Source organism: Dendrobates tinctorius, unplaced genomic scaffold, assembly GCF_039654945.1.
Source record: "Dendrobates tinctorius isolate UK_male_01 unplaced genomic scaffold, ASM3965494v1 ptg000019l, whole genome shotgun sequence".
Classification (NCBI taxonomy): domain Eukaryota; kingdom Metazoa; phylum Chordata; class Amphibia; order Anura; family Dendrobatidae; genus Dendrobates; species Dendrobates tinctorius.
In genome coordinates this window covers 14,836,126-14,908,214 of record NW_027361687.1, presented here as the reverse complement: position 1 = coordinate 14,908,214, position 72,089 = coordinate 14,836,126, and positions in this window count along the sequence as shown.

Sequence of the window (72,089 nt, the reverse complement as noted above, 5' to 3'; positions counted from 1 at the left end):
GATGTCATAATCATTTGATGATGTCATAATCATTTTGTTGATGTCATAATCATTTGATGATGTCATAATCATTTGATGTCATAATCATTGGATGATGTCATAATCATTTTGTTGATGTCATAATCATTTGATGATGTCATAATCATTTGATGTCATAATCATTGGATGATGTCATAATCATTTTGTTGATGTCATAATCATTTGATGATGTCATAATCATTAGATGATGTCATAATCATTTTGTTGATGTCATAATCATTTGATGATGTCATAATCATTTGATGTCATAATCATTGGATGATGTCATAATAATTTTGTTGATGTCATAATCATTTGATGTCATAATCATTAGATTATGTCATAATCATTTTGTTGATGTCATAGTCATTTTGTTGATGTCATAATCATTTGATGATGTCATAATCATTTGATGTCATAATGATTTGATGATGTCATAATCATTTGATGTCATAATCATTGGATGATGTCATAATCATTTTGTTGATGTCATAATCATTTGATGATGTCATAATCATTTGATGTCATAATCATTGGATGATGTCATAATCATTTTGTTGATGTCAGAATCATTTGATGATGTCATAATCATTAGATGATGTCATAATCATTTTGTTGATGTCATAATCATTTGATGATGTCATAATCATTTGATGTCATAATCATTTGATGATGTCATAATCATTTTGTTGATGTCATAATCATTTGATGATGTCATAATCATTAGATGATGTCATAATCATTTTGTTGATGTCATAATCATTTGCTGATGTCATAATCATTAGATGATGTCATAATCATTTTGTTGATGTCAGAATCATTTGATGATGTCATAATCATTTTGTTGATGTCATAATCATTTGATGATGTCATAATCATTTGATGTCATAATCATTGGATAATGTCATAATCATTTTGTTGATATCATAATCATTTGATGATGTCATCATCATTAGATGATGTCATAATCATTTTGTTGATGTCATAATCATTTGATGATGTCATAATCATTTTGTTGATGTCATAATCATTTTGTTGATGTCATAATCATTTGATGATGTCATAATCATTTGATGTCATAATCAGTGGATGATGTCATAATCATTTTGTTGATGTCATAATCATTTGATGATGTCATAATCATTTGATGTCATAATCATTGGATGATGTCATAATCATTTTGTTGATGTCATAATCATTTGATGATGTCATAATCATTAGATGATGTCATAATCATTTTGTTGATGTCATAATCATTTTGTTGATGTCATAATCATTTTGTTGATGTCATAATCATTTGATGATGTCATAATCATTAGATGATGTCATAATCATTTTGTTGATGTCATAATCATTTGATGATGTCATAATCATTTTATGTCATAATCATTGTATAATGTCATAATCATTTTGTTGATGTCATAATCATTTGATGATGTCATAATCATTAGATGATGTCATAATCATTTTGTTGATGTCATAATCATTTGATGATGTCATAATCATTTTGTTGATGTCATAATCATTTTGTTTATGTCATAATGATTTGATGATGTCATAATGATTTGATGATGCCATAATCATTGGATGATGTCATAATCGTTTGATGTCATAATCATTAGATAATGTCATAATCATTTTCTTGATGCCATAATCATTTGATGATGTCATAATCATTTTGTTGATGTCATAATCATTTGATGATGTCATAATCATTAGATGATGTCATAATCATTTTGTTGATGTCATAATCATTTGATGATGTCATAATCATTTTGTTGATGTCATAATCATTTGAAGATGTCATAATCGTTTGTTGTCATAATCATTAGATGATGTCATAATCATTTTGTTGATGTCATAATCATTTGATGTCATAATCATTAGATGATGTCATAATCATTTTGTTGATGTCATAGTCATTTGATGATGTCATAATCATTTTGTTGATGTCATAATCATTTGATAATGTCATAATCATTTGATGTCATAATCATTGGATGATGTCATAATCATTTTGTTGATGTCATAATCATTTGATGATGTCATAATCATTAGATGATGTCATAATCATTTTCTTGATGTCATAATCATTTGATGATGTCATAATCATTTGATGTCATAATCATTGGATGATGTCATAATCATTTTGTTGATGTCATAATCATTTGATGATGTCATAATCATTAGATGATGTCATAATCATTTTGTTGATGTCATAATTATTTGCTGATGTCATAATCATTAGATGATATCATAATCATTTTGTTGATGTCATAATGATTTGATGATGTCATAATCATTTGATGTCATAATCATTTGATGATGTCATAATCATTTTGTTGACGTCATAATCATTTGATGATGTCATAATCATTTGATGTCATAATCATTGGATGATGTCATAATCATTTTGTTGATGTCATAATCATTTGATGATGTCATAATCATTTGATGTCATAATCATTGGATGATGTCATAATCATTTTGTTGATGTCATAATCATTTGATGAAGTCATAATCATTAGATGATGTCATAATCATTTTCTTGATGTCATAATCATTTGATGATGTCATAATCATTTGATGTCATAATCATTGGATGATGACATAATCATTTTGTTGATGTCATAATCATTTGATGATGTCATAATCATTTTGTTGATGTAATAATCATTTTGTTGATGTCATAATGATTTGATGATGTCATAATCATTAGATGATGTCATAATCATTTTGATGATGTCATAATCATTTGATGTCATAATCATTAGATCATGCCATAATCATTTTGTTGATGTCATAGTCATTTTGTTGATGTCATAATCATTTGATGATGTCATAATCATTTGATGTCATAATCATTTGATTATGTCATAATCATTTTGTTGATGTAATAATCATTTTGTTGATGTCATAATCATTTGATGATGTCATAATCATTTGATGTCATAATCATTGGATGATGTCATAATCATTTTGTTGATGTCATAATCATTTGATGATGTCATAATCATTAGATGATGTCATAATCATTTTGTTGATGTCATAATCATTTGATGATGTCATAATCATTTGATGTCATAATCATTGGATGATGTCATAATCATTTTGTTGATGTCATAATCATTTGATGTCATAATCATTAGATTATGTCATAATCATTTTGTTGATGTCATAGTCATTTTGTTGATGTCATAATCATTTGATGATGTCATAATCATTTGATGTCATAATGGTTTGATGATGTCATAATCATTGGATGATGTCATAATCATTTTGTTGATGTCATAATCATTTGATGATGTCATAATCATTTGATGTCATAATCATTGGATGATGTCATAATCATTTTGTTGATGTCATAATCATTTGACGATGTCATAATCATTAGATGATGTCATAATCATTTTGTTGATGTCATAATCATTTGATGATGTCATAATCATTTGATGTCATAATCATTGGATGATGTCATAATCATTTTGTTGATGTCATAATCATTTGATGATGTCATAATCATTAAATGATGTCATAATCATTTTGTTGATGTCATAATCATTTGCTGATGTCTTAATCATTAGATGATGTCATAATCATTTTGTTGATGTCAGAATCATTTGATGATGTCATAATCATTTTGTTGATGTCATAATCATTTGATGATGTCATAATCATTTGATGTCATAATCATTGGATAATGTCATAATCATTTTGTTGATATCATAATCATTTGATGATGTCATCATCATTAGATGATGTCATAATCATTTTGTTGATGTCATAATCATTTGATGATGTCATAATCATTTTGTTGATGTCATAATCATTTTGTTGATGTCATAATCATTTGATGATGTCATAATCATTTGATGTCATAATCATTGGATGATGTCATAATCATTTTGTTGATGTCATAATCATTTGATGATGTCATAATCATTTGATGTCATAATCATTGGATGATGTCATAATCATTTTGTTGATGTCATAATCATTTTGTTGATGTCATAATCATTTGATGATGTCATAATCATTAGATGATGTCATAATCATTTTGTTGATGTCATAATCATTTGATGATGTCATAATCATTTTATGTCATAATCATTGGATAATGTCATAATCATTTTGTTGATGTCATAATCATTTGATGATGTCATAATCATTAGATGATGTCATAATCATTTTGTTGATGTCATAATCATTTGATGATGTCATAATCATTTTGTTGATGTCATAATCATTTTGTTGATGTCATAATGATTTGATGATGTCATAATGATTTGATGATGCCATAATCATTGGATGATGTCATAATCGTTTGAAGTCATAATCATTAGATGATGTCATAATCATTTTCTTGATGCCATAATCATTTGATGATGTCATAATCATTTTGTTGATGTCATAATCATTTGATGATGTCATAATCATTAGATGATGTCATAATCATTTTGTTGATGTCATAATCATTTGATGATGTCATAATCATTTTGTTGATGTCATAATCATTTGAAGATGTCATAATCGTTTGTTGTCATAATCATTAGATGATGTCATAATCATTTTGTTGATGTCATAATCATTTGATGTCATAATCATTAGATGATGTCATAATCATTTTGTTGATGTCATAGTCATTTGATGATGTCATAATCATTTTGTTGATGTCATAATCATTTGATAATGTCATAATCATTTGATGTCATAATCATTGGATGATGTCATAATCATTTTGTTGATGTCATAATCATTTGATGATGTCATAATCATTAGATGATGTCATAATCATTTTCTTGATGTCATAATCATTTGATGATGTCATAATCATTTGATGTCATAATCATTGGATGATGTCATAATCATTTTGTTGATGTCATAATCATTTGATGATGTCATAATCATTAGATGATGTCATAATCATTTTGTTGATGTCATAATCATTTGCTGATGTCATAATCATTAGATGATATCATAATCATTTTGTTGATGTCATAATGATTTGATGATGTCATAATCATTTGATGTCATAATCATTTGATGATGTCATAATCATTTTGTTGACGTCATAATCATTTGATGATGTCATAATCATTTGATGTCATAATCATTGGATGATGTCATAATCATTTTGTTGATGTCATAATCATTTGATGATGTCATAATCATTTGATGTCATAATCATTGGATGATGTCATAATCATTTTGTTGATGTCATAATCATTTGATGAAGTCATAATCATTAGATGATGTCATAATCATTTTCTTGATGTCATAATCATTTGATGATGTCATAATCATTTGATGTCATAATCATTGGATGATGACATAATCATTTTGTTGATGTCATAATCATTTGATGATGTCATAATCATTTTGTTGATGTAATAATCATTTTGTTGATGTCATAATGATTTGATGATGTCATAATCATTAGATGATGTCATAATCATTTTGATGATGTCATAATCATTTGATGTCATAATCATTAGATCATGTCATAATCATTTTGTTGATGTCATAGTCATTTTGTTGATGTCATAATCATTTGATGATGTCATAATCATTTGATGTCATAATCATTTGATTATGTCATAATCATTTTGTTGATGTAATAATCATTTTGTTGATGTCATAATCATTTGATGATGTCATAATCATTTGATGTCATAATCATTGGATGATGTCATAATCATTTTGTTGATGTCATAATCATTTGATGATGTCATAATCATTAGATGATGTCATAATCATTTTGTTGATGTCATAATCATTTGATGATGTCATAATCATTTGATGTCATAATCATTGGATGATGTCATAATCATTTTGTTGATGTCATAATCATTTGATGTCATAATCATTAGATTATGTCATAATCATTTTGTTGATGTCATAGTCATTTTGTTGATGTCATAATCATTTGATGATGTCATAATCATTTGATGTCATAATGGTTTGATGATGTCATAATCATTGGATGATGTCATAATCATTTTGTTGATGTCATAATCATTTGATGATGTCATAATCATTTGATGTCATAATCATTGGATGATGTCATAATCATTTTGTTGATGTCATAATCATTTGACGATGTCATAATCATTAGATGATGTCATAATCATTTTGTTGATGTCATAATCATTTGATGATGTCATAATCATTTGATGTCATAATCATTGGATGATGTCATAATCATTTTGTTGATGTCATAATCATTTGATGATGTCATAATCATTAAATGATGTCATAATCATTTTGTTGATGTCATAATCATTTGCTGATGTCTTAATCATTAGATGATGTCATAATCATTTTGTTGATGTCAGAATCATTTGATGATGTCATAATCATTTTGTTGATGTCATAATCATTTGATGATGTCATAATCATTTGATGTCATAATCATTGGATAATGTCATAATCATTTTGTTGATATCATAATCATTTGATGATGTCATCATCATTAGATGATGTCATAATCATTTTGTTGATGTCATAATCATTTGATGATGTCATAATCATTTTGTTGATGTCATAATCATTTTGTTGATGTCATAATCATTTGATGATGTCATAATCATTTGATGTCATAATCATTGGATGATGTCATAATCATTTTGTTGATGTCATAATCATTTGATGATGTCATAATCATTTGATGTCATAATCATTGGATGATGTCATAATCATTTTGTTGATGTCATAATCATTTGATGATGTCATAATCATTAGATGATGTCATAATCATTTTGTTGATGTCATAATCATTTTGTTGATGTCATAATCATTTTGTTGATGTCATAATCATTTGATGATGTCATAATCATTAGATGATGTCATAATCATTTTGTTGATGTCATAATCATTTGATGATGTCATAATCATTTTATGTCATAATCATTGGATAATGTCATAATCATTTTGTTGATGTCATAATCATTTGATGATGTCATAATCATTAGATGATGTCATAATCATTTTGTTGATGTCATAATCATTTGATGATGTCATAATCATTTTGTTGATGTCATAATCATTTTGTTGATGTCATAATGATTTGATGATGTCATAATGATTTGATGATGCCATAATCATTGGATGATGTCATAATCGTTTGAAGTCATAATCATTAGATGATGTCATAATCATTTTGTTGATGCCATAATCATTTGATGATGTCATAATCATTTTGTTGATGTCATAATCATTTGATGATGTCATAATCATTAGATGATGTCATAATCATTTTGTTGATGTCATAATCATTTGATGATGTCATAATCATTTTGTTGATGTCATAATCATTTGAAGATGTCATAATCGTTTGTTGTCATAATCAGTAGATGATGTCATAATCATTTTGTTGATGTCATAATCATTTGATGTCATAATCATTAGATGATGTCATAATCATTTTGTTGATGTCATAGTCATTTGATGATGTCATAATCATTTTGTTGATGTCATAATCATTTGATAATGTCATAATCATTTGATGTCATAATCATTGGATGATGTCATAATCATTTTGATGATGTCATAATCATTTGATGATGTCATAATCATTAGATGATGTCATAATCATTTTCTTGATGTCATAATCATTTGATGATGTCATAATCATTTGATGTCATAATCATTGGATGATGACATAATCATTTTGTTGATGTCATAATCATTTGATGATGTCATAATCATTTTGTTGATGTAATAATCATTTTGTTGATGTCATAATGATTTGATGATGTCATAATCATTAGATGATGTCATAATCATTTTGATGATGTCATAATCATTTGATGTCATAATCATTAGATTATGTCATAATCATTTTGTTGATGTCATAGTCATTTTGTTGATGTCATAATCATTTGATGATGTCATAATCATTTGATATCATAATCATTTGATTATGTCATAATCATTTTGTTGATGTAATAATCATTTTGTTGATGTCATAATGATTTGATGATGTCATAATCATTAGATGATGTCATAATCATTTTGTTGATGTCATAATGATTTGATGATGTCATAATCATTTGATGTCATAATCATTGGATGATGTCATAATCATTTTGTTGATGTCATAATCATTTGATGATGTCATAATCATTTGATGTCATAATCATTGGATGATGTCATAATCATTTTGTTGATGTCATAATCATTTGATGATGTCATAATCATTTTGTTGATGTCATAATCATTTGATGATGTCATAATCATTTGATGTCATAATCATTGGATGATGTCATAATCATTTTGTTGATGTCATAATCATTTGATGATGTCATAATCATTTGATGTCATAATCATTGGATGATGTCATAATCATTTTGTTGATGTCATAATCATTTGATGATGTCATAATCATTAGATGATGTCATAATCATTTTGTTGATGTCATAATCATTTGATGATGTCATAATCATTTGATGTCATAATCATTGGATGATGTCATAATCATTTTGTTGATGTCATAATCATTTGATGTCATAATCATTAGATTATGTCATAATCATTTTGTTGATGTCATAGTCATTTTGTTGATGTCATAATCATTTGATGATGTCATAATCATTTGATGTCATAATCATTGGATGATGTCATAATCATTTTGTTGATGTCATAATCATTTGATGATGTCATAATCATTGGATGTCATAATCATTGGATGATGTCATAATCATTTTGTTGATGTCATAATCATTTGATGATGTCATAATCATTAGATGATGTCATAATCATTTTGTTGATGTCATAATCATTTGATGATGTCATAATCATTTGATGTCATAATGATTGGATGATGTCATAATCATTTTGTTGATGTCATAATCATTTGATGTCATAATCATTAGATTATGTCATAATCATTTTGTTGATGTCATAGTCATTTTGTTGATGTCATAATCATTTGATGATGTCATAATCATTTGATGTCATAATGATTTGATGATGTCATAATCATTTGATGTCATAATCATTGGATGATGTCATAATCATTTTGTTGATGTCATAATCATTTGATGATGTCATAATCATTTGATGTCATAATCATTGGATGATGTCATAATCATTTTGTTGATGTCATAATCATTTGATGATGTCATAATCATTAGATGATGTCATAATCATTTTGTTGATGTCATAATCATTTGCTGATGTCATAATCATTAGATGATGTCATAATCATTTTGTTGATGTCAGAATCATTTGATGATGTCATAATCATTTTGTTGATGTCATAATCATTTGATGATGTCATAATCATTTGATGTCATAATCATTGGATAATGTCATAATCATTTTGTTGATATCATAATCATTTGATGATGTCATCATCATTAGATGATGTCATAATCATTTTGTTGATGTCATAATCATTTTGTTGATGTCATAATCATTTGATGATGTCATAATCATTTGATGTCATAATCATTGGATGATGTCATAATCATTTTGTTGATGTCATAATCATTTTGTTGATGTCATAATCATTTTGTTGATGTCATAATCATTTGATGATGTCATAATCATTAGATGATGTCATAATCATTTTGTTGATGTCATAATCATTTGATGATGTCATAATCATTTTATGTCATAATCATTGGATAATGTCATAATCATTTTGTTGATGTCATAATCATTTGATGATGTCATAATCATTAGATGATGTCATAATCATTTTGTTGATGTCATAATCATTTGATGATGTCATAATCATTTTGTTGATGTCATAATCATTTTGTTGATGTCATAATGATTTGATGATGTCATAATGATTTGATGATGCCATAATCATTGGATGATGTCATAATCGTTTGATGTCATAATCATTAGATAATGTCATAATCATTTTCTTGATGCCATAATCATTTGATGATGTCATAATCATTTTGTTGATGTCATAATCATTTGATGATGTCATAATCATTAGATGATGTCATAATCATTTTGTTGATGTCATAATCATTTGATGATGTCATAATCATTTTGTTGATGTCATAATCATTTGAAGATGTCATAATCGTTTGTTGTCATAATCATTAGATGATGTCATAATCATTTTGTTGATGTCATAATCATTTGATGATGTCATAATCATTTGATGTCATAATGATTGGATGATGTCATAATCATTTTGTTGATGTCATAATCATTTGATGTCATAATCATTAGATTATGTCATAATCATTTTGTTGATGTCATAGTCATTTTGTTGATGTCATAATCATTTGATGATGTCATAATCATTTGATGTCATAATGATTTGATGATGTCATAATCATTTGATGTCATAATCATTGGATGATGTCATAATCATTTTGTTGATGTCATAATCATTTGATGATGTCATAATCATTTGATGTCATAATCATTGGATGATGTCATAATCATTTTGTTGATGTCATAATCATTTGATGATGTCATAATCATTAGATGATGTCATAATCATTTTGTTGATGTCATAATCATTTGCTGATGTCATAATCATTAGATGATGTCATAATCATTTTGTTGATGTCAGAATCATTTGATGATGTCATAATCATTTTGTTGATGTCATAATCATTTGATGATGTCATAATCATTTGATGTCATAATCATTGGATAATGTCATAATCATTTTGTTGATATCATAATCATTTGATGATGTCATCATCATTAGATGATGTCATAATCATTTTGTTGATGTCATAATCATTTTGTTGATGTCATAATCATTTGATGATGTCATAATCATTTGATGTCATAATCATTGGATGATGTCATAATCATTTTGTTGATGTCATAATCATTTTGTTGATGTCATAATCATTTTGTTGATGTCATAATCATTTGATGATGTCATAATCATTAGATGATGTCATAATCATTTTGTTGATGTCATAATCATTTGATGATGTCATAATCATTTTATGTCATAATCATTGGATAATGTCATAATCATTTTGTTGATGTCATAATCATTTGATGATGTCATAATCATTAGATGATGTCATAATCATTTTGTTGATGTCATAATCATTTGATGATGTCATAATCATTTTGTTGATGTCATAATCATTTTGTTGATGTCATAATGATTTGATGATGTCATAATGATTTGATGATGCCATAATCATTGGATGATGTCATAATCGTTTGATGTCATAATCATTAGATAATGTCATAATCATTTTCTTGATGCCATAATCATTTGATGATGTCATAATCATTTTGTTGATGTCATAATCATTTGATGATGTCATAATCATTAGATGATGTCATAATCATTTTGTTGATGTCATAATCATTTGATGATGTCATAATCATTTTGTTGATGTCATAATCATTTGAAGATGTCATAATCGTTTGTTGTCATAATCATTAGATGATGTCATAATCATTTTGTTGATGTCATAATCATTTGATGTCATAATCATTAGATGATGTCATAATCATTTTGTTGATGTCATAGTCATTTGATGATGTCATAATCATTTTGTTGATGTCATAATCATTTGATAATGTCATAATCATTTGATGTCATAATCATTGGATGATGTCATAATCATTTTGTTGATGTCATAATCATTTGATGATGTCATAATCATTAGATGATGTCATAATCATTTTCTTGATGTCATAATCATTTGATGATGTCATAATCATTTGATGTCATAATCATTGGATGATGTCATAATCATTTTGTTGATGTCATAATCATTTGATGATGTCATAATCATTAGATGATGTCATAATCATTTTGTTGATGTCATAATCATTTGCTGATGTCATAATCATTAGATGATATCATAATCATTTTGTTGATGTCATAATGATTTGATGATGTCATAATCATTTGATGTCATAATCATTTGATGATGTCATAATCATTTTGTTGATGTCATAATCATTTGATGATGTCATAATCATTTGATGTCATAATCATTGGATGATGTCATAATCATTTTGTTGATGTCATAATCATTTGATGATGTCATAATCATTTGATGTCATAATCATTGGATGATGTCATAATCATTTTGTTGATGTCATAATCATTTGATGAAGTCATAATCATTAGATGATGTCATAATCATTTTCTTGATGTCATAATCATTTGATGATGTCATAATCATTTGATGTCATAATCATTGGATGATGACATAATCATTTTGTTGATGTCATAATCATTTGATGATGTCATAATCATTTTGTTGATGTAATAATCATTTTGTTGATGTCATAATGATTTGATGATGTCATAATCATTGGATGATGTCATAATCGTTTGAAGTCATAATCATTAGATGATGTCATAATCATTTTGTTGATGCCATAATCATTTGATGATGTCATAATCATTTTGTTGATGTCATAATCATTTGATGATGTCATAATCATTAGATGATGTCATAATCATTTTGTTGATGTCATAATCATTTGATGATGTCATAATCATTTTGTTGATGTCATAATCATTTGAAGATGTCATAATCGTTTGTTGTCATAATCAGTAGATGATGTCATAATCATTTTGTTGATGTCATAATCATTTGATGTCATAATCATTAGATGATGTCATAATCATTTTGTTGATGTCATAGTCATTTGATGATGTCATAATCATTTTGTTGATGTCATAATCATTTGATAATGTCATAATCATTTGATGTCATAATCATTGGATGATGTCATAATCATTTTGATGATGTCATAATCATTTGATGATGTAATAATCATTAGATGATGTCATAATCATTTGATGATGTCATAATCATTTGATGTCATAATCATTGGATGATGACATAATCATTTTGTTGATGTCATAATCATTTGATGATGTCATAATCATTTTGTTGATGTAATAATCATTTTGTTGATGTCATAATGATTTGATGATGTCATAATCATTAGATGATGTCATAATCATTTTGATGATGTCATAATCATTTGATGTCATAATCATTAGATTATGTCATAATCATTTTGTTGATGTCATAGTCATTTTGTTGATGTCATAATCATTTGATGATGTCATAATCATTTGATATCATAATCATTTGATTATGTCATAATCATTTTGTTGATGTAATAATCATTTTGTTGATGTCATAATGATTTGATGATGTCATAATCATTAGATGATGTCATAATCATTTTGTTGATGTCATAATGATTTGATGATGTCATAATCATTTGATGTCATAATCATTGGATGATGTCATAATCATTTTGTTGATGTCATAATCATTTGATGATGTCATAATCATTTGATGTCATAATCATTGGATGATGTCATAATCATTTTGTTGATGTCATAATCATTTGATGATGTCATAATCATTTTGTTGATGTCATAATCATTTGATGATGTCATAATCATTTGATGTCATAATCATTGGATGATGTCATAATCATTTTGTTGATGTCATAATCATTTGATGATGTCATAATCATTTGATGTCATAATCATTGGATGATGTCATAATCATTTTGTTGATGTCATAATCATTTGATGATGTCATAATCATTAGATGATGTCATAATCATTTTGTTGATGTCATAATCATTTGATGATGTCATAATCATTTGATGTCATAATCATTGGATGATGTCATAATCATTTTGTTGATGTCATAATCATTTGATGTCATAATCATTAGATTATGTCATAATCATTTTGTTGATGTCATAGTCATTTTGTTGATGTCATAATCATTTGATGATGTCATAATCATTTGATGTCATAATGATTTGATGATGTCATAATCATTTGATGTCATAATCATTGGATGATGTCATAATCATTTTGTTGATGTCATAATCATTTGATGATGTCATAATCATTGGATGTCATAATCATTGGATGATGTCATAATCATTTTGTTGATGTCATAATCATTTGATGATGTCATAATCATTAGATGATGTCATAATCATTTTGTTGATGTCATAATCATTTGATGATGTCATAATCATTTGATGTCATAATCATTGGATGATGTCATAATCATTTTGTTGATGTCATAATCATTTGATGTCATAATCATTAGATTATGTCATAATCATTTTGTTGATGTCATAGTCATTTTGTTGATGTCATAATCATTTGATGATGTCATAATCATTTGATGTCATAATGATTTGATGATGTCATAATCATTTGATGTCATAATCATTGGATGATGTCATAATCATTTTGTTGATGTCATAATCATTTGATGATGTCATAATCATTTGATGTCATAATCATTGGATGATGTCATAATCATTTTGTTGATGTCATAATCATTTGATGATGTCATAATCATTAGATGATGTCATAATCATTTTGTTGATGTCATAATCATTTGCTGATGTCATAATCATTAGATGATGTCATAATCATTTTGTTGATGTCAGAATCATTTGATGATGTCATAATCATTTTGTTGATGTCATAATCATTTGATGATGTCATAATCATTTGATGTCATAATCATTGGATAATGTCATAATCATTTTGTTGATATCATAATCATTTGATGATGTCATCATCATTAGATGATGTCATAATCATTTTGTTGATGTCATAATCATTTGATGATGTCATAATCATTTTGTTGATGTCATAATCATTTTGTTGATGTCATAATCATTTGATGATGTCATAATCATTTGATGTCATAATCATTGGATGATGTCATAATCATTTTGTTGATGTCATAATCATTTGATGATGTCATAATCATTTGATGTCATAATCATTGGATGATGTCATAATCATTTTGTTGATGTCATAATCATTTGATGATGTCATAATCATTAGATGATGTCATAATCATTTTGTTGATGTCATAATCATTTTGTTGATGTCATAATCATTTTGTTGATGTCATAATCATTTGATGATGTCATAATCATTAGATGATGTCATAATCATTTTGTTGATGTCATAATCATTTGATGATGTCATAATCATTTTATGTCATAATCATTGGATAATGTCATAATCATTTTGTTGATGTCATAATCATTTGATGATGTCATAATCATTAGATGATGTCATAATCATTTTGTTGATGTCATAATCATTTGATGATGTCATAATCATTTTGTTGATGTCATAATCATTTTGTTGATGTCATAATGATTTGATGATGTCATAATGATTTGATGATGCCATAATCATTGGATGATGTCATAATCGTTTGATGTCATAATCATTAGATAATGTCATAATCATTTTCTTGATGCCATAATCATTTGATGATGTCATAATCATTTTGTTGATGTCATAATCATTTGATGATGTCATAATCATTAGATGATGTCATAATCATTTTGTTGATGTCATAATCATTAGATGATGTCATAATCATTTTGTTGATGTCATAATCATTTTGTTGATGTCATAATCATTTTGTTGATGTCATAATCATTTGATGATGTCATAATCATTAGATGATGTCATAATCATTTTGTTGATGTCATAATCATTTGATGATGTCATAATCATTTTATGTCATAATCATTGGATAATGTCATAATCATTTTGTTGATGTCATAATCATTTGATGATGTCATAATCATTAGATGATGTCATAATCATTTTGTTGATGTCATAATCATTTGATGATGTCATAATCATTTTGTTGATGTCATAATCATTTTGTTGATGTCATAATGATTTGATGATGTCATAATGATTTGATGATGCCATAATCATTGGATGATGTCATAATCGTTTGATGTCATAATCATTAGATAATGTCATAATCATTTTCTTGATGCCATAATCATTTGATGATGTCATAATCATTTTGTTGATGTAATAATCATTTGATGATGTCATAATCATTAGATGATGTCATAATCATTTTGTTGATGTCATAATCATTTGATGATGTCATAATCATTTTGTTGATGTCATAATCATTTGAAGATGTCATAATCGTTTGTTGTCATAATCATTAGATGATGTCATAATCATTTTGTTGATGTCATAATCATTTGATGTCATAATCATTAGATGATGTCATAATCATTTTGTTGTTGTCATAGTCATTTGATGATGTCATAATCATTTTGTTGATGTCATAATCATTTGATAATGTCATAATCATTTGGTGTCATAATCATTGGATGATGTCATAATCATTTTGTTGATGTCATAATCATTTGATGATGTCATAATCATTAGATGATGTCATAATCATTTTCTTGATGTCATAATCATTTGATGATGTCATAATCATTTGATGTCATAATCATTGGATGATGACATAATCATTTTGTTGATGTCATAATCATTTGATGATGTCATAATCATTTTGTTGATGTAATAATCATTTTGTTGATGTCATAATGATTTGATGATGTCATAATCATTAGATGATGTCATAATCATTTTGATGATGTCATAATCATTTGATGTCATAATCATTAGATTATGTCATAATCATTTTGTTGATGTCATAGTCATTTTGTTGATGTCATAATCATTTGATGATGTCATAATCATTTGATGTCATAATCATTTGATTATGTCATAATCATTTTGTTGATGTAATAATCATTTTGTTGATGTCATAATGATTTGATGATGTCATAATCATTAGATGATGTCATAATCATTTTGTTGATGTCATAATGATTTGATGACGTCATAATCATTTGATGTCATAATCATTGGATGATGTCATAATCATTTTGTTGATGTCATAATCATTTGATGATGTCATAATCATTTGATGTCATAATCATTGGATGATGTCATAATCATTTTGTTGATGTCATAATCATTTGATGATGTCATAATCATTTTGTTGATGTCATAATCATTTGATGATGTCATAATCATTTGATGTCATAATCATTGGATGATGTCATAATCATTTTGTTGATGTCATAATCATTTAATGATGTCATAATCATTAGATGATGTCATAATCATTTTGTTGATGTCATAATCATTTGCTGATGTCATAATCATTAGATGATGTCATAATCATTTTGTTGATGTCAGAATCATTTGATGATGTCATAATCATTTTGTTGATGTCATAATCATTTGATGATGTCATAATCATTTGATGTCATAATCATTGGATAATGTCATAATCATTTTGTTGATATCATAATCATTTGATGATGTCATAATCTTTAGATGATGTCATAATCATTTTGATGATGTCATAATCATTTGATGTCATAATCATTAGATTATGTCATAATCATTTTGTTGATGTCATAGTCATTTTGTTGATGTCATAATCATTTGATGATGTCATAATCATTTGATGTCATAATCATTTGATTATGTCATAATCATTTTGTTGATGTAATAATCATTTTGTTGATGTCATAATGATTTGATGATGTCATAATCATTAGATGATGTCATAATCATTTTGTTGATGTCATAATGACTTGATGATGTCATAATCATTTGATGTCATAATCATTGGATGATGTCATAATCATTTTGTTGATGTCATAATCATTTGATGATGTCATAATCATTTGATGTCATAATCATTGGATGATGACATAATCATTTTGTTGATGTCATAATCATTTGATGATGTCATAATCATTTTGTTGATGTCATAATCATTTGATGATGTCATAATCATTTGATGTCATAATCATTGGATGATGTCATAATCATTTTGTTGATGTCATAATCATTTAATGATGTCATAATCATTAGATGATGTCATAATCATTTTGTTGATGTCATAATCATTTGCGATGTCATAATCATTAGATGATGTCATAATCATTTTGTTGATGTCAGAATCATTTGATGATGTCATAATCATTTTGTTGATGTCATAATCATTTGATGATGTCATAATCATTTGATGTCATAATCATTGGATAATGTCATAATCATTTTGTTGATATCATAATCATTTGATGATGTCATAATCATTAGATGATGTCATAATCATTTTGTTGATGTCATAATCATTTGATGATGTCATAATCATTTGATGTCATAATCATTGGATGATGACATAATCATTTTGTTGATGTCATTATCATTTGATGATGTCATAATCATTTTGTTGATGTAATAATCATTTTGTTGATGTCATAATCATTTGATGATGTCATAGTCATTTGATATCATAATCAATGGATGATGTCATAATCATTTTGTTGATGTCATAATCATTTGATGATGTCACAATCATTAGATGATGTCATAATCATTTTTTTGATGTCATAATCATTTGATGATGTCATAATCATTTGATGATGTCATAATCATTTTGTTGATGTCATAATCATTTGATGATGTCATAATCATTTGATTTCATAATCATTGGATATTGTCATAATCATTTTGTTGATGTCATAATCATTTGATGATGTCATAATCATTAGATGATGTCATAATCATTTTGTTGATGTTACAATCATTTGATGATGTCATAATCATTTTGTTGATGTCATAATCATTTGATGATGTCATAATCATTTTGTTGATGTCATAATCATTTGATGATGTCATAATCAATTGATGTCATAATCATTGGATGATGTCATAATCATTTTGTTGATGTCATAATCATTTAATGATGTCATAATCATTAGATGATGTCATAATCATTTTGTTGATGTCATAATCATTTGCTGATGTCATAATCATTAGATGATGTCATAATCATTTTGTTGATGTCAGAATCATTTGATGATGTCATAATCATTTTGTTGATGTCATAATCATTTGATGATATCATAATCATTTGATGTCATAATCATTGGATAATGTCATAATCATTTTGTTGATATCATAATCATTTGATGATGTCATAATCATTAGATGATGTCATAATCATTTTGTTGATGTCATAATCATTTGATGATGTCATAATCATTTGATGTCATAATCATTGGATGATGACATAATCATTTTGTTGATGTCATTATCATTTGATGATGTCATAATCATTTTGTTGATGTAATAATCATTTTGTTGATGTCATAATCATTTGATGATGTCATAGTCATTTGATGTCATAATCAATGGATGATGTCATAATCATTTTGTTGATGTCATAATCATTTGATGATGTCACAATCATTAGATGATGTCATAATCATTTTTTGATGTCATAATCATTTGATGATGTCATAATCATTTGATGATGTCATAATCATTTTGTTGATGTCATAATCATTTGATGATGTCATAATCATTTGATTTCATAATCATTGGATATTGTCATAATCATTTTGTTGATGTCATAATCATTTGATGATGTCATAATCATTAGATGATGTCATAATCATTTTGTTGATGTTACAATCATTTGATGATGTCATAATCATTTTGTTGATGTCATAATCATTTTGTTGATGTCATAATCATTTGATGATGTCATAATCATTTGATGTCATAATCATTGGATGATGTCATAATCATTTTGTTGATGTCATAATCATTTGATGATGTCATAATCATTTGATGTCATAATCATTGGATGATGTCATAATCATTTTGTTGATGTCATAATCATTTGATGATGTCATAATCATTAGATGATGTCATAATCATTTTGTTGATGTCATAATCATTTTGTTGATGTCATAATCATTTGATGTCATAATCATTGGATGATGTCATAATCATTTTGTTGATGTCATAATCATTTGATGATGTCATAATCATTAGATGATGTCATAATCATTTTGTTGATGTCATAATCATTTGATATCATAATCATTAGATGATGTCATAATCATTTTTTTGATGTCATAATCATTTTGTTGATGTCATAATCATTTGATGATGTCATAATCGTTTGATGTCATAATCATTAGATGATGTCATAATCATTTTGTTGATGTCATAATCATTTGATGTCATAATCATTTGATGATGTCATAATCATTTTGTTGATGTCATAATCATTTGATGATGTCATAATCATTTGATGTCATAATCATTGGATGATGTCATAATCATTTTGTTGATGTCATAATCATTTGATGATGTCATAATCATTTGATGTCATAATCATTGGATGATGTCATAATCATTTTGTTGATGTCATAATCATTTGATGATGTCATAATCATTAGATGATGTCATAATCATTTTGTTGATGTCATAATCATTAGATGATGTCATAATCATTTTGTTGATGTCAGAATCATTTGATGATGTCATAATCATTTTGTTGATGTCATAATCATTTGATGATGTCATAATCATTTTGTTGATGTCATAATCATTTTGTTGATGTCATATGATTTGATGATGTCATAATCATTTGATGTCATAATCATTGGATGATGTCATAATCATTTTGTTGATGTCATAATCATTTGATGATGTCATAATCATTTTGTTGATGTCATAATCATTTGATGATGTCATAATCATTTGATGTCATAATCATTGGATGATGTCATAATCATTAGATGATGTCATAATCATTTTGTTGATGTCATAATCATTTGATGATGTCATAATCATTTTGTTGATGTCATAATCATTTGAAGATGTCATAATCGTTTGATGTCATAATCATTAGATGATGTCATAATCGTTTTGTTGATGTCATAATCATTTGATGTCATAATCAATAGTTGATGTCATAATCATTTTGTTGATGTCATAGTCATTTGATGATGTCATAATCATTTTGTTGATGTCATAATCATTTGATGATGTCATAATCATTTGATGTCATAATCATTTGATGATGTCATAATCATTAGATGATGTCATAATCATTTTGTTGATGTTACAATCATTTGATGATGTCATAATCATTTTTTTGATGTCATAATCATTTTGTTGATGTCTTAATCATTTGATGATGTCATAATCATTTGATGTCATAATCATTGGATGATGTCATAATCATTTGATGATGTCATAATCATTTGATGTCATAATCATTGGATGATGTCATAATCATTTTGTTGATGTCATAATCATTTGATGATGTCATAATCATTAGATGATGTCATAATCATTTTGTTGATGTCATAATCATTTTGTTGATGTCATAATCATTTGATGTCATAATCATTGGATGATGTCATAATCATTTTGTTGATGTCATAATCATTTGATGATGTCATAATCATTAGATGATGTCATAATCATTTGATGATGTCATAATCATTTGATGTCATAATCATTGGATGACGACATAATCATTTTGTTGATGTCATTATCATTTGATGATGTCATAATCATTTTGGTGATGTAATAATCATTTTTTTGATGTCATAATCATTTGATGATGTCATAGTCATTTGATGTCATAATCAATGGATGATGTCATAATCATTTTGTTGATGTCATAATCATTTGATGATGTCACAATCATTAGATGATGTCATAATCATTTGATGATGTCATAATCATTTAATGATGTCATAATCATTTGATGATGTCATAATCATTTTGTTGATGTCATAATCATTTGATGATGTCATAATCATTTGATTTCATAATCATTGGATAATGTCATAATCATTTTGTTGATGTCATAATCATTTGATGATGTCATAATCATTAGATGATGTCATAATCATTTTGTTGATGTTACAATCATTTGATGATGTCATAATCATTTTGTTGATGTCATAATCATTTTGTTGATGTCTTAATCATTTGATGATGTCATAATCATTTGATGTCATAATCATTGGATGATGTCATAATCATTTGATGATGTCATAATCATTTGATGTCATAATCATTGGATGATGTCATAATCATTTTGTTGATGTCATAATCATTTGATGATGTCATAATCATTAGATGATGTCATAATCATTTTGTTGATGTCATAATCATTTTGTTGATGTCATAATCATTTGATGTCATAATCATTGGATGATGTCATAATCATTTTGTTGATGTCATAATCATTTGATGATGTCATAATCATTAGATGATGTCATAATCATTTTGTTGATGTCATAATCATTTGATGTCATAATCATTAGATGATGTCATAATCATTTTTTTGATGTCATAATCATTTTGTTGATGTCATAATCATTTGATGATGTCATAATCGTTTGATGTCATAATCATTAGATGATGTCATAATCATTTTGTTGATGTCATAATCATTTGATGTCATAATCATTTGGTGATGTCATAATCATGTTGTTGATGTCATAATCATTTTGTTGATGGCATAATGATTTGATGATGTCATAATCATTTGATGTCATAATCATTTGATGATGTCATAATCATTTTGTTGATGTCATAATCATTTGATGATGTCATAATCATTTGATGTCATAATCATTGGATCATGTCATAATCATTTTGTTGATGTCATAATCATTTGATGATGTCATAATCATTTGATGTCATAATCATTGGATGATGTCATAATCATTTTGTTGATGTCATAATCATTTGATGATGTCATAATCATTAGATGATGTCATAATCATTTTGTTGATGTCATAATCATTAGATGATGTCATAATCATTTTGTTGATGTCAGAATCATTTGATGATGTCATAATCATTTTGTTGATGTCATAATCATTTGATGATGTCATAATCATTTTGTTGATGTCATAATCATTTTGTTGATGTCATATGATTTGATGATGTCATAATCATTTGATGTCATAATCATTGGATGATGTCATAATCATTTTGTTGATGTCATAATCATTTGATGATGTCATAATCATTAGATGATGTCATAATCATTTTGTTGATGTCATAATCATTTGATTATGTCATAATCATTAGATGATGTCATAATCATTTTGTTGATGTCATAATCATTTGATGATGTCATAATCATTTGATGTCATAATCATTGGATGATGTCATAATCATTTTGTTGATGTCATAATCATTTGATGATGTCATAATCATTAGATGATGTCATAATCATTTTGTTGATGTCATAATCATTTGATGATGTCATAATCATTTGATGTCATAATCATTGGATGATGACATAATCATTTTGTTGATGTCATAATCATTTCATGATGTCTTAATCATTTTGTTGATGTAATAATCATTTTGTTGATGTCATAATGATTGGATGATGACATAATCATTTGAAGTCATAATCATTAGATGATGTCATAATCATTTTGTTGATGACATAATCATTTGATGTCATAATCATTAGATGATGTCATAATCATTTTGTTGATGTCATAGTCATTTGATGATGTCATAATCATTTTGTTGATGTCATAATCATTAGATGATGTCATAATCATTTGATGTCATAATCATTGGATGATGTCATAATCATTTTGTTGATGTCATAATCATTTGATGTTGTCATAATCATTTGATGTCATAATCATTGGATGATGTCATAATCATTTGATGATGTCATAATCATTTGATGTCATAATCATTGGATGATGACATAATCATTTTGTTGATGTCATAATCATTTGATGATGTCTTAATCATTTTGTTGATGTAATAATCATTTTGTTGATGTCATAATGATTGGATGATGACATAATCATTTGATGTCATAATCATTAGATGATGTCATAATCATTTTGTTGATGACATAATCATTTGATGTCATAATCATTAGATGATGTCATAATCATTTTGTTGATGTCATAGTCATTTGATGATGGCATAATCTTTTTGTTGATGTCATAATCATTAGATGATGTCATAATCATTTGATGTCATAATCATTGGATGATGTCATAATCATTTTGTTGATGTCATAATCATTTGATGATGTCATAATCATTAGATGATGTCATAATCATTTTGTTGATGTCATAATCATTTGATGATGTCATAATCATTTGATGTCATAATCATTGGATGATTACATAATCATTTTGTTGATGTCATAATCATTTGATGATGTCATAATCATTTTGTTGATGTAATAATCATTTTGTTGATGTCATAATCATTTGATGATGTCATAATCATTTGATGTCATAATCATTGGATGATGTCATACTCATTTTGTTGATGTCATAATCATTTGATGATGTCATAATCATTAGATGATGTCATAATCATTTTGTTGATGTCATAATCATTTGATGTCATAATCATTAGATGATGTCATAATCATTTTGTTGATGTCATAATCATTTTGTTGATGTCATAATCATTTGATGATGTCATAATCGTTTGATGTCATAATCATTAGATGATGTCATAATCATTTTGTTGATGTCATAATCATTTGATGTCATAATCATTTGGTGATGTCATAATCATTTTGTTGATGTCATATTCATTTTGTTGATGTCATAATGATTTGATGATGTCATAATCATTTGATGTCATAATCATTGGATGATGTCATAATCATTTTGTTGATGTCATAATCATTTTGTTGATGTCATATGATTTGATGATGTCATAATCATTTGATGATGTCATAATCATTTGATGTCATAATCATTGGATGATGTCATAATCATTTTGTTGATGTCATAATCATTTGTTGATGTCATAATCATTTGATGATGTCATAATCATTTTGTTGATGTCATAATCATTTGATGATGTCATAATCATTTGATGTCATAATCATTGGATAATGTCATAATCATTTTGTTGATGTCATAATCATTTGATGATGTCATAATCATTAGATGATGTCATAATCATTTTGTTGATGTCATAATCATTTGATGATGTCATAATAATTTTGTTGATGTCATAATCATTTTGTTGATGTCATAATCATTTGATGATGTCATAATCATTAGATGATGTCATAATCATTTTGTTGATGTCATAATCATTTGATGATGTCATAATCATTTGATGTCATAATCATTGGATGATGTCATAATCATTTTGTTGATGTCATAATCATTTGTTGATGTCATAATCATTTGATGATGTCATAATCATTTTGTTGATGTCATAATCATTTGATGATGTCACAATCATTTGATGTCATAATCATTGGATAATGTCATAATCATTTTGTTGATGTCATAATCATTTGATGATGTCATAATCATTTTGTTGATGTCGTAATCATTTGTTGATGTCATAATCATTTGATGATGTCATAATCATTTTGTTGATGTCATAATCATTTGATGATGTCACAATCATTTGATGTCATAATCATTGGATAATGTCATAATCATTTTATTGATGTCATAATCATTTGATGATGTCATAATCATTAGATGATGTCATAATCATTTTGTTGATGTCATAATCATTTGATGATGTCATAATCATTTTGTTGATGTCATAATCATTTTGTTGATGTCATATGATTTGATGATGTCATAATCATTTGATGTCATAATCATTGGATGATGTCATAATCATTTTCTTGATGTCATAATCATTTGATGATGTTATAATCATTAGATAATGTCATAATCATTTTGTTGATGTCATAATCATTTGATTATGTCATAATCATTAGATGATGTCATAGTCATTTTGTTGATGTCATAATCATTTGATGATGTCATAATCATTTGATGTCATAATCATTGGATGATGTCATAATCATTTTGTTGATGTCATAATCATTTGATGATGTCATAATCATTAGATGATGTCATAATCATTTTGTTGATGTCATAATCATTTGATGATGTCATAATCATTTGATGTCATAATCATTGGATGATGACATAATCTTTTTGTTGATGTAATAATCATTTTGTTGATGTCATAATGATTGGATGATGACATAATCATTTGATGTCATAATCATTAGATGATGTCATAATCATTTTGTTGATGACATAATCATTTGATGTCATAATCATTAGATGATGTCATAATCATTTTGTTGATGTCATAGTCATTTGATGATGTCATAATCATTTTGTTGATGTCATAATCATTAGATGATGTCATAATCATTTGATGTCATAATCATTGGATGATGTCATAATCATTTTGTTGATGTCATAATCATTTGATGATGTTATAATCATTAGATGATGTCATAATCATTTTGTTGATGTCATAATCATTTGATGATGTCATAATCATTTGATGTCATACTCATTGGATGATGACATAATCATTTTGTTGATGTCATAATCATTTGGTGATGTCATAATCATTTTGTTGATGTAATAATCATTTTGTTGATGTCATAATCATTTGATGATGTCATAATCATTAGATGATGTCATAATCATTTTGTTAATGTCATAATCATTTGATGTCATAATCATTAGATGATGTCATAATCATTTTGTTGATGTCATAATCATTTTGTTGATGTCATAATCATTTGATGATGTCATAATCGTTTGATGTCATAATCATTAGATGATGTCATAATCATTTTGTTGATGTCATAATCATTTGATGTCATAATCATTTGGTGATGTCATAATCATTTTGTTGATGTCATAATCATTTTGTTGATGTCATAATGATTTGATGATGTCATAATCATTTGATGTCATAATCATTGGATGATGTCATAATCATTTTGTTGATGTCATAATCATTTGATGATGTTATAATCATTTGATGTCATAATCATTTTGTTGATGTCATAATCATTTGTTGATGTCATAATCATTTGATGATGTCATAATCATTTTGTTGATGTCATAATCATTTGATGATGTCATAATCATTTTATGTCATAATCATTGGATAATGTCATAATCATTTTGTTGATGTCATAATCATTAGATGATGTCATAATCATTTTGTTGATGTCATAATCATTTGATGATGTCATAATCATTTTGTTGATGTCATAATCATTTTGTTGATGTCATAATGATTTGATGATGTCATAATGATTTGATGATGCCATAATCATTGGATGATGTCATAATCATTTGATGATGTCATAATCATTAGATGATGTCATAATCATTTTGTTGATGTCATAATCATTTGATGATGTCATAATCATTTGATGTCATAATCATTGGATGATGTCATAATCGTTTTGTTGATGTCATAATCATTTGTTGATGTCATAATCATTTGATGATGTCATAATCATTTTGTTGATGTCATAATCATTTGATGATGTCATAATCATTTGATGTCATAATCATTGGATAATGTCATAATCATTTTGTTGATGTCATAATCATTTGATGATGTCATAATCATTTTGTTGATGTCGTAATCATTTGTTGATGTCATAATCATTTGATGATGTCATAATCATTTTGTTGATGTCATAATCATTTGATGATGTCACAATCATTTGATGTCATAATCATTGGATAATGTCATAATCATTTTATTGATGTCATAATCATTTGATGATGTCATAATCATTAGATGATGTCATAATCATTTTGTTGATGTCATAATCATTTGATGATGTCATAATCATTTTGTTGATGTCATAATCATTTTGTTGATGTCATATGATTTGATGATGTCATAATCATTTGATGTCATAATCATTGGATGATGTCATAATCATTTTCTTGATGTCATAATCATTTGATGATGTTATAATCATTAGATTATGTCATAATCATTTTGTTGATGTCATAATCATTTGATTATGTCATAATCATTAGATGATGTCATAGTCATTTTGTTGATGTCATAATCATTTGATGATGTCATAATCATTTGATGTCATAATCATTGGATGATGTCATAATCATTTTGTTGATGTCATAATCATTTGATGATGTCATAATCATTAGATGATGTCATAATCATTTTGTTGATGTCATAATCATTTGATGATGTCATAATCATTTGATGTCATAATCATTGGATGATGACATAATCTTTTTGTTGATGTAATAATCATTTTGTTGATGTCATAATGATTGGATGATGACATAATCATTTGATGTCATAATCATTAGATGATGTCATAATCATTTTGTTGATGACATAATCATTTGATGTCATAATCATTAGATGATGTCATAATCATTTTGTTGATGTCATAGTCATTTGATGATGTCATAATCATTTTGTTGATGTCATAATCATTAGATGATGTCATAATCATTTGATGTCATAATCATTGGATGATGTCATAATCATTTTGTTGATGTCATAATCATTTGATGATGTTATAATCATTAGATGATGTCATAATCATTTTGTTGATGTCATAATCATTTGATGATGTCATAATCATTTGATGTCATACTCATTGGATGATGACATAATCATTTTGTTGATGTCATAATCATTTGGTGATGTCATAATCATTTTGTTGATGTAATAATCATTTTGTTGATGTCATAATCATTTGATGATGTCATAATCATTAGATGATGTCATAATCATTTTGTTAATGTCATAATCATTTGATGTCATAATCATTAGATGATGTCATAATCATTTTGTTGATGTCATAATCATTTTGTTGATGTCATAATCATTTGATGATGTCATAATCGTTTGATGTCATAATCATTAGATGATGTCATAATCATTTTGTTGATGTCATAATCATTTGATGTCATAATCATTTGGTGATGTCATAATCATTTTGTTGATGTCATAATCATTTTGTTGATGTCATAATGATTTGATGATGTCATAATCATTAGATGATGTCATAATCATTTTGTTAATGTCATAATCATTTGATGTCATAATCATTAGATGATGTCATAATCATTTTGTTGATGTCATAATCATTTTGTTGATGTCATAATCATTTGATGATGTCATAATCGTTTGATGTCATAATCATTAGATGATGTCATAATCATTTTGTTGATGTCATAATCATTTGATGTCATAATCATTTGGTGATGTCATAATCATTTTGTTGATGTCATAATCATTTGATGATGTCATAATCGTTTGATGTCATAATCATTAGATGATGTCATAATCATTTTGTTGATGTCATAATCATTTGATGTCATAATCATTTGGTGATGTCATAATCATTTTGTTGATGTCATAATCATTTTGTTGATGTCATAATGATTTGATGATGTCATAATCATTTGATGTCATAATCATTGGATGATGTCATAATCATTTTGTTGATGTCATAATCATTTGATGATGTTATAATCATTTGATGTCATAATCATTTTGTTGATGTCATAATCATTTGTTGATGTCATAATCATTTGATGATGTCATAATCATTTTGTTGATGTCATAATCATTTGATGATGTCATAATCATTTGATGTCATAATCATTGGATGATGACATAATCTTTTTGTTGATGTAATAATCATTTTGTTGATGTCATAATGATTGGATGATGACATAATCATTTGATGTCATAATCATTAGATGATGTCATAATCATTTTGTTGATGACATAATCATTTGATGTCATAATCATTAGATGATGTCATAATCATTTTGTTGATGTCATAGTCATTTGATGATGTCATAATCATTTTGTTGATGTCATAATCATTAGATGATGTCATAATCATTTGATGTCATAATCATTGGATGATGTCATAATCATTTTGTTGATGTCATAATCATTTGATGATGTTATAATCATTAGATGATGTCATAATCATTTTGTTGATGTCATAATCATTTGATGATGTCATAATCATTTGATGTCATACTCATTGGATGATGACATAATCATTTTGTTGATGTCATAATCATTTGGTGATGTCATAATCATTTTGTTGATGTAATAATCATTTTGTTGATGTCATAATCATTTGATGATGTCATAATCATTAGATGATGTCATAATCATTTTGTTAATGTCATAATCATTTGATGTCATAATCATTAGATGATGTCATAATCATTTTGTTGATGTCATAATCATTTTGTTGATGTCATAATCATTTGATGATGTCATAATCGTTTGATGTCATAATCATTAGATGATGTCATAATCATTTTGTTGATGTCATAATCATTTGATGTCATAATCATTTGGTGATGTCATAATCATTTTGTTGATGTCATAATCATTTTGTTGATGTCATAATGATTTGATGATGTCATAATCATTTGATGTCATAATCATTGGATGATGTCATAATCATTTTGTTGATGTCATAATCATTTGATGATGTTATAATCATTTGATGTCATAATCATTTTGTTGATGTCATAATCATTTGTTGATGTCATAATCATTTGATGATGTCATAATCATTTTGTTGATGTCATAATCATTTGATGATGTCATAATCATTTTATGTCATAATCATTGGATAATGTCATAATCATTTTGTTGATGTCATAATCATTAGATGATGTCATAATCATTTTGTTGATGTCATAATCATTTGATGATGTCATAATCATTTTGTTGATGTCATAATCATTTTGTTGATGTCATAATGATTTGATGATGTCATAATGATTTGATGATGCCATAATCATTGGATGATGTCATAATCGTTTGATGTCATAATCATTAGATGATGTCATAATCATTTTGTTGATGTCATAATCATTTGATGATGTCATAATAATTTTGTTGATGTCATAATCATTTTGTTGATGTCATAATCATTTGATGATGTCATAATCATTAGATGATGTCATAATCATTTTGTTGATGTCATAATCATTTGATGATGTCATAATCATTTGATGTCATAATCATTGGATGATGTCATAATCATTTTGTTGATGTCATAATCATTTGTTGATGTCATAATCATTTGATGATGTCATAATCATTTTGTTGATGTCATAATCATTTGATGATGTCATAATCATTTGATGTCATAATCATTGGATAATGTCATAATCATTTTGTTGATGTCATAATCATTTGATGATGTCATAATCATTTTGTTGATGTCGTAATCATTTGTTGATGTCATAATCATTTGATGATGTCATAATCATTTTGTTGATGTCATAATCATTTGATGATGTCACAACCATTTGATGTCATAATCATTGGATAATGTCATAATCATTTTATTGATGTCATAATCATTTGATGATGTCATAATCATTAGATGATGTCATAATCATTTTGTTGATGTCATAATCATTTGATGATGTCATAATCATTTTGTTGATGTCATAATCATTTTGTTGATGTCATATGATTTGATGATGTCATAATCATTTGATGTCATAATCATTTGATGATGTCATAATCATTAGATGATGTCATAATCATTTTGTTGATGTCATAATCATTTGATGATGTCATAATCATTTGATGTCATAATCATTGGATGATGACATAATCTTTTTGTTGATGTAATAATCATTTTGTTGATGTCATAATGATTGGATGATGACATAATCATTTGATGTCATAATCATTAGATGATGTCATAATCATTTTGTTGATGACATAATCATTTGATGTCATAATCATTAGATGATGTCATAATCATTTTGTTGATGTCATAGTCATTTGATGATGTCATAATCATTTTGTTGATGTCATAATCATTAGATGATGTCATAATCATTTGATGTCATAATCATTGGATGATGTCATAATCATTTTGTTGATGTCATAATCATTTGATGATGTTATAGTCATTAGATGATGTCATAATCATTTTGTTGATGTCATAATCATTTGATGATGTCATAATCATTTGATGTCATACTCATTGGATGATGACATAATCATTTTGTTGATGTCATAATCATTTGGTGATGTCATAATCATTTTGTTGATGTAATAATCATTTTGTTGATGTCATAATCATTTGATGATGTCATAATCATTAGATGATGTCATAATCATTTTGTTAATGTCATAATCATTTGATGTCATAATCATTAGATGATGTCATAATCATTTTGTTGATGTCATAATCATTTTGTTGATGTCATAATCATTTGATGATGTCATAATCGTTTGATGTCATAATCATTAGATGATGTCATAATCATTTTGTTGATGTCATAATCATTTGATGTCATAATCATTTGGTGATGTCATAATCATTTTGTTGATGTCATAATCATTTTGTTGATGTCATAATGATTTGATGATGTCATAATCATTTGATGTCATAATCATTGGATGATGTCATAATCATTTTGTTGATGTCATAATCATTTGATGATGTTATAATCATTTGATGTCATAATCATTTTGTTGATGTCATAATCATTTGTTGATGTCATAATCATGTGATGATGTCATAATCATTTTGTTGATGTCATAATCATTTGATGATGTCATAATCATTTTATGTCATAATCATTGGATAATGTCATAATCATTTTGTTGATGTCATAATCATTAGATGATGTCATAATCATTTTGTTGATGTCATAATCATTTGATGATGTCATAATCATTTTGTTGATGTCATAATCATTTTGTTGATGTCATAATGATTTGATGATGTCATAATGATTTGATGATGCCATAATCATTGGATGATGTCATAATCGTTTGATGTCATAATCATTAGATGATGTCATAATCATTTTGTTGATGTCATAATCATTTGATGATGTCATAATAATTTTGTTGATGTCATAATCATTTTGTTGATGTCATAATCATTTGATGATGTCATAATCATTAGATGATGTCATAATCATTTTGTTGATGTCATAATCATTTGATGATGTCATAATCATTTGATGTCATAATCATTGGATGATGTCATAATCATTTTGTTGATGTCATAATCATTTTGTTGATGTCATAATCATTTGATGATGTCATAATCGTTTGATGTCATAATCATTAGATGATGTCATAATCATTTTGTTGATGTCATAATCATTTGATGTCATAATCATTTGGTGATGTCATAATCATTTTGTTGATGTCATAATCATTTGGTGATGTCATAATCATTTTGTTGATGTAATAATCATTTTGTTGATGTCATAATCATTTGATGATGTCATAATCATTAGATGATGTCATAATCATTTTGTTAATGTCATAATCATTTGATGTCATAATCATTAGATGATGTCATAATCATTTTGTTGATGTCATAATCATTTTGTTGATGTCATAATCATTTGATGATGTCATAATCGTTTGATGTCATAATCATTAGATGATGTCATAATCATTTTGTTGATGTCATAATCATTTGATGTCATAATCATTTGGTGATGTCATAATCATTTTGTTGATGTCATAATCATTTTGTTGATGTCATAATGATTTGATGATGTCATAATCATTTGATGTCATAATCATTGGATGATGTCATAATCATTTTGTTGATGTCATAATCATTTGATGATGTCATAATCATTTTATGTCATAATCATTGGATAATGTCATAATCATTTTGTTGATGTCATAATCATTAGATGATGTCATAATCATTTTGTTGATGTCATAATCATTTGATGATGTCATAATCATTTTGTTGATGTCATAATCATTTTGTTGATGTCATAATGATTTGATGATGTCATAATGATTTGATGATGCCATAATCATTGGATGATGTCATAATCGTTTGATGTCATAATCATTAGATGATGTCATAATCATTTTGTTGATGTCATAATCATTTGATGATGTCATAATAATTTTGTTGATGTCATAATCATTTTGTTGATGTCATAATCATTTGATGATGTCATAATCATTAGATGATGTCATAATCATTTTGTTGATGTCATAATCATTTGATGATGTCATAATCATTTGATGTCATAATCATTGGATGATGTCATAATCATTTTGTTGATGTCATAATCATTTGTTGATGTCATAATCATTTGATGATGTCATAATCATTTTGTTGATGTCATAATCATTTGATGATGTCATAATCATTTGATGTCATAATCATTGGATAATGTCATAATCATTTTGTTGATGTCATAATCATTTGATGATGTCATAATCATTTTGTTGATGTCGTAATCATTTGTTGATGTCATAATCATTTGATGATGTCATAATCATTTTGTTGATGTCATAATCATTTGATGATGTCACAATCATTTGATGTCATAATCATTGGATAATGTCATAATCATTTTATTGATGTCATAATCATTTGATGATGTCATAATCATTAGATGATGTCATAATCATTTTGTTGATGTCATAATCATTTTGTTGATGTCATAATCATTTGATGATGTCATAATCGTTTGATGTCATAATCATTAGATGATGTCATAATCATTTTGTTGATGTCATAATCATTTGATGTCATAATCATTTGGTGATGTCATAATCATTTTGTTGATGTCATAATCATTTTGTTGATGTCATAATGATTTGATGATGTCATAATCATTTGATGTCATAATCATTGGATGATGTCATAATCATTTTGTTGATGTCATAATCATTTGATGATGTTATAATCATTTGATGTCATAATCATTTTGTTGATGTCATAATCATTTGTTGATGTCATAATCATTTGATGATGTCATAATCATTTTGTTGATGTCATAATCATTTGATGATGTCATAATCATTTTATGTCATAATCATTGGATAATGTCATAATCATTTTGTTGATGTCATAATCATTAGATGATGTCATAATCATTTTGTTGATGTCATAATCATTTGATGATGTCATAATCATTTTGTTGATGTCATAATCATTTTGTTGATGTCATAATGATTTGATGATGTCATAATGATTTGATGATGCCATAATCATTGGATGATGTCATAATCGTTTGATGTCATAATCATTAGATGATGTCATAATCATTTTGTTGATGTCATAATCATTTGATGATGTCATAATAATTTTGTTGATGTCATAATCATTTTGTTGATGTCATAATCATTTGATGATGTCATAATCATTAGATGATGTCATAATCATTTTGTTGATGTCATAATCATTTGATGATGTCATAATCATTTGATGTCATAATCATTGGATGATGTCATAATCATTTTGTTGATGTCATAATCATTTGTTGATGTCATAATCATTTGATGATGTCATAATCATTTTGTTGATGTCATAATCATTTGATGATGTCATAATCATTTGATGTCATAATCATTGGATAATGTCATAATCATTTTGTTGATGTCATAATCATTTGATGATGTCATAATCATTTTGTTGATGTCGTAATCATTTGTTGATGTCATAATCATTTGATGATGTCATAATCATTTTGTTGATGTCATAATCATTTGATGATGTCACAATCATTTGATGTCATAATCATTGGATAATGTCATAATCATTTTATTGATGTCATAATCATTTGATGATGTCATAATCATTAGATGATGTCATAATCATTTTGTTGATGTCATAATCATTTTGTTGATGTCATAATCATTTGATGATGTCATAATCGTTTGATGTCATAATCATTAGATGATGTCATAATCATTTTGTTGATGTCGTAATCATTTGTTGATGTCATAATCATTTGATGATGTCATAATCATTTTGTTGATGTCATAATCATTTGATGATGTCACAATCATTTGATGTCATAATCATTGGATAATGTCATAATCATTTTATTGATGTCATAATCATTTGATGATGTCATAATCATTAGATGATGTCATAATCATTTTGTTGATGTCATAATCATTTTGTTGATGTCATAATCATTTGATGATGTCATAATCGTTTGATGTCATAATCATTAGATGATGTCATAATCATTTTGTTGATGTCATAATCATTTGATGTCATAATCATTTGGTGATGTCATAATCATTTTGTTGATGTCATAATCATTTTGTTGATGTCATAATGATTTGATGATGTCATAATCATTTGATGTCATAATCATTGGATGATGTCATAATCATTTTGTTGATGTCATAATCATTTGATGATGTTATAATCATTTGATGTCATAATCATTTTGTTGATGTCATAATCATTTGTTGATGTCATAATCATTTGATGATGTCATAATCATTTTGTTGATGTCATAATCATTTGATGATGTCATAATCATTTTATGTCATAATCATTGGATAATGTCATAATCATTTTGTTGATGTCATAATCATTAGATGATGTCATAATCATTTTGTTGATGTCATAATCATTTGATGATGTCATAATCATTTTGTTGATGTCATAATCATTTTGTTGATGTCATAATGATTTGATGATGTCATAATGATTTGATGATGCCATAATCATTGGATGATGTCATAATCGTTTGATGTCATAATCATTAGATGATGTCATAATCATTTTGTTGATGTCATAATCATTTGATGATGTCATAATAATTTTGTTGATGTCATAATCATTTTGTTGATGTCATAATCATTTGATGATGTCATAATCATTAGATGATGTCATAATCATTTTGTTGATGTCATAATCATTTGATGATGTCATAATCATTTGATGTCATAATCATTGGATGATGTCATAATCATTTTGTTGATGTCATAATCATTTGTTGATGTCATAATCATTTGATGATGTCATAATCATTTTGTTGATGTCATAATCATTTGATGATGTCATAATCATTTGATGTCATAATCATTGGATAATGTCATAATCATTTTGTTGATGTCATAATCATTTGATGATGTCATAATCATTTTGTTGATGTCGTAATCATTTGTTGATGTCATAATCATTTGATGATGTCATAATCATTTTGTTGATGTCATAATCATTTGATGATGTCACAATCATTTGATGTCATAATCATTGGATAATGTCATAATCATTTTATTGATGTCATAATCATTTGATGATGTCATAATCATTAGATGATGTCATAATCATTTTGTTGATGTCATAATCATTTTGTTGATGTCATAATCATTTGATGATGTCATAATCGTTTGATGTCATAATCATTAGATGATGTCATAATCATTTTGTTGATGTCATAATCATTTGATGTCATAATCATTTGGTGATGTCATAATCATTTTGTTGATGTCATAATCATTTTGTTGATGTCATAATGATTTGATGATGTCATAATCATTTGATGTCATAATCATTGGATGATGTCATAATCATTTTGTTGATGTCATAATCATTTGATGATGTTATAATCATTTGATGTCATAATCATTTTGTTGATGTCATAATCATTTGTTGATGTCATAATCATTTGATGATGTCATAATCATTTTGTTGATGTCATAATCATTTGATGATGTCATAATCATTTTATGTCATAATCATTGGATAATGTCATAATCATTTTGTTGATGTCATAATCATTAGATGATGTCATAATCATTTTGTTGATGTCATAATCATTTGATGATGTCATAATCATTTTGTTGATGTCATAATCATTTTGTTGATGTCATAATGATTTGATGATGTCATAATGATTTGATGATGCCATAATCATTGGATGATGTCATAATCGTTTGATGTCATAATCATTAGATGATGTCATAATCATTTTGTTGATGTCATAATCATTTGATGATGTCATAATAATTTTGTTGATGTCATAATCATTTTGTTGATGTCATAATCATTTGATGATGTCATAATCATTAGATGATGTCATAATCATTTTGTTGATGTCATAATCATTTGATGATGTCATAATCATTTTGTTGATGTCATAATCATTTTGTTGATGTCATATGATTTGATGATGTCATAATCATTTGATGTCATAATCATTTGATGATGTCATAATCATTAGATGATGTCATAATCATTTTGTTGATGTCATAATCATTTGATGATGTCATAATCATTTGATGTCATAATCATTGGATGATGACATAATCTTTTTGTTGATGTAATAATCATTTTGTTGATGTCATAATGATTGGATGATGACATAATCATTTGATGTCATAATCATTTGATGATGTCATAATCGTTTGATGTCATAATCATTAGATGATGTCATAATCATTTTGTTGATGTCATAATCATTTGATGTCATAATCATTTGGTGATGTCATAATCATTTTGTTGATGTCATAATCATTTTGTTGATGTCATAATGATTTGATGATGTCATAATCATTTGATGTCATAATCATTGGATGATGTCATAATCATTTTGTTGATGTCATAATCATTTGATGATGTTATAATCATTTGATGTCATAATCATTTTGTTGATGTCATAATCATTTGTTGATGTCATAATCATTTGATGATGTCATAATCATTTTGTTGATGTCATAATCATTTGATGATGTCATAATCATTTTATGTCATAATCATTGGATAATGTCATAATCATTTTGTTGATGTCATAATCATTAGATGATGTCATAATCATTTTGTTGATGTCATAATCATTTGATGATGTCATAATCATTTTGTTGATGTCATAATCATTTTGTTGATGTCATAATGATTTGATGATGTCATAATGATTTGATGATGCCATAATCATTGGATGATGTCATAATCGTTTGATGTCATAATCATTAGATGATGTCATAATCATTTTGTTGATGTCATAATCATTTGATGATGTCATAATAATTTTGTTGATGTCATAATCATTTTGTTGATGTCATAATCATTTGATGATGTCATAATCATTAGATGATGTCATAATCATTTTGTTGATGTCATAATCATTTGATGATGTCATAATCATTTTGTTGATGTCATAATCATTTTGTTGATGTCATATGATTTGATGATGTCATAATCATTTGATGTCATAATCATTTGATGATGTCATAATCATTAGATGATGTCATAATCATTTTGTTGATGTCATAATCATTTGATGATGTCATAATCATTTGATGTCATAATCATTGGATGATGACATAATCTTTTTTTTGATGTAATAATCATTTTGTTGATGTCATAATGATTGGATGATGACATAATCATTTGATGTCATAATCATTAGATGATGTCATAATCATTTTGTTGATGACATAATCATTTGATGTCATAATCATTAGATGATGTCATAATCATTTTGTTGATGTCAAAGTCATTTGATGATGTCATAATCATTTTGTTGATGTCATAATCATTAGATGATGTCATAATCATTTGATGTCATAATCATTGGATGATGTCATAATCATTTTGTTGATGTCATAATCATTTGATGATGTTATAATCATTAGATGATGTCATAATCATTTTGTTGATGTCATAATCATTTGATGATGTCATAATCGTTTGATGTCATAATCATTAGATGATGTCATAATCATTTTGTTGATGTCATAATCATTTGATGTCATAATCATTTGGTGATGTCATAATCATTTTGTTGATGTCATAATCATTTTGTTGATGTCATAATGATTTGATGATGTCATAATCATTTGATGTCATAATCATTGGATGATGTCATAATCATTTTGTTGATGTCATAATCATTTGATGATGTCATAATCATTTTATGTCATAATCATTGGATAATGTCATAATCATTTTGTTGATGTCATAATCATTAGATGATGTCATAATCATTTTGTTGATGTCATAATCATTTGATGATGTCATAATCATTTTGTTGATGTCATAATCATTTTGTTGATGTCATAATGATTTGATGATGTCATAATGATTTGATGATGCCATAATCATTGGATGATGTCATAATCGTTTGATGTCATAATCATTAGATGATGTCATAATCATTTTGTTGATGTCATAATCATTTTGTTGATGTCATAATCATTTGATGATGTCATAATCGTTTGATGTCATAATCATTAGATGATGTCATAATCATTTTGTTGATGTCATAATCATTTGATGTCATAATCATTTGGTGATGTCATAATCATTTTGTTGATGTCATAATCATTTTGTTGATGTCATAATGATTTGATGATGTCATAATCATTTGATGTCATAATCATTGGATGATGTCATAATCATTTTGTTGATGTCATAATCATTTGATGATGTTATAATCATTTGATGTCATAATCATTTTGTTGATGTCATAATCATTTGTTGATGTCATAATCATTTGATGATGTCATAATCATTTTGTTGATGTCATAATCATTTGATGATGTCATAATCATTTTATGTCATAATCATTGGATAATGTCATAATCATTTTGTTGATGTCATAATCATTAGATGATGTCATAATCATTTTGTTGATGTCATAATCATTTGATGATGTCATAATCATTTTGTTGATGTCATAATCATTTTGTTGATGTCATAATGATTTGATGATGTCATAATGATTTGATGATGCCATAATCATTGGATGATGTCATAATCGTTTGATGTCATAATCATTAGATGATGTCATAATCATTTTGTTGATGTCATAATCATTTGATGATGTCATAATAATTTTGTTGATGTCATAATCATTTTGTTGATGTCATAATCATTTGATGATGTCATAATCATTAGATGATGTCATAATCATTTTGTTGATGTCATAATCATTTGATGATGTCATAATCATTTTGTTGATATCATAATCATTTTGTTGATGTCATATGATTTGATGATGTCATAATCATTTGATGTCATAATCATTTGATGATGTCATAATCATTAGATGATGTCATAATCATTTTGTTGATGTCATAATCATTTGATGATGTCATAATCATTTGATGTCATAATCATTGGATGATGACATAATCTTTTTGTTGATGTAATAATCATTTTGTTGATGTCATAATGATTGGATGATGACATAATCATTTGATGTCATAATCATTAGATGATGTCATAATCATTTGATGATGTCACAATCATTTGATGTCATAATCATTGGATAATGTCATAATCATTTTATTGATGTCATAATCATTTGATGATGTCATAATCATTAGATGATGTCATAATCATTTTGTTGATGTCATAATCATTTTGTTGATGTCATAATCATTTGATGATGTCATAATCGTTTGATGTCATAATCATTAGATGATGTCATAATCATTTTGTTGATGTCATAATCATTTGATGTCATAATCATTTGGTGATGTCATAATCATTTTGTTGATGTCATAATCATTTTGTTGATGTCATAATGATTTGATGATGTCATAATCATTTGATGTCATAATCATTGGATGATGTCATAATCATTTTGTTGATGTCATAATCATTTGATGATGTTATAATCATTTGATGTCATAATCATTTTGTTGATGTCATAATCATTTGTTGATGTCATAATCATTTGATGATGTCATAATCATTTTGTTGATGTCATAATCATTTGATGATGTCATAATCATTTTATGTCATAATCATTGGATAATGTCATAATCATTTTGTTGATGTCATAATCATTAGATGATGTCATAATCATTTTGTTGATGTCATAATCATTTGATGATGTCATAATCATTTTGTTGATGTCATAATCATTTTGTTGATGTCATAATGATTTGATGATGTCATAATGATTTGATGATGCCATAATCATTGGATGATGTCATAATCGTTTGATGTCATAATCATTAGATGATGTCATAATCATTTTGTTGATGTCATAATCATTTGATGATGTCATAATAATTTTGTTGATGTCATAATCATTTTGTTGATGTCATAATCATTTGATGATGTCATAATCATTAGATGATGTCATAATCATTTTGTTGATGTCATAATCATTTGATGATGTCATAATCATTTTGTTGATGTCATAATCATTTTGTTGATGTCATATGATTTGATGATGTCATAATCATTTGATGTCATAATCATTTGATGATGTCATAATCATTAGATGATGTCATAATCATTTTGTTGATGTCATAATCATTTGATGATGTCATAATCATTTGATGTCATAATCATTGGATGATGACATAATCTTTTTGTTGATGTAATAATCATTTTGTTGATGTCATAATGATTGGATGATGACATAATCATTTGATGTCATAATCATTAGATGATGTCATAATCATTTTGTTGATGACATAATCATTTGATGTCATAATCATTAGATGATGTCATAATCATTTTGTTGATGTCATAGTCATTTGATGATGTCATAATCATTTTGTTGATGTCATAATCATTAGATGATGTCATAATCATTTGATGTCATAATCATTGGATGATGTCATAATCATTTTGTTGATGTCATAATCATTTGATGATGTCATAATCATTAGATGATGTCATAATCATTTTGTTGATGTCATAATCATTTGATGATGTCATAATCATTTGATGTCATAATCATTGGATGATGACATAATCTTTTTGTTGATGTAATAATCATTTTGTTGATGTCATAATGATTGGATGATGACATAATCATTTGATGTCATAATCATTAGATGATGTCATAATCATTTTGTTGATGTCATAATCATTTGATGATGTTATAATCATTTGATGTCATAATCATTTTGTTGATGTCATAATCATTTGTTGATGTCATAATCATTTGATGATGTCATAATCATTTTGTTGATGTCATAATCATTTGATGATGTCATAATCATTTTATGTCATAATCATTGGATAATGTCATAATCATTTTGTTGATGTCATAATCATTAGATGATGTCATAATCATTTTGTTGATGTCATAATCATTTGATGATGTCATAATCATTTTGTTGATGTCATAATCATTTTGTTGATGTCATAATGATTTGATGATGTCATAATGATTTGATGATGCCATAATCATTGGATGATGTCATAATCGTTTGATGTCATAATCATTAGATGATGTCATAATCATTTTGTTGATGTCATAATCATTTGATGATGTCATAATAATTTTGTTGATGTCATAATCATTTTGTTGATGTCATAATCATTTGATGATGTCATAATCATTAGATGATGTCATAATCATTTTGTTGATGTCATAATCATTTGATGATGTCATAATCATTTTGTTGATGTCATAATCATTTTGTTGATGTCATATGATTTGATGATGTCATAATCATTTGATGTCATAATCATTTGATGATGTCATAATCATTAGATGATGTCATAATCATTTTGTTGATGTCATAATCATTTGATGATGTCATAATCATTTGATGTCATAATCATTGGATGATGACATAATCTTTTTGTTGATGTAATAATCATTTTGTTGATGTCATAATGATTGGATGATGACATAATCATTTGATGTCATAATCATTAGATGATGTCATAATCATTTTGTTGATGACATAATCATTTGATGTCATAATCATTAGATGATGTCATAATCATTTTGTTGATGTCATAGTCATTTGATGATGTCATAATCATTTTGTTGATGTCATAATCATTAGATGATGTCATAATCATTTGATGTCATAATCATTGGATGATGTCATAATCATTTTGTTGATGTCATAATCATTTGATGATGTCATAATCATTAGATGATGTCATAATCATTTTGTTGATGTCATAATCATTTGATGATGTCATAATCATTTTGTTGATGTCATAATCATTTTGTTGATGTCATATGATTTGATGATGTCATAATCATTTGATGTCATAATCATTGGATGATGTCATAATCATTTTGTTGATGTCATAATCATTTGATGATGTTATAATCATTAGATGATGTCATAATCATTTTGTTGATGTCATAATCATTTGATTATGTCATAATCATTAGATGATGTCATAATCATTTTGTTGATGTCATAATCATTTGATGATGTCATAATCATTTGATGTCATAATCATTGGATGATGTCATAATCATTTTGTTGATGTCATAATCATTTGATGATGTCATAATCATTAGATGATGTCATAATCATTTTGTTGATGTCATAATCATTTGATGATGTCATAATCATTTGATGTCATAATCATTGGATGATGACATAATCATTTTGTTGATGTCATAATCATTTGATGATGTCATAATCATTTTGTTGATGTAATAATCATTTTGTTGATGTCATAGTCATTTGATGATGTCATAGTCATTTGATGTCATAATCAATGGATGATGTCATAATCATTTTGTTGATGTCATAGTCATTTGATGATGTCACAATCATTAGATGATGTCATAATCATTTTTTTGATGTCATAATCATTGGATGATGTCATAATCATTTGATGATGTCATAATCATTTTGTTGATGTCATAATCATTTGATGATGTCATAATCATTTTGTTGATGTCATAATCATTTGATGATGTCATAATCATTTGATTTCATAATCATTGGATAATGTCATAATCATTTTGTTGATGTCATAATCATTTGATGTCATAATCATTAGATGATGTCATAATCATTTTGTTGATGTCATAATCATTTTGTTGATGTCATAATCATTTGATGATGTCATAATCGTTTGATGTCATAATCATTAGATGATGTCATAATCATTTTGTTGATGTCATAATCATTTGATGTCATAATCATTTGGTGATGTCATAATCATTTTGTTGATGTCATAATCATTTTGTTGATGTCATAATGATTTGATGATGTCATAATCATTTGATGTCATAATCATTGGATGATGTCATAATCATTTTGTTGATGTCATAATCATTTGATGATGTTATAATCATTTGATGTCATAATCATTGGATGATGTCATAATCATTTTGTTGATGTCATAATCATTTGATGATGTCATAATCATTAGATGATGTCATAATCATTTTGTTGATGTCATAATCATTTGATAATGTCATAATCATTTGATGTCATAATCATTGGATGATGTCATAATCATTTTGTTGATGTCATAATCATTTGTTGATGTCATAATCATTTGATGATGTCATAATCATTTTGTTGATGTCATAATCATTTGATGATGTCATAATCATTTGATGTCATAATCATTGGATAATGTCATAATCATTTTGTTGATGTCATAATCATTTGATGATTATATAATCATTAGATGATGTCATAATCATTTTGTTGATGTCATAATCATTTGATGATGTCATAATCATTTTGTTGATGTCATAATCATTTGTTGATGTCATAATCATTTGATGATGTCATAATCATTTTGTTGATGTCATAATCATTTGATGATGTCATAATCATTTGATGTCATAATCATTGGATAATGTCATAATCATTTTGTTGATGTCATAATCATTTGATGATGTCATAATCATTAGATGATGTCATAATCATTTTGTTGATGTCATAATCATTTGATGATGTCATAATCATTTTGTTGATGTCATAATCATTTTGTTGATGTCATATGATTTGATGATGTCATAATCATTTGATGTCATAATCATTGGATGATGTCATAATCATTTTGTTGATGTCATAATCATTTGATGATGTTATAATCATTAGATGATGTCATAATCATTTTGTTGATGTCATAATCATTTGATTATGTCATAATCATTAGATGATGTCATAATCATTTTGTTGATGTCATAATCATTTGATGATGTCATAATCATTTGATGTCATAATCATTGGATGATGTCATAATCATTTTGTTGATGTCATAATCATTTGATGATGTCATAATCATTTGATTTCATAATCATTGGATAATGTCATAATCATTTTGTTGATGTCATAATCATTTGATGTCATAATCATTAGATGATGTCATAATCATTTTGTTGATGTCATAATCATTTTGTTGATGTCATAATCATTTGATGATGTCATAATCATTTGATGATGTCATAATCATTTTGTTGATGTCATAATCATTTGGTGATGTCATAATCATTAGATGATGTCATAATCATTTTGTTGATGTCATAATCATTTGATGATGTCATAATCATTTTGTTGATGTCATAATCATTTGAAGATGTCATAATCGTTTGATGTCATAATCATTAGATGATGTCATAATCATTTTGTTGATGTCATAATCATTTGATGTCATAATCAATAGATGATGTCATAATCATTTTGTTGATGTCATAGTCATTTGATGATGTCATAATCATTTTGTTGATGTCATAATCATTTGATGATGTCATAATCATTTGATGTCATAATCATTGGATGATGTCATAATCATTTTGTTGATGTCATAATCATTTGATGATGTCATAATCATTAGATGATGTCATAATCATTTTGTTGATGTCATAATCATTTGATGATGTCATAATCATTTGATGTCATAATCATTGGATGATGACATAATCATTTTGTTGATGTCATAATCATTTGATGATGTCATAATCATTTTGTTGATGTAATAATCATTTTGTTGATGTCATAGTCATTTGATGATGTCATAGTCATTTGATGTCATAATCAATGGATGATGTCATAATCATTTTGTTGATGTCATAGTCATTTGATGATGTCACAATCATTAGATGATGTCATAATCATTTTTTTGATGTCATAATCATTTTGTTGATGTCATAATCATTTGATGATGTCATAATCATTTTGTTGATGTCATAATCATTTGATGATGTCATAATCATTTTGTTGATGTCATAATCATTTGATGATGTCATTATCATTTGATTTCATAATCATTGGATAATGTCATAATCATTTTGTTGATGTCATAATCATTTGATGTCATAATCATTAGATGATGTCATAATCATTTTGTTGATGTCATAATCATTTTGTTGATGTCATAATCATTTGATGATGTCATAATCGTTTGATGTCATAATCATTAGATGATGTCATAATCATTTTGTTGATGTCATAATCATTTGGTGATGTCATAATCATTTTGTTGATGTCATAATCATTTTGTTGATGTCATAATGATTTGATGATGTCATAATCATTTGATGTCAAAATCATTGGATGATGTCATAATCATTTTGTTGATGTCATAATCATTTGATGATGTTATAATCATTTGATGTCATAATCATTGGATGATGTCATAATCATTTTGTTGATGTCATAATCATTTGATGATGTCATAATCATTAGATGATGTCATAATCATTTTGTTGATGTCATAATCATTTGATGATGTCATAATCATTTGATGTCATAATCATTGGATGATGTCATAATCATTTTGTTGATGTCATAATCATTTGTTGATGTCATAATCATTTGATGATGTCATAATCATTTTGTTGATGTCATAATCATTTGATGATGTCATAATCATTTGATGTCATAATCATTGGATAATGTCATAATCATTTTGTTGATGTCATAATCATTTGATGATGTCATAATCATTAGATGATGTCATAATCATTTTGTTGATGTCATAATCATTTGATGATGTCATAATCATTTTGTTGATGTCATAATCATTTGTTGATGTCATAATCATTTGATGATGTCATAATCATTTTGTTGATGTCATAATCATTTGATGATGTCATAATCATTTGATTATGTCATAATCATTTTGTTGATGTAATAATCATTTTGTTGATGTCATAATGATTTGATGATGTCATAATCATTAGATGAAGTCATAATCATTTTGTTGATGTCATAATCATTTGATGATGTCATAATCATTTTATGTCATAATCATTGGATAATGTCATAATCATTTTGTTGATGTCATAATCATTTGATGATGTCATAATCATTAGATGATGTCATAATCATTTTGTTGATGTCATAATCATTTTGTTGATGTCATAATCATTTGATGATGTCATAATCATTAGATGATGTCATAATCATTTTGTTGATGTCATAATCATTTGATGATGTCATAATCATTTGATGTCATAATCATTGGATGATGACATAATCTTTTTGTTGATGTAATAATCATTTTGTTGATGTCATAATGATTGGATGATGACATAATCATTTGATGTCATAATCATTAGATGATGTCATAATCATTTTGTTGATGACATAATCATTTGATGTCATAATCATTAGATGATGGCATAATCATTTTGTTGATGTCATAGTCATTTGATGATGTCATAATCATTTTGTTGATGTCATAATCATTAGATGATGTCATAATCATTTGATGTCATAATCATTGGATGATGTCATAATCATTTTGTTGATGTCATAATCATTTGATGATGTCATAATCATTAGATGATGTCATAATCATTTTGTTGATGTCATAATCATTTGATGATGTCATAATCATTTTGTTGATGTAATAATCATTTTGTTGATGTCATAATCATTTGATGATGTCATAATCATTTGATGTCATAATCATTGGATGATGTCATACTCATTTTGTTGATGTCATAATCATTTGATGATGTCATAATCATTAGATGATGTCATAATCATTTTGTTAATGTCATAATCATTTGATGTCATAATCATTAGATGATGTCATAATCGTTTTGTTGATGTCATAATCATTTTGTTGATGTCATAATCATTTGATGATGTCATAATCGTTTGATGTCATAATCATTAGACGATGTCATAATCATTTTGTTGATGTCATAATCATTTGGTGATGTCATAATCATTTTGTTGATGTCATAATCATTTTGTTGATGTCATAATGATTTGATGATGTCATAATCATTTGATGTCATAATCATTGGATGATGTCATAATCATTTTGTTGATGTCATAATCATTTGATGATGTTATAATCATTTGATGTCATAATCATTTTGTTGATGTCATAATCATTTGTTGATGTCATAATCATTTGATGATGTCATAATCATTTTGTTGATGTCATAATCATTTGATGATGTCATAATCATTTTATGTCATAATCATTGGATAATGTCATAATGATTTTGTTGATGTCATAATCATTTGATGATGTCATAATCATTAGATGATGTCATAATCATTTTGTTGATGTCATAATCATTTGATGATGTCATAATCATTTTGTTGATGTCATAATCATTTTGTTGATGTCATAATGATTTGATGATGTCATAATGATTTGATGATGCCATAATCATTTTGTTGATGTCATAATCATTTGATGATGTCATAATCATTAGATGATGTCATAATCATTTTGTTGATGTCATAATCATTTGATGATGTCATAATCATTTTGTTGATGTAATAATCATTTTGTTGATGTCATAATCATTTGATGATGTCATAATCATTTGATGTCATAATCATTGGATGATGTCATTATCATTTTGTTGATGTCATAATCATTTGATGATGTCATAATCATTAGATGATGTCATAATCATTTTGTTGATGTCATAATCATTTGATGATGTCATAATCATTAGATGATGTCATAATCATTTTGTTGATGTCATAATCATTTGATGATGTCATAATCATTTTGTTGATGTCATAATCATTTGAAGATGTCATAATCGTTTGATGTCATAATCATTAGATGATGTCATAATCATTTTGATGATGTCATAATCATTTGATGTCATAATCATTAGATTATGTCATAATCATTTTGTTGATGTCATAGTCATTTTGTTGATGTCATAATCATTTGATGATGTCATAATCATTTGATGTCATAATCATTTGATTATGTCATAATCATTTGATTATGTCATAATCATTTTGTTGATGTAATAATCATTTTGTTGATGTCATAATGATTTGATGATGTCATAATCATTAGATGATGTCATAATCATTTTGTTGATGTCATAATGATTTGATGATGTCATAATCATTTGATGTCATAATCATTGGATGATGTCATAATCATTTTGTTGATGTCATAATCATTTGATGATGTCATAATCATTTGATGTCATAATCATTGGATGATGTCATAATCATTTTGTTGATGTCATAATCATTTGATGATGTCATAATCATTAGATGATGTCATAATCATTTTGTTGATGTCATAATCATTTGATGATGTCATAATCATTTGATGTCATAATCATTGGATGATGTCATAATCATTTTGTTGATGTCATAATCATTTGATGATGTCATAATCATTAGATGATGTCATAATCATTTTGTTGATGTCATAATCATTTGCTGATGTCATAATCATTAGATGATGTCATAATCATTTTGTTGATGTCAGAATCATTTGATGATGTCATAATCATTTTGTTGATGTCATAATCATTTGATGATGTCATAATCATTTGATGATGGCATAATCATTTTGTTGATGTCATAGTCATTTGATGATGTCATAATCATTTTGTTGATGTCATAATCATTAGATGATGTCATAATCATTTGATGTCATAATCATTGGATGATGTCATAATCATTTTGTTGATGTCATAATCATTTGATGATGTCATAATCATTAGATGATGTCATAATCATTTTGTTGATGTCATAATCATTTGATGATGTCATAATCATTTTGTTGATGTAATAATCATTTTGTTGATGTCATAATCATTTGATGATGTCATAATCATTTGATGTCATAATCATTGGATGATGTCATACTCATTTTGTTGATGTCATAATCATTTGATGATGTCATAATCATTAGATGATGTCATAATCATTTTGTTAATGTCATAATCATTTGATGTCATAATCATTAGATGATGTCATAATCGTTTTGTTGATGTCATAATCATTTTGTTGATGTCATAATCATTTGATGATGTCATAATCGTTTGATGTCATAATCATTAGACGATGTCATAATCATTTTGTTGATGTCATAATCATTTGATGTCATAATCATTTGGTGATGTCATAATCATTTTGTTGATGTCATAATCATTTTGTTGATGTCATAATGATTTGATGATGTCATAATCATTTGATGTCATAATCATTGGATGATGTCATAATCATTTTGTTGATGTCATAATCATTTGATGATGTTATAATCATTTGATGTCATAATCATTTTGTTGATGTCATAATCATTTGTTGATGTCATAATCATTTGATGATGTCATAATCATTTTGTTGATGTCATAATCATTTGATGATGTCATAATCATTTTATGTCATAATCATTGGATAATGTCATAATGATTTTGTTGATGTCATAATCATTTGATGATGTCATAATCATTAGATGATGTCATAATCATTTTGTTGATGTCATAATCATTTGATGATGTCATAATCATTTTGTTGATGTCATAATCATTTTGTTGATGTCATAATGATTTGATGATGTCATAATGATTTGATGATGCCATAATCATTGGATGATGTCATAATCGTTTGATGTCATAATCATTAGATGATGTCATAATCATTTTGTTGATGCCATAATCATTTGATGATGTCATAATCATTAGATGATGTCATCATCATTTTGTTGATGTCAAAATCATTTTGTTGATGTCATTATCATTTGATGTCATAATCATTGGATGATGTCATTATCATTTTGTTGATGTCATAATCATTTGATGATGTCATAATCATTAGATGATGTCATAATCATTTTGTTGATGTCATAATCATTTGATGATGTCATAATCATTAGATGATGTCATAATCATTTTGTTGATGTCATAATCATTTGATGATGTCATAATCATTTTGTTGATGTCATAATCATTTGAAGATGTCATAATCGTTTGATGTCATAATCATTAGATGATGTCATAATCATTTTGATGATGTCATAATCATTTGATGTCATAATCATTAGATTATGTCATAATCATTTTGTTGATGTCATAGTCATTTTGTTGATGTCATAATCATTTGATGATGTCATAATCATTTGATGTCATAATCATTTGATTATGTCATAATCATTTGATTATGTCATAATCATTTTGTTGATGTAATAATCATTTTGTTGATGTCATAATGATTTGATGATGTCATAATCATTAGATGATGTCATAATCATTTTGTTGATGTCATAATGATTTGATGATGTCATAATCATTTGATGTCATAATCATTGGATGATGTCATAATCATTTTGTTGATGTCATAATCATTTGATGATGTCATAATCATTTGATGTCATAATCATTGGATGATGTCATAATCATTTTGTTGATGTCATAATCATTTGATGATGTCATAATCATTAGATGATGTCATAATCATTTTGTTGATGTCATAATCATTTGATGATGTCATAATCATTTGATGTCATAATCATTGGATGATGTCATAATCATTTTGTTGATGTCATAATCATTTGATGATGTCATAATCATTAGATGATGTCATAATCATTTTGTTGATGTCATAATCATTTGCTGATGTCATAATCATTAGATGATGTCATAATCATTTTGTTGATGTCAGAATCATTTGATGATGTCATAATCATTTTGTTGATGTCATAATCATTTGATGATGTCATAATCATTTGATGTCATAATCATTGGATAATGTCATAATCATTTTGTTGATATCATAATCATTTGATGATGTCATCATCATTAGATGATGTCATAATCATTTTGTTGATGTCATAATCATTTGATGATGTCATAATCATTTTGTTGATGTCATAATCATTTTGTTGATGTCATAATCATTTGATGATGTCATAATCATTTGATGTCATAATCATTGGATGATGTCATAATCATTTTGTTGATGTCATAATCATTTGATGATGTCATAATCATTTGATGTCATAATCATTGGATGATGTCATAATCATTTGATGTCATAATCATTGGATGATGTCATAATCATTTTGTTGATGTCATAATCATTTGATGATGTCATTATCATTAGATGATGTCATAATCATTTGATGATGTCATAATCATTAGATGATGTCATAATCATTTTGTTGATGTCATAATCATTTGATGATGTCATAATCATTTGATGATGTCATAATCATTTTGTTGATGTCATAATCATTTGGTGATGTCATAATCATTAGATGATGTCATAATCATTTTGTTGATGTCATAATCATTTGATGATGTCATAATCATTTTGTTGATGTCATAATCATTTGAAGATGTCATAATCGTTTGATGTCATAATCATTAGATGATGTCATAATCATTTTGTTGATGTCATAATCATTTGATGTCATAATCAATAGATGATGTCATAATCATTTTGTTGATGTCATAGTCATTTGATGATGTCATAATCATTTTGTTGATGTCATAATCATTTGATGATGTCATAATCATTTGATGTCATAATCATTGGATGATGTCATAATCATTTTGTTGATGTCATAATCATTTGATGATGTCATAATCATTAGATGATGTCATAATCATTTTGTTGATGTCATAATCATTTGATGATGTCATAATCATTTGATGTCATAATCATTGGATGATGACATAATCATTTTGTTGATGTCATAATCATTTGATGATGTCATAATCATTTTGTTGATGTAATAATCATTTTGTTGATGTCATAGTCATTTGATGATGTCATAGTCATTTGATGTCATAATCAATGGATGATGTCATAATCATTTTGTTGATGTCATAGTCATTTGATGATGTCACAATCATTAGATGATGTCATAATCATTTTTTTGATGTCATAATCATTTGATGATGTCATAATCATTTGATGATGTCATAATCATTTTGTTGATGTCATAATCATTTGATGATGTCATAATCATTTTGTTGATGTCATAATCATTTGATGATGTCATAATCATTTGATTTCATAATCATTGGATAATGTCATAATCATTTTGTTGATGTCATAATCATTTGATGTCATAATCATTAGATGATGTCATAATCATTTTGTTGATGTCATAATCATTTTGTTGATGTCATAATCATTTGATGATGTCATAATCGTTTGATGTCATAATCGTTAGATGATGTCATAATCATTTTGTTGATGTCATAATCATTTGATGTCATAATCATTTGGTGATGTCATAATCATTTTGTTGATGTCATAATCATTTTGTTGATGTCATAATGATTTGATGATGTCATAATCATTTGATGTCATAATCATTGGATGATGTCATAATCATTTTGTTGATGTCATAATCATTTGATGATGTTATAATCATTTGATGTCATAATCATTGGATGATGTCATAATCATTTTGTTGATGTCATAATCATTTGATGATGTCATAATCATTAGATGATGTCATAATCATTTTGTTGATGTCATAATCATTTGATAATGTCATAATCATTTGATGTCATAATCATTGGATGATGTCATAATCATTTTGTTGATGTCATAATCATTTGTTGATGTCATAATCATTTGATGATGTCATAATCATTTTGTTGATGTCATAATCATTTGATGATGTCATAATCATTTGATGTCATTATCATTGGATAATGTCATAATCATTTTGTTGATGTCATAATCATTTGATGATGTCATAATCATTAGATGATGTCATAATCATTTTGTTGAAGTCATAATCATTTGATGATGTCATAATCATTTTGTTGATGTCATAATCATTTGTTGATGTCATAATCATTTGATGATGTCATAATCATTTTGTTGATGTCATAATCATTTGATGATGTCATAATCATTTGATGTCATAATCATTGGATAATGTCATAATCATTTTGTTGATGTCATAATCATTTGATGATGTCATAATCATTAGATGATGTCATAATCATTTTGTTGATGTCATAATCATTTGATGATGTCATAATCATTTTGTTGATGTCATAATCATTTTGTTGATGTCATATGATTTGATGATGTCATAATCATTTGATGTCATAATCATTGGATGATGTCATAATCATTTTGTTGATGTCATAATCATTTGATGATGTTATAATCATTAGATGATGTCATAATCATTTTGTTGATGTCATAATCATTTGATTATGTCATAATCATTAGATGATGTCATAATCATTTTGTTGATGTCATAATCATTTGATGATGTCATAATCATTTGATGTCATAATCATTGGATGATGTCATAATCATTTTGTTGATGTCATAATCATTTGATGATGTCATAATCATTAGATGATGTCATATTCATTTTGTTGATGTCATAATCATTTGATGATGTCATAATCATTTGATGTCATAATCATTGGATGATGACATAATCATTTTGTTGATGTCATAATCATTTGATGATGTCTTAATCATTTTGTTGATGTAATAATCATTTTGTTGATGTCATAATGATTGGATGATGACATAATCATTTGATGTCATAATCATTAGATGATGTCATAATCATTTTGTTGATGACATAATCATTTGATGTCATAATCATTAGATGATGTCATAATCATTTTGTTGATGTCATAGTCATTTGATGATGTCATAATCATTTTGTTGATGTCATAATCATTAGATGATGTCATAATCATTTGATGTCATAATCATTGGATGATGTCATAATCATTTTGTTGATGTCATAGTCATTTGATGATGTCACAATCATTAGATGATGTCATAATCATTTTTTTGATGTCATAATCATTTGATGATGTCATAATCATTTGATGATGTCATAATCATTTTGTTGATGTCATAATCATTTGATGATGTCATAATCATTTTGTTGATGTCATAATCATTTGATGTCATAATCATTAGATGATGTCATAATCATTTTGTTGATGTCATAATCATTTTGTTGATGTCATAATCATTTGATGATGTCATAATCATTTGATGATGTCATAATCATTTTGTTGATGTCATAATCATTTGGTGATGTCATAATCATTAGATGATGTCATAATCATTTTGTTGATGTCATAATCATTTGATGATGTCATAATCATTTTGTTGATGTCATAATCATTTGAAGATGTCATAATCGTTTGATGTCATAATCATTAGATGATGTCATAATCATTTTGTTGATGTCATAATCATTTGATGTCATAATCAATAGATGATGTCATAATCATTTTGTTGATGTCATAGTCATTTGATGATGTCATAATCATTTTGTTGATGTCATAATCATTTGATGATGTCATAATCATTTGATGTCATAATCATTGGATGATGTCATAATCATTTTGTTGATGTCATAATCATTTGATGATGTCATAATCATTAGATGATGTCATAATCATTTTGTTGATGTCATAATCATTTGATGATGTCATAATCATTTGATGTCATAATCATTGGATGATGACATAATCATTTTGTTGATGTCATAATCATTTGATGATGTCATAATCATTAGATGATGTCATAATCATTTTGTTGATGTCATAATCATTTGATGATGTCATAATCATTTGATGTCATAATCATTAGATGATGTCATAATCATTTTGTTGATGACATAATCATTTGATGTCATAATCATTAGATGATGTCATAATCATTTTGTTGATGTCATAGTCATTTGATGATGTCATAATCATTTTGTTGATGTCATAATCATTAGATGATGTCATAATCATTTGATGTCATAATCATTGGATGATGTCATAATCATTTTGTTGATGTCATAGTCATTTGATGATGTCACAATCATTAGATGATGTCATAATCATTTTTTTGATGTCATAATCATTTGATGATGTCATAATCATTTGATGATGTCATAATCATTTTGTTCATGTCATAATCATTTGATGATGTCATAATCATTTTGTTGATGTCATAATCATTTGATGATGTCATAATCATTTGATTTCATAATCATTGGATAATGTCATAATCATTTTGTTGATGTCATAATCATTTGATGTCATAATCATTAGATGATGTCATAATCATTTTGTTGATGTCATAATCATTTTGTTGATGTCATAATCATTTGATGATGTAATAATCATTTGATGATGTCATAATCATTTTGTTGATGTCATAATCATTTGGTGATGTCATAATCATTAGATGATGTCATAATCATTTTGTTGATGTCATAATCATTTGATGATGTCATAATCATTTTGTTGATGTCATAATCATTTGAAGATGTCATAATCGTTTGATGTCATAATCATTAGATGATGTCATAATCATTTTGTTGATGTCATAATCATTTGATGTCATAATCAATAGATGATGTCATAATCATTTTGTTGATGTCATAGTCATTTGATGATGTCATAATCATTTTGTTGATGTCATAATCATTTGATGATGTCATAATCATTTGATGTCATAATCATTGGATGATGTCATAATCATTTTGTTGATGTCATAATCATTTGATGATGTCATAATCATTAGATGATGTCATAATCATTTTGTTGATGTCATAATCATTTGATGATGTCATAATCATTTGATGTCATAATCATTGGATGATGACATAATCATTTTGTTGATGTCATAATCATTTGATGATGTCATAATCATTTTGTTGATGTAATAATCATTTTGTTGATGTCATAGTCATTTGATGATGTCATAGTCATTTGATGTCATAATCAATGGATGATGTCATAATCATTTTGTTGATGTCATAGTCATTTGATGATGTCACAATCATTAGATGATGTCATAATCATTTTTTTGATGTCATAATCATTTTGTTGATGTCATAATCATTTGATGATGTCATAATCATTTTGTTGATGTCATAATCATTTGATGATGTCATAATCATTTTGTTGATGTCATAATCATTTGATGATGTCATAATCATTTGATTTCATAATCATTGGATAATGTCATATTCATTTTGTTGATGTCATAATCATTTGATGTCATAATCATTAGATGATGTCATAATCATTTTGTTGATGTCATAATCATTTTGTTGATGTCATAATCATTTGATGATGTCATAATCGTTTGATGTCATAATCATTAGATGATGTCATAATCATTTTGTTGATGTCATAATCATTTGGTGATGTCATAATCATTTTGTTGATGTCATAATCATTTTGTTGATGTCATAATGATTTGATGATGTCATAATCATTTGATGTCATAATCATTGGATGATGTCATAATCATTTTGTTGATGTCATAATCATTTGATGATGTTATAATCATTTGATGTCATAATCATTGGATGATGTCATAATCATTTTGTTGATGTCATAATCATTTGATGATGTCATAATCATTAGATGATGTCATAATCATTTTGTTGATGTCATAATCATTTGATGATGTCATAATCATTTGATGTCATAATCATTGGATGATGTCATAATCATTTTGTTGATGTCATAATCATTTGTTGATGTCATAATCATTTGATGATGTCATAATCATTTTGTTGATGTCATAATCATTTGATGATGTCATAATCATTTGATGTCATAATCATTGGATAATGTCATAATCATTTTGTTGATGTCATAATCATTTGATGATGTCATAATCATTAGATGATGTCATAATCATTTTGTTGATGTCATAATCATTTGATGATGTCATAATCATTTTGTTGATGTCATAATCATTTGTTGATGTCATAATCATTTGATGATGTCATAATCATTTTGTTGATGTCATAATCATTTGATGATGTCATAATCATTTGATGTCATAATCATTGGATAATGTCATAATCATTTTGTTGATGTCATAATCATTTGATGATGTCATAATCATTAGATGATGTCATAATCATTTTGTTGATGTCATAATCATTTGATGATGTCATAATCATTTTGTTGATGTCATAATCATTTTGTTGATGTCATATGATTTGATGATGTCATAATCATTGGATGATGTCATAATCATTTTGTTGATGTCATAATCATTTGATGATGTTATAATCATTAGATGATGTCATAATCATTTTGTTGATGTCATAATCATTTGATGTCATAATCAATAGATGATGTCATAATCATTTTGTTGATGTCATAGTCATTTGATGATGTCATAATCATTTTGTTGATGTCATAATCATTTGATGTCATAATCATTGGATGATGTCATAATCATTTTGTTGATGTCATAATCATTTGATGATGTCATAATCATTAGATGATGTCATAATCATTTTGTTGATGTCATAATCATTTGATGATGTCATAATCATTTTGTTGATGTCATAATCATTTGAAGATGTCATAATCGTTTGATGTCATAATCATTAGATGATGTCATAATCATTTTGTTGATGTCATAATCATTTGATGTCATAATCAATAGATGATGTCATAATCATTTTGTTGATGTCATAGTCATTTGATGATGTCATAATCATTTTGTTGATGTCATAATCATTTGATGATGTCATAATCATTTGATGTCATAATCATTGGATGATGTCATAATCATTTTGTTGATGTCATAATCATTTGATGATGTCATAATCATTAGATGATGTCATAATCATTTTGTTGATGTCATAATCATTTGATGATGTCATAATCATTTGATGTCATAATCATTGGATGATGACATAATCATTTTGTTGATGTCATAATCATTTGATGATGTCATAATCATTAGATGATGTCATAATCATTTTGTTGATGTCATAATCATTTGATGATGTCATAATCATTTGATGTCATAATCATTAGATGATGTCATAATCATTTTGTTGATGACATAATCATTTGATGTCATAATCATTAGATGATGTCATAATCATTTTGTTGATGTCATAGTCATTTGATGATGTCATAATCATTTTGTTGATGTCATAATCATTAGATGATGTCATAATCATTTGATGTCATAATCATTGGATGATGTCATAATCATTTTGTTGATGTCATAGTCATTTGATGATGTCACAATCATTAGATGATGTCATAATCATTTTTTTGATGTCATAATCATTTGATGATGTCATAATCATTTGATGATGTCATAATCATTTTGTTGATGTCATAATCATTTGATGATGTCATAATCATTTTGTTGATGTCATAATCATTTGATGATGTCATAATCATTTGATTTCATAATCATTGGATAATGTCATAATCATTTTGTTGATGTCATAATCATTTGATGTCATAATCATTAGATGATGTCATAATCATTTTGTTGATGTCATAATCATTTTGTTGATGTCATAATCATTTGATGATGTAATAATCATTTGATGATGTCATAATCATTTTGTTGATGTCATAATCATTTGGTGATGTCATAATCATTAGATGATGTCATAATCATTTTGTTGATGTCATAATCATTTGATGATGTCATAATCATTTTGTTGATGTCATAATCATTTGAAGATGTCATAATCGTTTGATGTCATAATCATTAGATGATGTCATAATCATTTTGTTGATGTCATAATCATTTGGTGATGTCATAATCATTTTGTTGATGTCATAATCATTTTGTTGATGTCATAATGATTTGATGATGTCATAATCATTTGATGTCATAATCATTGGATGATGTCATAATCATTTTGTTGATGTCATAATCATTTGATGATGTTATAATCATTTGATGTCATAATCATTGGATGATGTCATAATCATTTTGTTGATGTCATAATCATTTGATGATGTCATAATCATTAGATGATGTCATAATCATTTTGTTGATGTCATAATCATTTGATGATGTCATAATCATTTGATGTCATAATCATTGGATGATGTCATAATCATTTCGTTGATGTCATAATCATTTGTTGATGTCATAATCATTTGATGATGTCATAATCATTTTGTTTATGTCATAATCATTTGATGATGTCATAATCATTTGATGTCATAATCATTGGATAATGTCATAATCATTTTGTTGATGTCATAATCATTTGATGATGTCATAATCATTAGATGATGTCATAATCATTTTGTTGATGTCATAATCATTTGATGATGTCATAATCATTTTGTTGATGTCATAATCATTTGTTGATGTCATAATCATTTGATGATGTCATAATCATTTTGTTGATGTCATAATCATTTGATGATGTCATAATCATTTGATGTCATAATCATTGGATAATGTCATAATCATTTTGTTGATGTCATAATCATTTGATGATGTCATAATCATTTTGTTGATGTCATAATCATTTTGTTGATGTCATATGATTTGATGATGTCATAATCATTTGATGTCATAATCATTGGATGATGTCATAATCATTTTGTTGATGTCATAATCATTTGATGATGTCATAATCATTTGATGTCATAATCATTGGATGATGACATAATCATTTTGTTGATGTCATAATCATTTGATGATGTCATAATCATTTGATGTCATAATCATTGGATGATGTCATAATCATTTGATGTCATAATCATTGGATGATGTCATAATCATTTTGTTGATGTCATAATCATTTGATGATGTCATTATCATTAGATGATGTCATAATCATTTGATGATGTCATAATCATTAGATGATGTCATAATCATTTTGTTGATGTCATAATCATTTGATGATGTCATAATCATTTGATGATGTCATAATCATTTTGTTGATGTCATAATCATTTGGTGATGTCATAATCATTAGATGATGTCATAATCATTTTGTTGATGTCATAATCATTTGATGATGTCATAATCATTTTGTTGATGTCATAATCATTTGAAGATGTCATAATCGTTTGATGTCATAATCATTAGATGATGTCATAATCATTTTGTTGATGTCATAATCATTTGATGTCATAATCAATAGATGATGTCATAATCATTTTGTTGATGTCATAGTCATTTGATGATGTCATAATCATTTTGTTGATGTCATAATCATTTGATGATGTCATAATCATTAGATGATGTCATAATCATTTTGTTGATGTCATAATCATTTGATGATGTCATAATCATTTGATGTCATAATCATTGGATGATGACATAATCATTTTGTTGATGTCATAATCATTTGATGATGTCATAATCATTTTGTTGATGTAATAATCATTTTGTTGATGTCATAGTCATTTGATGATGTCATAGTCATTTGATGTCATAATCAATGGATGATGTCATAATCATTTTGTTGATGTCATAGTCATTTGATGATGTCATCATCATTAGATGATGTCATAATCATTTTGTTGATGTCATAATCATTTGATGATGTCATAATCATTTTGTTGATGTCATAATCATTTTGTTGATGTCATAATCATTTGATGATGTCATAATCATTTGATGTCATAATCATTGGATGATGTCATAATCATTTTGTTGATGTCATAATCATTTGATGATGTCATAATCATTTGATGTCATAATCATTGGATGATGTCATAATCATTTGATGTCATAATCATTGGATGATGTCATAATCATTTTGTTGATGTCATAATCATTTGATGATGTCATTATCATTAGATGATGTCATAATCATTTGATGATGTCATAATCATTAGATGATGTCATAATCATTTTGTTGATGTCATAATCATTTGATGATGTCATAATCATTTGATGATGTCATAATCATTTTGTTGATGTCATAATCATTTGGTGATGTCATAATCATTAGATGATGTCATAATCATTTTGTTGATGTCATAATCATTTGATGATGTCATAATCATTTTGTTGATGTCATAATCATTTGAAGATGTCATAATCGTTTGATGTCATAATCATTAGATGATGTCATAATCATTTTGTTGATGTCATAATCATTTGATGTCATAATCAATAGATGATGTCATAATCATTTTGTTGATGTCATAGTCATTTGATGATGTCATAATCATTTTGTTGATGTCATAATCATTTGATGATGTCATAATCATTTGATGTCATAATCATTGGATGATGTCATAATCATTTTGTTGATGTCATAATCATTTGATGATGTCATAATCATTAGATGATGTCATAATCATTTTGTTGATGTCATAATCATTTGATGATGTCATAATCATTTGATGTCATAATCATTGGATGATGACATAATCATTTTGTTGATGTCATAATCATTTGATGATGTCATAATCATTTTGTTGATGTAATAATCATTTTGTTGATGTCATAGTCATTTGATGATGTCATAGTCATTTGATGTCATAATCAATGGATGATGTCATAATCATTTTGTTGATGTCATAGTCATTTGATGATGTCACAATCATTAGATGATGTCATAATCATTTTTTTGATGTCATAATCATTTGATGATGTCATAATCATTTGATGATGTCATAATCATTTTGTTGATGTCATAATCATTTGATGATGTCATAATCATTTTGTTGATGTCATAATCATTTGATGATGTCATAATCATTTGATTTCATAATCATTGGATAATGTCATAATCATTTTGTTGATGTCATAATCATTTGATGTCATAATCATTAGATGATGTCATAATCATTTTGTTGATGTCATAATCATTTTGTTGATGTCATAATCATTTGATGATGTCATAATCGTTTGATGTCATAATCGTTAGATGATGTCATAATCATTTTGTTGATGTCATAATCATTTGATGTCATAATCATTTGGTGATGTCATAATCATTTTGTTGATGTCATAATCATTTTGTTGATGTCATAATGATTTGATGATGTCATAATCATTTGATGTCATAATCATTGGATGATGTCATAATCATTTTGTTGATGTCATAATCATTTGATGATGTTATAATCATTTGATGTCATAATCATTGGATGATGTCATAATCATTTTGTTGATGTCATAATCATTTGATGATGTCATAATCATTAGATGATGTCATAATCATTTTGTTGATGTCATAATCATTTGATAATGTCATAATCATTTGATGTCATAATCATTGGATGATGTCATAATCATTTTGTTGATGTCATAATCATTTGTTGATGTCATAATCATTTGATGATGTCATAATCATTTTGTTGATGTCATAATCATTTGATGATGTCATAATCATTTGATGTCATTATCATTGGATAATGTCATAATCATTTTGTTGATGTCATAATCATTTGATGATGTCATAATCATTAGATGATGTCATAATCATTTTGTTGAAGTCATAATCATTTGATGATGTCATAATCATTTTGTTGATGTCATAATCATTTGTTGATGTCATAATCATTTGATGATGTCATAATCATTTTGTTGATGTCATAATCATTTGATGATGTCATAATCATTTGATGTCATAATCATTGGATAATGTCATAATCATTTTGTTGATGTCATAATCATTTGATGATGTCATAATCATTAGATGATGTCATAATCATTTTGTTGATGTCATAATCATTTGATGATGTCATAATCATTTTGTTGATGTCATAATCATTTTGTTGATGTCATATGATTTGATGATGTCATAATCATTTGATGTCATAATCATTGGATGATGTCATAATCATTTTGTTGATGTCATAATCATTTGATGATGTTATAATCATTAGATGATGTCATAATCATTTTGTTGATGTCATAATCATTTGATTATGTCATAATCATTAGATGATGTCATAATCATTTTGTTGATGTCATAATCATTTGATGATGTCATAATCATTTGATGTCATAATCATTGGATGATGTCATAATCATTTTGTTGATGTCATAATCATTTGATGATGTCATAATCATTAGATGATGTCATATTCATTTTGTTGATGTCATAATCATTTGATGATGTCATAATCATTTGATGTCATAATCATTGGATGATGACATAATCATTTTGTTGATGTCATAATCATTTGATGATGTCTTAATCATTTTGTTGATGTAATAATCATTTTGTTGATGTCATAATGATTGGATGATGACATAATCATTTGATGTCATAATCATTAGATGATGTCATAATCATTTTGTTGATGACATAATCATTTGATGTCATAATCATTAGATGATGTCATAATCATTTTGTTGATGTCATAGTCATTTGATGATGTCATAATCATTTTGTTGATGTCATAATCATTAGATGATGTCATAATCATTTGATGTCATAATCATTGGATGATGTCATAATCATTTTGTTGATGTCATAGTCATTTGATGATGTCACAATCATTAGATGATGTCATAATCATTTTTTTGATGTCATAATCATTTGATGATGTCATAATCATTTGATGATGTCATAATCATTTTGTTGATGTCATAATCATTTGATGATGTCATAATCATTTTGTTGATGTCATAATCATTTGATGTCATAATCATTAGATGATGTCATAATCATTTTGTTGATGTCATAATCATTTTGTTGATGTCATAATCATTTGATGATGTCATAATCATTTGATGATGTCATAATCATTTTGTTGATGTCATAATCATTTGGTGATGTCATAATCATTAGATGATGTCATAATCATTTTGTTGATGTCATAATCATTTGATGATGTCATAATCATTTTGTTGATGTCATAATCATTTGAAGATGTCATAATCGTTTGATGTCATAATCATTAGATGATGTCATAATCATTTTGTTGATGTCATAATCATTTGATGTCATAATCAATAGATGATGTCATAATCATTTTGTTGATGTCATAGTCATTTGATGATGTCATAATCATTTTGTTGATGTCATAATCATTTGATGATGTCATAATCATTTGATGTCATAATCATTGGATGATGTCATAATCATTTTGTTGATGTCATAATCATTTGATGATGTCATAATCATTAGATGATGTCATAATCATTTTGTTGATGTCATAATCATTTGATGATGTCATAATCATTTGATGTCATAATCATTGGATGATGACATAATCATTTTGTTGATGTCATAATCATTTGATGATGTCATAATCATTAGATGATGTCATAATCATTTTGTTGATGTCATAATCATTTGATGATGTCATAATCATTTGATGTCATAATCATTAGATGATGTCATAATCATTTTGTTGATGACATAATCATTTGATGTCATAATCATTAGATGATGTCATAATCATTTTGTTGATGTCATAGTCATTTGATGATGTCATAATCATTTTGTTGATGTCATAATCATTAGATGATGTCATAATCATTTGATGTCATAATCATTGGATGATGTCATAATCATTTTGTTGATGTCATAGTCATTTGATGATGTCACAATCATTAGATGATGTCATAATCATTTTTTTGATGTCATAATCATTTGATGATGTCATAATCATTTGATGATGTCATAATCATTTTGTTCATGTCATAATCATTTGATGATGTCATAATCATTTTGTTGATGTCATAATCATTTGATGATGTCATAATCATTTGATTTCATAATCATTGGATAATGTCATAATCATTTTGTTGATGTCATAATCATTTGATGTCATAATCATTAGATGATGTCATAATCATTTTGTTGATGTCATAATCATTTTGTTGATGTCATAATCATTTGATGATGTAATAATCATTTGATGATGTCATAATCATTTTGTTGATGTCATAATCATTTGGTGATGTCATAATCATTAGATGATGTCATAATCATTTTGTTGATGTCATAATCATTTGATGATGTCATAATCATTTTGTTGATGTCATAATCATTTGAAGATGTCATAATCGTTTGATGTCATAATCATTAGATGATGTCATAATCATTTTGTTGATGTCATAATCATTTGATGTCATAATCAATAGATGATGTCATAATCATTTTGTTGATGTCATAGTCATTTGATGATGTCATAATCATTTTGTTGATGTCATAATCATTTGATGATGTCATAATCATTTGATGTCATAATCATTGGATGATGTCATAATCATTTTGTTGATGTCATAATCATTTGATGATGTCATAATCATTAGATGATGTCATAATCATTTTGTTGATGTCATAATCATTTGATGATGTCATAATCATTTGATGTCATAATCATTGGATGATGACATAATCATTTTGTTGATGTCATAATCATTTGATGATGTCATAATCATTTTGTTGATGTAATAATCATTTTGTTGATGTCATAGTCATTTGATGATGTCATAGTCATTTGATGTCATAATCAATGGATGATGTCATAATCATTTTGTTGATGTCATAGTCATTTGATGATGTCACAATCATTAGATGATGTCATAATCATTTTTTTGATGTCATAATCATTTTGTTGATGTCATAATCATTTGATGATGTCATAATCATTTTGTTGATGTCATAATCATTTGATGATGTCATAATCATTTTGTTGATGTCATAATCATTTGATGATGTCATAATCATTTGATTTCATAATCATTGGATAATGTCATATTCATTTTGTTGATGTCATAATCATTTGATGTCATAATCATTAGATGATGTCATAATCATTTTGTTGATGTCATAATCATTTTGTTGATGTCATAATCATTTGATGATGTCATAATCGTTTGATGTCATAATCATTAGATGATGTCATAATCATTTTGTTGATGTCATAATCATTTGGTGATGTCATAATCATTTTGTTGATGTCATAATCATTTTGTTGATGTCATAATGATTTGATGATGTCATAATCATTTGATGTCATAATCATTGGATGATGTCATAATCATTTTGTTGATGTCATAATCATTTGATGATGTTATAATCATTTGATGTCATAATCATTGGATGATGTCATAATCATTTTGTTGATGTCATAATCATTTGATGATGTCATAATCATTAGATGATGTCATAATCATTTTGTTGATGTCATAATCATTTGATGATGTCATAATCATTTGATGTCATAATCATTGGATGATGTCATAATCATTTTGTTGATGTCATAATCATTTGTTGATGTCATAATCATTTGATGATGTCATAATCATTTTGTTGATGTCATAATCATTTGATGATGTCATAATCATTTGATGTCATAATCATTGGATAATGTCATAATCATTTTGTTGATGTCATAATCATTTGATGATGTCATAATCATTAGATGATGTCATAATCATTTTGTTGATGTCATAATCATTTGATGATGTCATAATCATTTTGTTGATGTCATAATCATTTGTTGATGTCATAATCATTTGATGATGTCATAATCATTTTGTTGATGTCATAATCATTTGATGATGTCATAATCATTTGATGTCATAATCATTGGATAATGTCATAATCATTTTGTTGATGTCATAATCATTTGATGATGTCATAATCATTAGATGATGTCATAATCATTTTGTTGATGTCATAATCATTTGATGATGTCATAATCATTTTGTTGATGTCATAATCATTTTGTTGATGTCATATGATTTGATGATGTCATAATCATTGGATGATGTCATAATCATTTTGTTGATGTCATAATCATTTGATGATGTTATAATCATTAGATGATGTCATAATCATTTTGTTGATGTCATAATCATTTGATGTCATAATCAATAGATGATGTCATAATCATTTTGTTGATGTCATAGTCATTTGATGATGTCATAATCATTTTGTTGATGTCATAATCATTTGATGTCATAATCATTGGATGATGTCATAATCATTTTGTTGATGTCATAATCATTTGATGATGTCATAATCATTAGATGATGTCATAATCATTTTGTTGATGTCATAATCATTTGATGATGTCATAATCATTTTGTTGATGTCATAATCATTTGAAGATGTCATAATCGTTTGATGTCATAATCATTAGATGATGTCATAATCATTTTGTTGATGTCATAATCATTTGATGTCATAATCAATAGATGATGTCATAATCATTTTGTTGATGTCATAGTCATTTGATGATGTCATAATCATTTTGTTGATGTCATAATCATTTGATGATGTCATAATCATTTGATGTCATAATCATTGGATGATGTCATAATCATTTTGTTGATGTCATAATCATTTGATGATGTCATAATCATTAGATGATGTCATAATCATTTTGTTGATGTCATAATCATTTGATGATGTCATAATCATTTGATGTCATAATCATTGGATGATGACATAATCATTTTGTTGATGTCATAATCATTTGATGATGTCATAATCATTAGATGATGTCATAATCATTTTGTTGATGTCATAATCATTTGATGATGTCATAATCATTTGATGTCATAATCATTAGATGATGTCATAATCATTTTGTTGATGACATAATCATTTGATGTCATAATCATTAGATGATGTCATAATCATTTTGTTGATGTCATAGTCATTTGATGATGTCATAATCATTTTGTTGATGTCATAATCATTAGATGATGTCATAATCATTTGATGTCATAATCATTGGATGATGTCATAATCATTTTGTTGATGTCATAGTCATTTGATGATGTCACAATCATTAGATGATGTCATAATCATTTTTTTGATGTCATAATCATTTGATGATGTCATAATCATTTGATGATGTCATAATCATTTTGTTGATGTCATAATCATTTGATGATGTCATAATCATTTTGTTGATGTCATAATCATTTGATGATGTCATAATCATTTGATTTCATAATCATTGGATAATGTCATAATCATTTTGTTGATGTCATAATCATTTGATGTCATAATCATTAGATGATGTCATAATCATTTTGTTGATGTCATAATCATTTTGTTGATGTCATAATCATTTGATGATGTAATAATCATTTGATGATGTCATAATCATTTTGTTGATGTCATAATCATTTGGTGATGTCATAATCATTAGATGATGTCATAATCATTTTGTTGATGTCATAATCATTTGATGATGTCATAATCATTTTGTTGATGTCATAATCATTTGAAGATGTCATAATCGTTTGATGTCATAATCATTAGATGATGTCATAATCATTTTGTTGATGTCATAATCATTTGGTGATGTCATAATCATTTTGTTGATGTCATAATCATTTTGTTGATGTCATAATGATTTGATGATGTCATAATCATTTGATGTCATAATCATTGGATGATGTCATAATCATTTTGTTGATGTCATAATCATTTGATGATGTTATAATCATTTGATGTCATAATCATTGGATGATGTCATAATCATTTTGTTGATGTCATAATCATTTGATGATGTCATAATCATTAGATGATGTCATAATCATTTTGTTGATGTCATAATCATTTGATGATGTCATAATCATTTGATGTCATAATCATTGGATGATGTCATAATCATTTCGTTGATGTCATAATCATTTGTTGATGTCATAATCATTTGATGATGTCATAATCATTTTGTTTATGTCATAATCATTTGATGATGTCATAATCATTTGATGTCATAATCATTGGATAATGTCATAATCATTTTGTTGATGTCATAATCATTTGATGATGTCATAATCATTAGATGATGTCATAATCATTTTGTTGATGTCATAATCATTTGATGATGTCATAATCATTTTGTTGATGTCATAATCATTTGTTGATGTCATAATCATTTGATGATGTCATAATCATTTTGTTGATGTCATAATCATTTGATGATGTCATAATCATTTGATGTCATAATCATTGGATAATGTCATAATCATTTTGTTGATGTCATAATCATTTGATGATGTCATAATCATTTTGTTGATGTCATAATCATTTTGTTGATGTCATATGATTTGATGATGTCATAATCATTTGATGTCATAATCATTGGATGATGTCATAATCATTTTGTTGATGTCATAATCATTTGATGATGTCATAATCATTTGATGTCATAATCATTGGATGATGACATAATCATTTTGTTGATGTCATAATCATTTGATGATGTCATAATCATTTGATGTCATAATCATTGGATGATGTCATAATCATTTGATGTCATAATCATTGGATGATGTCATAATCATTTTGTTGATGTCATAATCATTTGATGATGTCATTATCATTAGATGATGTCATAATCATTTGATGATGTCATAATCATTAGATGATGTCATAATCATTTTGTTGATGTCATAATCATTTGATGATGTCATAATCATTTGATGATGTCATAATCATTTTGTTGATGTCATAATCATTTGGTGATGTCATAATCATTAGATGATGTCATAATCATTTTGTTGATGTCATAATCATTTGATGATGTCATAATCATTTTGTTGATGTCATAATCATTTGAAGATGTCATAATCGTTTGATGTCATAATCATTAGATGATGTCATAATCATTTTGTTGATGTCATAATCATTTGATGTCATAATCAATAGATGATGTCATAATCATTTTGTTGATGTCATAGTCATTTGATGATGTCATAATCATTTTGTTGATGTCATAATCATTTGATGATGTCATAATCATTAGATGATGTCATAATCATTTTGTTGATGTCATAATCATTTGATGATGTCATAATCATTTGATGTCATAATCATTGGATGATGACATAATCATTTTGTTGATGTCATAATCATTTGATGATGTCATAATCATTTTGTTGATGTAATAATCATTTTGTTGATGTCATAGTCATTTGATGATGTCATAGTCATTTGATGTCATAATCAATGGATGATGTCATAATCATTTTGTTGATGTCATAGTCATTTGATGATGTCACAATCATTAGATGATGTCATAATCATTTTTTTGATGTCATAATCATTTGATGATGTCATAATCATTTGATGATGTCATAATCATTTTGTTGATGTCATAATCATTTGATGATGTCATAATCATTTTGTTGATGTCATAATCATTTGATGATGTCATAATCATTTGATTTCATAATCATTGGATAATGTCATAATCATTTTGTTGATGTCATAATCATTTGATGTCATAATCATTAGATGATGTCATAATCATTTTGTTGATGTCATAATCATTTTGTTGATGTCATAATCATTTGATGATGTCATAATCGTTTGATGTCATAATCATTAGATGATGTCATAATCATTTTGTTGATGTCATAATCATTTTGTTGATGTCATAATCATTTGTTGATGTCATAATCATTTGATGTCATAATCATTTGGTGATGTCATAATCATTTTGTTGATGTCATAATCATTTTGTTGATGTCATAATGATTTGATGATGTCATAATCATTTGATGTCATAATCATTGGATGATGTCATAATCATTTTGTTGATGTCATAATCATTTGATGATGTCATAATCATTTGTTGATGTCATAATCATTTGATGTCATAATCATTTGGTGATGTCATAATCATTTTGTTGATGTCATAATCATTTTGTTGATGTCATAATGATTTGATGATGTCATAATCATTTGATGTCATAATCATTAGATGATGTCATAATCATTTTGTTGATGTCATAATCATTTTGTTGATGTCATAATCATTTGTTGATGTCATAATCATTTGATGTCATAATCATTTGGTGATGTCATAATCATTTTGTTGATGTCATAATCATTTTGTTGATGTCATAATCATTTGATGATGTCATAATCGTTTGATGTCATAATCATTAGATGATGTCATAATCATTTTGTTGATGTCATAATCATTTTGTTGATGTCATAATCATTTGTTGATGTCATAATCATTTGATGTCATAATCATTTGGTGATGTCATAATCATTTTGTTGATGTCATAATCATTTTGTTGATGTCATAATGATTTGATGATGTCATAATCATTTGATGTCATAATCATTGGATGATGTCATAATCATTTTGTTGATGTCATAATCATTTGATGATGTTATAATCATTTGATGTCATAATCATTGGATGATGTCATAATCATTTTGTTGATGTCATAATCATTTGATGATGTCATA